The sequence below is a fragment of the Eleutherodactylus coqui genome, chromosome 9 (assembly GCF_035609145.1).
Source record: "Eleutherodactylus coqui strain aEleCoq1 chromosome 9, aEleCoq1.hap1, whole genome shotgun sequence".
NCBI lineage: Eukaryota > Metazoa > Chordata > Amphibia > Anura > Eleutherodactylidae > Eleutherodactylus > Eleutherodactylus coqui.
The window spans coordinates 75,183,856-75,255,944 of record NC_089845.1 but is presented as its reverse complement, the minus strand read 5'-3'; the positions used below and the strand labels follow the sequence as shown (position 1 = coordinate 75,255,944).

The window sequence follows — 72,089 nt, the reverse complement described above, 5'->3', positions numbered from 1 at the left end:
GTGTTACAGCAGGCTTGCGCAAAATTTTTTCCTGCCTCTGTGTTGCCTCTTACATCACCGCTGTATTCCTGTCCACAAGTGTACTGGGTCTCTGCTGGGGGTAGTTGTCCTAATTCATACGCAGCCAGCTAAGTGTTACAGCAGGCTTGCGCAAAATTCTTTTCTGCATCTGTGTTGCCTCTTACATCACCGCTGTATTCCTGTCCACAAGTGTACTGGGTCTCTGCTGGGGGTAGTTGTCCTAATTCATACGCAGCCAGCTAAGTGTTACAGCAGGCTTGCGCAAAATTCTTTCCTGCCTCTGTGTTGCCTCTTACATCACCGCTGTATTCCTGTCCACAAGTGTACTGGGTCTCTGCTGGGGGTAGGTGTCCTAATTCATACGCAGCCAGCTAAGTGTTACAGCAGGCTTGCGCAAAATTCTTTCCTGCCTCTGCTGTGCGTTTCGTAAGCGAAGTCAGCCTCCAACCACAGGCCAATAAGCGGCACATTTAACTTCAGCGTTCTGTTTCTGCACTACTGGTAATACAGCATGCTGAGGGGTAGGGGTAGGCCTAGAGGACGTGAACGCGGGCGAGGACGCAGAGGCCCAAGTCAGGGTGTGGGCACAGGCCGAGCCAGTGCGGTGGCCAGGGGTAGAGGCAGGGCCAGACCGAATAATCCACCAACTGTTTCCCAAAGCGCCCCCTCGCGCCATGCCACTCTGCAGAGGCCAAGGTGCTCTAACATGTGGCAGTTTTTCACAGAGACGCCTGACGACCGATGAACAGTGGTGTGCAACCTTTGTCGCGCCAAGATCAGCTGGGGAGCCACCACCACCAGCATGCGCAGGCATATGATGGCCAAGCACCCCACAAGGTGGGACGAAGGCCGTTCACCGCCTCCGGTTTGCACCACTGCCTCTCCCCCTGTGCCCCAACCTGCCACTGAGATCCAACCCCCCTCTGAGGACACAGGCACGAGTGCCTACCGGCCTGCACCCACACCCTCACCTCCGCTGTCCTCGGCCCCATCCAGCAATGTCTCTCAGCGCAGCGTCCAGACGTCGCTAGCGCAACTGTTTGAGCACAAGCGCAAGTACGCCGCCACGCACCCGCACGCTCAAGCGTTAAACGTGCACATAGCCAAATTGATCAACCTGGAGATGCTGCCGTATAGGCTTGTGGAAACGGAGGCTTTCAAAAGCATGATGGCGGCGGCGGCCCCGCGCTACTCGGTTCCCAGTCGCCACTACTTTTCCCGATGTGCCGTCCCAGCCCTGCACGACCACGTCTCCCGCAACATTGTACGCGCCCTCACCAACGCGGTTACTGCCAAGGTCCACTTAACAACGGACACGTGGACAAGCACAGGCGGGCAGGGCCACTATATCTCCCTGACGGCACATTGGGTGAATTTAGTGGAGGCTGGGACAGAGTCAGAGCCTGGGACCGCTCACGTCCTACCCACCCCCAGAATTGCGGGCCCCAGCTCGGTGCTGGCATCTGCGGCGGTGTATGCTTCCTCCACTAAACCACCCTCCTCCTCCTCCTCCAACGCAACCTCTGTCTCGCAATCAAGATGTGTTAGCAGCAGCAGCACGTCGCCAGCAGTTGGTGTCGCGCGGCATGGCAGCACAGCGGTGGGCAAGCGTCAGCAGGCCGTGCTGAAACTACTCAGCTTAGGAGAGAAGAGGCACACGGCCCACGAACTGCTGCAGGGTCTGACAGAGCAGACCGACTGCTGGCTTTCGCCGCTGAGCCTCCAACCGGGCATGGTCGTGTGTGACAACGGCCGTAACCTGTTGGCGGCTCTGCAGCTCGGCAGCCTCACGCACGTGCCATGCCTGGCCTATGTCTTTAATTTGGTGGTTCAGCGCTTTCTGAAAAGCTACCCACACTTGTCATACCTGCTCGGAAAGGTGCGCCGGGTCAGCGCACATTTCCGCAAGTCCAAGACGGACGCTGCCACCCTGCGGACCCTGCAACATCGGTTTAATCTGCCAGTGCACCGACTGCTGTGCGACGTGCCCACACGGTGGAACTCTACGCTCCACATGTTGGCCAGACTCTATGAGCAGCGTAGAGCTATAGTGGAATACCAACTCCAACATGGGCAGCGTAGTGGGAGTCAGCCTCCTCAATTCTTTACAGAAGAGTGGGCCTGGTTGGCAGCCATCTGCCAGGTCCTTGGAAACTTTGAGGAGTCTACCCAGATGGTGAGCGGGGATGCTGCAATCATTAGCGTCACCATTCCTCTGCTATGCCTCTTGAGAAGTTCCCTGCAAAGCATAAAGGCAGACGCTTTGCGCTTGGAAACGGAGGCGGGGGAAGACAGTATGCCGCTGGATAGTCAGAGCACCCTCATGTCTATATCTCAGCGCGTTGAGGAGGAGGGGGAGGAGCATGAGGAGGAGGGGAAAAAGACAGCTTGGCCCACTGCTGAGGGTACCCATGCTGCTTGCCTGTCATCCTTTCAGCGTGTATGGCCGGAGGAGGAGGAGGAGGAGGAGGATCCTGAAAGTGATCTTCCTAGTGAGGACAGCCATGTGTTGCGTACAGGTACCCTGGCACACATGGCTGACTTCATGTTAGGATGCCTTTCTCGAGACCCTCACGTTACACGCATTCTGGCCACTACGGATTACTGGGTGTACACACTGCTCGACCCACGGTATAAGGAGAACCTTTCCACTCTCATACCCGAAGAGGAAAGGGGTTCGAGAGGGATGCTATACCACAGGACCCTGGCGGACAAACTGATGGTAACATTCCCATCCGACAGCGCTAGTGGCCGAAGGTGCAGTTCCGAGGGTTAGGTAGCAGGGGAGGCGCAGAGATCAGGCAGCATGTACAGCGCAGGCAGGGGAACATTCTCCAAGGCCTTTGCCAGCTTTATGGCTCCCCAGCAAGACTGTGTCACCGCTCCCCAGTCAAGGCTGAGTTGGTGGGAGCACTGTAAAAGGATGGTGAGGGAGTATGTAGCCGATCGCACGACCGTCCTCGGTGGCGCCTCTGCCCCCTACAACTACTGGGTGTCGAAACTGGACACGTGGCCTGAACTCGCGCTGTATGCCCTGGAGGTGCTTGCTTGTCCTGCGGCTAGCGTCTTGTCAGAGAGGGTGTTTAGTGCGGCTGGGGGAATCATCATGGATAAGCGTACCCGCCTGTCAACCGACAGTGCTGACAGGCTTACACTCATCAAGATGAACAAAGCCTGGATTTCCGCAGATTTCTCTTCTCCACCAGCAGACAGCAGCGATACCTAAACAATATGTAGGCTGCACCCGCGGATGGAAGCATCGTTCTCTATCACCATCAAAAACGGGGAACTTTTTGCTTCATCAATCTGTGTATTCTATTCATCCTCCTCCTCCTGCTCCTCCTCCTGAAACCTCACGTAATCACGCCGAATGGGCAATTTTTCTTAGGCCCACAAGGCTCAGTCATATAATTTTTGTAAACAATTTTTATACGTTTCAATGCTCATTAAAGCGTTTAAACTTTCACCTGAACCAATTTTTATTTTAACTGGGCTGCCTCCAGGCCTAGTTACAAATTAAGCCACATTAACCAAAGCGATTAATAGGTTTCACCTGCCCATTAGTACTGTTGGTACACCAATTTTTTGGGGCCCTCGCCTACAGTGTAATCCAATTAATTTTTTGCCCACCTGCATTAAAGCTGACGTTACATCAGCTGTGATGGGCAATGCAATGGGATATATTTATGTACCGCCGGTGGCTTCCTGGCACCCACCCATGCTGTGGGTCCACAGGGAGTTGTAACTGCATGTGTCCACTTCTAAAGAACCCCAGTCTGACTGGGGCATGCAGTGTGGGTCGAAGCCCATCTGCATTTAATCGGATGTTACCTCAGCTGTGATGGGCACTGCAATGGGATACATTTATGTACAGCCAGTGGGTTCCAGGGAGCCACCCATGCTGTGGGTGCACACGGAATTCCCATTGCGGAGTTGTACCTGTCTGTGACTATTTATAAAAAAACGCGGTCTGACTGGGGCATGCAGACACCTTGACAGAATGAATAGTGTGTGGCACATAGGTTCCCCATTGCTATGCCCACGTGTGCAGCTCCTGATGGCGGTGGTACAGGATTATATTTCTCATGGCTTCTGTACAGCATTGTGGGCTATCGCCCCACCCCTTTTAAAGAGGGTCGCTGCCTAGCCGTGCCAACCCTCTGCAGTGTGTGCCTGCGGTTCCTCCTCATGGCAGATGCACTTATAAATAGACATGAGGGTGGTGTGGCATGAGTGCAGCTGAAGGCTGCGCAGGGACACTTTGGTGTGCGCTGTGGACACTGGGTCGTGCGGGGGGGTTGGGCAGCATGTAATCCAGGAGAAGTGGCAGCGGAGTGTCATGCAGGCAGTGATTGTGCTTTGTTGGAGGCTAAGGTATGCATTGCTAATGAGGGCTTTTCAGAAGTAAAAGTTGTTGGGAGGGGGGGGGGCCCACTCTTGCCGCTATTGTGGCTTAATAGTGGGACCTAGGAACTTGAGATGCAGCCCAACGTGTAGCCCCTCGCCTGCCCTATCCGTTGCTGTGTTGTTCCCATCACTTTCTTGAATTGCCCAGATTTTCACAAATGAAAACCTTAGCGAGCATCGGCGATATACAAAAATGCTCGGGTCGCCCATTGACTTCAATGGGGTTCGTTACTGGAAACGAACCCTCGAGCATCGCGATAATTTCGTCCCGAGTAACGAGCACCCGAGCATTTTGGTGCTCGCTCATCTCTAACTACTACCTTTCTGAGCCCTGTTGTGTATCCCAACAGCAATTTACATCCACATATGGGGCATTTCTGAAATTGGGTAGCAAATTGTGGGGTGTTTTTGCTTTTTACTGCCCCTTATAAATAATTAAAAATTTGAGGTTAAACCATGATTTTGGAAAAAATTGTACTTTTTTCATTTTCATAGCCCAGTTTTAGCAAAATGCACTAACACCTGTGAGATAAAAAAAACTCACTACATTCCTTGATGAATTCTGTAAGGAGTCTAGTTTCCAAAAGTTACTTAGACAGGGTTTTCCACTGTTCTGGGTACCTCAGGGGATCTGCAATATGGTGTATGGAAATTATTCCAGAACAATCAGCCAAAACAACAAACTGCACTCCTTCCCTTCTGAGCCCTGCCGTGCCTCTAAACAGCAGTTTACATCCACTTATGGGGCATTTCTCTGCTCAGGAGAAATTGGATAGCAAAAACTTTAATTTTTCTCTTTCATGGCCTCATATTAAAAACTATGGCCACACCCCTGTGGGGTCTAGTTTTCAAAGACGGGGTCTTTTAAGGGGTGCGCCTTACAGAGCCAGCCTTAAGTCAGATGGTGATCTGTGCAGAATTTGCTGCAGAAAATCTCCTGCATTAACCCCTTCAGTAGCAGGTTTATTATTACCATGTCAGTGCAGCAAGCCCCGGAGATTTTCCTGAAGTAATTCGAAGTGGCAAACGTGTACAGTGGCACAATAACTGTGTGTCCTGGCCAGCATTTCAGCACTAGAGCTGTCCACGGAAATCTTCCGGGGTTTAACTGCATGGTCAGTGCAGCAAGCCCTGGAGATTTTCTGGGTGTGCCACTAAAGGGGTTAACAGTACAAATCATGTCAACAAAATTTTAAAAATCTCATTTACACGGAGCGGAAAATTTTCGTACCAAATCTGTAGCGTATTTGAAATACACTGCAGATTTCATGTCTATTTATGTTGCAAATTTTGAAAGTGGATTTCAACCTCTGAAATGTAAAGGTGGAAGCCTGCAGCAAATCCATATCATTGAGGTGTGGATTTGTCCACTGCGGATTTGCACATAATGACGGAATAATAGCAACATACTGATTCTGAATTAAAAACGCTCCTGTGAAGCCGCCCTTAGGAAAGAGATGCAAATATGTGACATTGATCCACAGACAGAGTGGCATCTCCAACACTCATCAGTAGGAGAAAGTTGGGCTCTTTTTGAAAAGAAAAAACAAAACATACCAGTGGGTACATGACTGGAAAGAGTTCTACAACCTAACAGAATTAGAAAAGCCACGAGGATGGGAGGAAATGAAATTTATATCATTTTTATAAAATCCATGGCCAAGTTCTAATTCCTATACTTTGAGATAAGTCACTTACCAAGAGAGGTGGACTAGAGGAGCTTTTTGTATAATTTACAAGGCGTTCTTGGCGTGAGTTTGGGAAAAAGAATAAATAGAAGAAGAGTCACTTATCTACTGAGAGCCCTACAATGTTGTCTGTAGGGCTCTTTCACACGGCTGTTTTCTCATCCACACCGTATATTCGCACGAATGGATATTTTTTCCCGATCACAGCCAGCATTTTCTCGCCCATTCACATGACCGTGAGCGATGTTTTTTGGCAAAAAAATGTGTTACACCCCGGAGAACCCTCGCTCTGCAAAAATCCTTGGGATGCCTTCTAATGCCTAAATAGAGGCACCTGTAAGCTTTTCACAGCATTGGACGCTGCTAAAATGCCTCCCTCTCCCTTTCTTTGTCCGGCTCCCATAGGAGTCTATGGAAGCCGCTGCCATATATCGGGCAAAAGAGAATTTCAGAACTATCTTTTTACCCACCCTATGCAGTTTTTTTTTTACAGTCCAACGTTTTTACGCGCTGTATATTCGCCTATGTGAACGAATGCATTGGAAACCAAGGCCTCAGATGGTCGCATATATTGGTCAACCGTAAAAACGCACTGTTAATGCGCTATTGTAAATGAAGCCTAAAGGCTCCTTTCCACTAGCGAGATAATCGCGCGTTTTCGCTGCGATGCGAGAGTACGAGCTCTCACAGGAAAGTCCCACACATGTTGTTCTATGACAGCCTTTCCACTAGCGATGTTTAAGGGCAAGCTGCGATGCGAGGATTAAAAATCGCAGCAGGGGGATTGTTTCAGCGATTTGCATTTTTCTGTCGCCCATATAGTGCAATGGCAAAACAGATTCTCGCATCGCAACGCAAAAGCTGGCGATTTTTTTGCAGCGTTGCGATTTTAACACCGCGATTTTCTCGCAGCGATATTGCTATCGCCAGTGGAAAGGAGCCCTTAGGGTGACTACCCACTACATTTTTTTTTTCACTGCGAAATTCGCAGCAGTTTTTTTTCTGCAGGGGTCTATGGGACTTGTAATGTTAAAATTGCGATCGCGCAAAATCGCGATTTCGCGGTAAATTGCGATTTTGCGCGATCGCGATTTTAACATTACAAGTCCTATAGCCCCTTGCAGAAAAAAAAACGCTGCGAATTTCGCAGTGAAAAAAAACTGTAGTGGGTAGTCACAATTAGACAGTTTTTCAATTCAAAAGCCAAATTTAAAGACTGAATGGGAATTGCGCGTTAGTTAAATAATGAGTGTTCCTGACTTTGTCATGAGACACGGAGATTTTCTAATGTAGCTTTCTTCCCATTTTCTCTTTTGGTTGTTATAAATCAGTGGTGCCGAACCTATGGCACACGTGCCAAAGGCGCCACGCAGAGCCCTCCCTTCTGGCACACGCTGCCACCGTCCACTCACCACGTTAGTGAATTCCGGCAGGGGCGGCAGCTCCCCTGCCGGTATTCACTGAGCTTGCGCCACTAGCGGTGCTGATCTCAGCGCACACTGTGACATCAGTGTGCAGCCGGGATCCTCCTCCCCCTCCCCTAACGTCTCCTCTTTGGTTCCGTGAGAGCAGGGGAGGAGGCATCAGGCAGCACACACTGATGTCACAGTGTGCACTTGGGATCAGCGCCAGCAGCAGCGCCAATCAGAGGAGGAGGGGGTAAGTATATGGGTCTCAGGGGAGCTGTCACTAGTGGGGGCCACTCTGCAGGGTGTCACTATTACTACTGGGGGCCGCACTGTGGGGTGTCACTATTACTACTGGAGGCCGCTCTGTGGGATGTCACTGTTACCACTAGGGGCCACCGTGGGGGGGGGGCAGGTGTTGCAATTAGCACTGGGGGCCACTGTGGAGGTGTGTGTGTCACTATTACCGCTGGGGGCGACCGTAGAAGAGGGTAACTATTACAGCTGGAGGCCACTGTGGGGGGAGGGTGTCTTCACTATTACCACTAGGGGCCTCCATGGGGTGGGTCACTATTACCGCTAGGGGCCGCGGTGGGGGGTCACTATTACCACTGGGGGACGCCGTGGGGGGGAATCACTATTACCGCTGGGGGGTGCCTTGCAGGGGGGGGGGGGTCACTATTACCGCTGCATCCATTTCTGCATCCAAAAAGCAGTCAAAATCTGCATGCTGTCTATTTTGAAACAGCCCTGTCCTTTTTAGAACGACGGGGGTAAAATCATACGTTGTGATAAGCCCTGCCACCTGACATGTTGACACTTTGCGATAAATAAGTATGTTTTGGGTTGCAGTTTGGGCACTCGTTCTCTAACAGGTTCACCATCACTGTTATAGACTATTTAAATGAACAGATACATTTTGAGTTGAGGTATAAAATGCTGTTTGCAACACAACTATTAGGAATCTCTTGCTCCATGTAGAGGTAATGTGGTAAATTCAGCTTGGTTTCAATTAAGACAGGCATTTCATACCCCAGTCTGAGGGCTCAATCATACTGGAGTATTAGTATGTGCTGTACACAAATGAACATACCCTGCGGTCACAAAGTGTACAATAAAATACGGCGACACAAGCGCAAAATAACTCGTTCATAGCGCTGAGGCATGCACAAGTGCCCTTTAAACTGAAATTCGTGGAAAGTGTGAAAATTATTGAGAGGTACATGGAAAATATTGGACTATCCCAAAGACAGAAAATGAAATAAACACCTACTATGAGCAGGTGAAATTTTGTGCTACAATTTGCCCGATTTTCTGTCTTTAGTGAAGATAAATCTGTGGGAAATTTGCTGGTCCTGCCACCAGTTAACCCCACTCACTTTTCTAAGCACTTTTCAAAAGTGCTGAGAGGAGTGAAAAGTTGCAAATATGGAGCGTGGTGAGATTTGCAAATTTTTTTTTTACTGCAAAATGCTGTTGAAAAATTCCCCCTATGAAGAAGCTTTGAACACAAAAATGGGCAGATGAAGAAAAGCAGTAAAAAGAGACCTGCCAGTAATGCTGTACAGTCCAATGGAAATATCGCAATGGTGGTTTACAAGACAAATAAACAGCATTGGTTAGACAAATGCCTGTGGTCAAGACAAAGAGCGGTTGCAAAGCAACAAGAGGTAACACGGTTTATATCTAGAAGACAAGCAGGGAATATAAATGTCACGTGTCTCAAAACTTAATGCATGAAAAGCTCCCAGCAAAAATGTGCCACAGCATTCCAGAAAGCTACTGATCTCTTATGTATGCCATCCAGTTAGGTTGAAACAATATAAAGGTGCCAGCATTGCACCCAGTGCTGCCAATCTCCACTGTTTAGAATCTGCTAAGCTAAGACAAATGTATTTGGACCAGCCAAGCGGCTTACTAAAATTATAACTTTGTATCAGGGGCGTAGCAAAAGGCTCATGGGCTCAGGTGCAAAAGTTTATCTTGGGGCCCCTGAACTTTTCTTAAGCCCTTAATGCAGAGGCGTAACTGGAAGCTCCTGGGCCCCAATACAAAATCTATAACAGGGCCCCCAACTATAATGCTTTATTGATAGTATTGGGCTCCCTACACGGAGAAGAGAGGCCTTAGGGGTCCCCTAAGGCTCCTGGGCCCGGGAGCAACCGCATCCCCTGCATTCCCTATAGTTACGCCAGTGCTTTACATAGTTGCAGTAGTATACATTCAGAAGTATTCATATTGTCATTGCGTATGAGTCATTGACTGGCTTTACAAATGCCTGCTGCACCCAAAGGTGTGCCAATCACAAATTACCAAAAGGCAGCTTCATTAGGCCTTCCTTTAGAGTCCAGTTCCACATAGGATTCATTGCACAGCTGCCACGCTTTTACATTGTGACAGAGATGCAGCTGACAACCCTGCCAGTGATGCAGGTCTGTGAAGCTTGTTAATAAGATAAGGGTTCACTAGCTTTAAAGGGGTTGTCCCGCGCCGAAACGGGTTGTTTTTTTTTCAATAGCCCCCCCGTTCGGCGCGAGACAAACCCGATGCAGGGATAAAAAAAAAAAACGGGTAGTACTTACCCGAATCCCCGCACTCCGGTGACTTCTTACTTACCTTGTGAAGATGGCCGCCGGGATCTTCACCCTCGGTGGACCGCAGGTCTTCTGTGCGGTTCATTGCCGATTCCAGCCTCCTGATTGGCTGGAATCGGCACACGTGACGGGGCGGAGCTACGAGGAGCCGCTCTCTGGCACGAGCGGCCCCATTCAGAAGACAGAAGACAGGACTGCGCAAGCGCGTCTAATCGGGCGATTAGACGCTGAAAATTAGACGGCTCCATGGAGACGGGGACGCCAGCAACGGAACAGGTAAGTGAATAACTTCTGTATGGCTCATAATTAATGCACAATGTACATTACAAAGTGCATTAATATGGCCATACAGAAGTGTATACCCCCACTTGCTTTCGCGGGACAACCCCTTTAAGTTGTTCAGCATACAGAAAAAATAATCAGATTTTGTTACTTCTGCACACTTAAAAACAAAAAAAGAAATGTATTTTTTTTGTGTAGCCGCATTCAAATAACCCCTAATATTTTTTTGTGTCAATGGTGCTGTGTGAGGGCTTTTTTTGTGAGATGAGTTGTAATTTTTAAAGGAGTTGTTCAGTTATAAATTATCGATTGCTTATCCTTAGAATAGGTCTTCAATAGTAGATCAGCAGGGGTCTACCACCTGAGACCCCCGTAAACCAGCTGTTTGCTGGGCCGGTGTGCTTGTGCATTGAGCTGATTTACCAAGAAGCAGACAGCTCCATTTCCACTGCAGTGCTCAGGCTTGGTACTACAGGCAAAGTTCCCATTGATATCAATAGGAACTCTGCCTGCAATACCAAGCCTGGCTACTGCAGTGAGAATGGAATAAAGAAAACGTTTTCTACTTTTTGAAACTATTTTTGCTAATAAAGACTTTCTCATTACACCTCTGATGCTGCTTTTATTATTGGCTTGAATGGATATTGGAGGGATGTGGGTCCAGTCCCGTTTCTAAGCCTGCACCTTTCACTCCACCCATGATTGGGTAATTGCTGAGTGCCACTGTCTGCCTTTTCTCATTGTATTGAAAATCAAAGCATGAAGAATGATTTTGTAGAAGTTCAATGCTACAACTCACCATGGTGGACCCATTCTGGAGAGAGTCCATGACCCATTGCTGAGGGCTCAAGTTTCCTGCTTTGCAATGTCCACCTGAAGATGGAGAACTCTGTCTAGAGCTGAACCGACCACAGCTCCGTTCTTGACGTCTATTGTGGACAGGGGGACAGATGGTGCTATTCAATTGCTGGAGAGGAGCGACATTGTCAAGACATTGCTTCCTTTAGGGTGAGCAGAGAGGAGACAGAGTAGTGCTATGTTTGGCCTCTGTCAGGTCCTGGAGGATCTGGAGCACTGAGGGGAGATGAACAGGTTGTACTGGATGCAAGCACTTAGAATAGCAGGATAACCTCCAACTAACAGCCTCCCAGACCTCCAATCCAGGGTGGGATTATACAGATGAAGCCATGGTTGGCCTAGCAACTGGGAATTGGTGGATCTTGGAAGGACCAGCAAGGAAATTCTCTCAGAGTGGAGAGTACCTACTCTTAGATTGAGTGGCTTTGTGACAAACTGAATGGTCACGGGAAGAATACTTCAGTCCACAGTTGTAAATACTAGAAGTTACTCAACACACAGAGTAAGAATCTGGTAGCGGTCCACCAAAGCATGATGCATGAAATTCCCTGTCAAAGCAGAATCCAGACAGGATGACACAGGGAACTGTGTACTGGAGACGGACAAAGTCACAGGTAAATTTAATCTTGGGGAGGACTGATTTATACCTAGGGTAGCCACTCCTACTGACCCTGAGAGTTCTTTTGATTCACGAGGACTGATATGGATATAATGCCCGTGGGTCTCACAGTACATACACCAATTATTGGAACGTCCAAGCATACGCTCTTCTTCTGATAACCTGAGCCTATCAACCTGCATAGGTTCTGGAGCAATGGCCGAGGGGGTAGTAGGGGGAGGGACAAACAGCCTTTGAAATTTGGATGCCAGTCGAATAGATCTCTTCTACAGGACTGCCTCTTTGCTCCTCTCCTGAAAATGAAGATCTATTCTTGTGGCCAAAGAGATCATAGCATCCGGAATTTTGCACCTCTGAGGCCAAGGTTCGGAATTCAATGGCGTATTGCCCCACTGTGAGGCTAGCCTGACGTAGACGCAGCAGGGAGGAGGCAGCCAAAGTAGTACAATCAGCCTCATCAAACACCCTCCGGAACGTCTCCACAAATATATTTAGGCCATTTACCATAGGATCATCTCGTTCCCAGAGAGGGTTCACCCAGGCCAACATCTTTCCGGATAGGTGAGATATAAAAGAGCTGACCTGAACTGAACCGACCAATGATATATTTTATTTCCAGATATAGTGCCACTATCATCCATGGTATATGTTTGGCATCGTAGCTTAACTCTATTTGCTTCTTTTGAGATGAGCTGCAGTACCAAACATGGCCCATTGTTAAAAATGGGGGGAAAAGCAATATCCAAATAACCTGAGGCTTTAAGAAAAAGTGCCAGCTGGCGGTGCTGAAGGAATGTACAATGCAAATATGTAAATATTGTAAATCTTCACCAATCAAATTTGAAAGAAGTATTTTTGATCCAACTGGCAGGACATCATTCTCACATCCTGCATCCACCTCCCATCCCTCATAAATGGTTTTCATAAACCAATAGGAGCAGAAAATAAACATGTAATGGGAGTAACCTGCAAGAGCTCATATTAACCCCCTTGCAAAGTCGCAATGTGCTTTAATACATGAAGGGTGTTACAGTGCCTTTAAATTTGAAGATATTGTAATGCTAGACCCACACAGCCCTGGTACCCTCTAATACATACAGTAGGAGCAGGTTAACTGTTGTTTCAATAGTATCACCATTTTTATATTTTCATTGGTTGATAACACCAGGAAAGCTTCTTCTGGTGCCATCCTGCAAGAGGTGGTGTCATTTTCCTGGTGTCGTACTTCTGATCTGATAGCACATGCTTAGATATTAGAAGTGCTACACCACAACGTCTGTAAGTGGGGTTTCAGGCATGTCTTAAAAATGTTTGAGGCTTCTGTGAGTGTGTCAGATCTGCTCTAGAACTGGGTCAAGGTCTTGGCCCTAGGCAGCTACCAAGTAGCACACTAATAGACTGTGGAAGAGAGGCTGGGAGTGGCTGGACTCTGAGGAAAAGTGCAGTCCATATGGCTCTTGAGTGAGACAGTGAAAAAAAAGACTGGCGGGTCCTGGAGCAGATGTATACATACAACTCCTGGGGCCCCATAGCAAAAGTCAAGTGACCAAAATCAAATTATATATATATATATTGTTACGTCTGCAAACATACCCATATAGTACTTGCATGGACCAATTGCATCTCTCCAGGAAATAGAATCGACAACTGTCCTTAACTGATCAGGGGAAAAGGGGCACCCCTGCCTAAAAGCAGAGTCATTGCCTTGATAAAGGCGGCCCCACTGTCTTCTTGTAGTGACCTGGCTATCCCAGATCAGGGAGCTGGAGAAATGCACTAAACAGACACACAGGACACGACACTGTACTGACACACCAAACACAGAACAGGACTAGACATACGGAACATGTCTGGCAACCAGCACAGACATATCAAACACGTCGCTGTTCACACCAAACCTACAACAGATAGTGCATATAACAGGAACCCAACCCAGAGCTCACATTCAAGCGGATGAAATACCACAGCAAGTCTAAGTATCCTCACACCAGGGGGACAGACAGTCAGCCACCGTGCTGACATAGGGAACTGAATGAGACCTCAACCATCTGACACACAAATGAGACATAAGACGTCTGGAGGCTGGACCTGTCAGGGGAGGGGAAGAGGGGATCTGCAGAGGTTACAAACAAGGACTACAGGTGTCCAAACCGTCTTTAGGAAAGATGCAGAGAGACACTAACAGACAGACAAACAAACACAGCTCTGAGTGAGCACAAGACAGTGATATCCAAGCAGTAAAATGACCAGCATCAACTACTGAGAGATTCTGTTTTTTATATGCTGCAGAGTAAAGGGGATTGGCTGGTGGAGAATACCACACCCAGCCAGCACAATGAACCCTTCCTGTGAAGGTGTGCACAAGGAAGCCTGTAGAACAACAGGTCCCAGATTCACAACCTAACATACATTATATAAAACACAGAGGGCTCAGATATGGAGGTGGTATCCTCTCTGATTGGTGACATTAGTTTTCATTTTTCTCCTCTATCTGGATTCAGATTGCCATGAAGACTTCTGTCGTTTCCGACTCATCTCTGCATACTAGTCTTATTCCCCTGCTACTCTCAGGGCCATACTTAGAGTTCATACTATCCCAGACACCAATAAGGATGTATGACGTTATTGCAAGACTGCTTATGGAACAAGGGCACTTGGCAATTTTATCCTAGGCAGTATATGTATCTTAGGGAATTGAGGAATTGCATACTGTTACCTCCTTTTTCGCCATTAGCCATATGATTCATGAGATCACAAATTGAAGAACAAGGAGGCTGTGCTCACACATTGTGACCGTGGTGCGTTTCTGTAGCAGTTTTCAAAAGTTAGCGGCGAGACAATTGTAAGGGAATTAGTGATGATGTACCATCTGGAGCACCATATAGGCCCCAACAAATTTAGCAATAGCACTGGTTACCCACAGCTTAAATTAAGGACAGAGAAACACAGACTAGGAATGTGTATTGTACTATCCTCCTTATTTACATATTACCTAGAGGAGCATGGAAGGTCTTATAAGTCTCCTTACTCACCTTCTTGGTGCTCTAAGGAGAGATAATACCTAAGGAGAGATGATACCCCTCCCTACCCATGTCACTGGCCTCTCACTAGCCAAGCTAGGATCCTACTGCACACTGATGAGGGACAAAAACCCCGAAACAGCTGTCTGTGTATGGATTCTGGCTTGGTTTTCAATTGCCAATCATTGCTCTACAGACCTGCATAAAGGGTCAGACATTGATTTGAGGAATGCTACCATTCAATAGGTGGCGCTGCAGAGGTATTGTTCCATCTTCCTTATTTGCATATTACTCAGAGGAACATGGATGGCCTTTTAAGTCTCCTCACTCACCTTCTGTGATAGACATGATGATTATTTTGGTATAAAATGTCTATCGATTAATATAACCCAAATGTATTTTGCTGTTGTAATGACTTTTAGCTCAGGAGTTTAAAGGACACACACACAATCTAATCATGGTATTTGCTAGACAATGGATGTCTGATCTAATGTTAGCTAAATACATAGGAAGTACATAGGAGTTGCACAACCAGCTTCTAAGAGTTAAAGGGCCATAGTGTTATGTGTATATTTGTGTCCAACACTGAGTGTTTACCTAGCCCCCTTCCACTCCTTCACACAAGCTAGTTAAACAATGATTCATTACTACACGGAGCTGACTTCAGCTAGGACAAAAGTCCATACTACCTCAGCACTTGGAAGGGGGTGGGCAGAGAGGTGGGGGATTCTATATGATCCGACAAATGAGAATCTTATATGTTACTGATGTAATCTGTTGCACGCCCATTGAAGGGCGGTTGTCATGTGTTATAATAAAAGGCTTGAGCCTCTACACATTGTAGAGACTCTCCCGGTTTTAGACCAGCATTTGTGTCTGATTCTGGTCGACGATGTGTGCACACGATATAATTCGGAAGCGGCAAAATACCCCAAAGCCTGCTGGAGAAATCATAATCCAGATCAGTGGAGTCCCTGGGTGAGCGAGTGGATCTGTGAGGTCACAGCCTGGAACGTACAGAGATCGGCAGATGGCACGCAGAACTCAGGGGCCCGAAAATCTACAGAACACGGTAAGATTGCTTTATGTAAATCTACCGATGTGAGCTGGGTTCTGACTGCTTTTCTGCCTGTTCCTGATCCAGACTGGACCTTCACTGAAAGACAGGTAATAACTCTAGTTCTGTCCACTCGGAAAAATCACCATGTTACCTGTCTAGGGGTATTTTGTATGCTGTTGTGTCTGAGATGGTTAAACACTGTGTATACAAGACCAAGAGATAAATTCTGTGAGGGTTAATGTGTCAGGAGGGCGGACTCGGCTGTTTAAGTCTGAGGGAACACGCCAGTGACACATGCTCCTAGGTAAAACTAGTGTGAGGTTAGGAAGATTTATGATACGTATACTTACCTTTATGATTGAGCGTGTTATGTTCTCATATGTGGAAAGGTATAGCCGTGCTTTGTGACGGCTGGCTCCAGAAACTCTTGGTCATTGAAAATATTTGTCAGTCTCTGTGTATAGCTAAAATGTCCTGTCCAGACGGATTACTAGTAGAGGTTGGTTGTTATAAAGGTAGATGAGATATATACCTTGAGCTGTTGTGGGTATTCTCCAGTAATCCCGTCTGTTTGGTACTATAGAAAGAATGTGCAGTGTTTATTGTTGGGGGGAGGGCTGCTGATAAGAGTGAACTGAAAGCTTTTTCCAATTAACCCTTTCTGTTTACTTTGTCGTTCCCTGTGTTTTGTAGAATTAATGTGCATTGTAATCTGAGTGGGAAAGAGAGGTTATATTGGAAGGATTTGGAGAAAGCAGATTTTACAAGAGGAACACTATTGTGTCCAGAAACTTCGAATAGGCTAGAATAAGCAGATAGCATAGAGTTGAGCAAAGTGAGCAAGGACAAAGGTCATAGAGCTTGTGATTTGGTTGCTGATGGGAAAGGACCAGGAAAAGTTGCAGAAAGAAATGTCAGGTCATGGACAGATAAGATAGGCTGTAGAAAGTTTTCAGAAGATGAGCAGGAAGCCTAGCAGAAAGAAAGGTGTTTTTAGATTGCTAGGAGGAGGTATAATGTAGTTAAGAGATTCAAGAGGGGAAAGCATGTAGGGGGGGTATGTGTATTGCTAATGAACAATGTAATGCCTTTGTGTTGACTACAGCCCCTCCCTGTAATGGCGGCCGTGCTTGCAATGTTTACAATCCAACATAGTGTGACTCTGCAGTAAATGTATTGAGGCCTGCCCCCACCCTGAAGTTACTTCCCCCCATGTGCTCACTTTCAGGGTGTGTGATGTTACTTCCGGTCCCTCCCCATCCGGGACAGGACCTGGCCCCGCCCCTTCTGCCTCTGGCGGCCATTTTGCTGCATTTGGGAGGCCTATATTCCCCAATGCCACTGTATCCAGTGCTAACATCATGATTGTCTGAAGTAAGGTTTTGTTTGACCAGACTTTGTTACGCTCCAAGATGTGGCCACTTTGGATGTGTGATAAGTTCAGGGAAACAAACCTTTGTGGAGATGCAGCTTGGGACATAGTAGATGACTAAGCTGGTTTATAGTGCATGGAAGATTGGAGTTGCATGGGGGGCAGAGACCAGGAATACATGACAGGGGACGCTCTCTCATGTTCCCAGGAGCTCTGTTTTCCACTGCCCGCTTCTCCAATGGATACTCAGACAGATGATGTTACGGAAGGCTCCTACAGATGAAATAATTTCCCTATAGTCACCCAGCAGACTTTTTTCACGCAATTTGATGAAGTAATTTAACTTTTTATGTGAAGAAAGAGGGATTGAATTGCCCAGAGTAGGATGTTAAGTCATCCGTATTCTTTAGTTTTTCTTTAAGTCTTTTGTATATTCTAGTGTCAGTCTACACTGAAGCTATAATTATATTCCGACAGGAGAGTAAAAGCTAAAACGCTGGCCATACCCTGAAATACTATTACACTGGGTGACGTAAAATTTGAATTGTGTGGCGCCCCCTTGTGTTAAAAAATACTAACTGCGACCTGAAAGGAAAAAAAAAACATTTTTTTTGTAAGGAGATTTTCGCTCAGACTTCGCTGCATACAATGTCACCTTGACCTACAAAGTGCTTGTTTTTGTGCCTCTTGGTTTACTAGTTTGAACGCAATGACTCTTTTTCCATTGAGTATTCCGGTTCAAAAGGGGGGAGGCATAGGTGATCTGGGCCATAGATGATCTAGGTGTTGTAGATCAGCGATTGGGTTTGAAAAAAAAAAATAAATAAATGGAATAAGATAACAAGATTCCGAGCCATGTGAAATAGAACATCAGCACGATTATTTAGTACTAATACAGTAAGAAACTGCAGGTATGCAAACAGTTACCAGAACCTCTGTTGATAATGCATATGTTGAGCTTTTTGCAGATGGTATCAGGGTGAGGATTGATGACTCCACATCGGATATGCAGTGGTCACACAACAAGATGTCCTAGAAGCAGAAGCTCTGCCTCCGCATGTCACAGTACAAGAAGCGGAATTGAAGGCCCTCACTGAGGCGAGTAGAGTGGCGAGAGGTAAGATGGCAACCCTTTACACTGACTCCTGGTATGCATTTGGCATAGCTCATGATTACGGCCCAATATGGAAGGCCAGACAGTTTTTTTACCTTAGCAGGACAACCAATTGAGAATGGTGCAGCGGTACAGAGTCGCATGGAGGCCCTACTTCTACCTGACAAAGTTGAGAGTTCGCACTGAGTCCTACACTGGAGAGGCGAGAGACGACACCCTCGTTGACAGCGCAGCAAAGGCAGCGGCCCTCAAGCCGTGGAAGAAAGAAGAAAGATACTGACAGCATGAGTCAGTGGTAAAAAACTTTGGACATTGACAAAAATTTGGACTTTGATATGCTAAAGACTTTTACAGTTACAAGCCAGCAAGGAAGAAAAGAATAAATGGACTAATATGGGAGCAGCAGAAACAGGACAGTGTGTGGTGAACAGTCAACAGCACTTGCCTACCACAGTTCCTGTATCCCATGATGGCCCAGCTGATGGACGCAAAGACCCACCTAGTAAAGCAGCACTGACGACGACGCTTGAAAGAGGTTGGGTGACTTCTGGGTTCTCTGTAGCTGCTGCATCATTTGTCCAGTTTAGCATGATCTATGCCATAGGTGAGTCAGGGCAGAAGTAAATTTGCCACATCACACTTGCCGGGACCACTCTACCCATTTCAGGGATTGCAAATTGACTACGTTCAGCTCCCACTTGTTGGGAAGTATGACTACGTGCTTGTTGTTGTTGATGTCTTTGCAGGTTGGAGGCCGACCCTGTTACCAAGGTAAACAAGTAGGTAACCGCAAAGAAGCTCATGAACGAGGTAAACTGTGAATATGGGGTACCAGAAGTGATTCAGAGTCAGACAGAGGTATAAACTTCGCAGGTGAATGTAACATGTCATGTCTGCTCTGGGTGTATCCCAGGCCTTTTACATACTGTACCACCTTTAGAGTAGTGGCAAGGTGGAGAGACGTAGTGGCACGCTAAAAAGTAAGATACTTAAAAATGACGCCACTTTGGAAAGACTGTCCTCCAATAGCCTTATACAGTGTTAGATATGAACCCAGGGGGGATTATACATTATCTCCCTACGAGATTGTTTGGGCTAGCCCCAAGGCTAGGTTGTTACTATCCTCAGTAGTTACAATTACAATCTGATGTGTTGACTGAGTATGTAATTTCCGTTGTTAAAGAACTAACCAAAGCCTATGCACAGGTGTTCTCTTCCAGACTCAGAGGCAGACACTGGGACACATATCTTGCAGCCTGGGGATTGGGTGTGCGTCAAGAAGTTCCTCAGGAAGCACCCTCCTGAGCCCCGATTTGATGGCCCCTACCAGGTGCTTCTGACTACTGCCACAGCTGTGAAACTAGCCGAAAGACTTACATGGATCCATGCTTCATACTGTAAGAAAGCTTCAGATCCGGGAGACCAGTTTTAGTTGTGCCAAAGACATTACTCTGGTTAGGGCTAGTGAGAGAGGAGGGTGGCAACTGGAATCCTTAGTCGGAAGAATATAGGGGTATGGTTACCTTCTAGTATAACTCGTCCAATGCTCAAGTAGCCGCATATTCCTTCGACTATTGTACTGTGGTCCCATGTCTAGGCGCAAGATCCCACCGCAGGCCAGATTTAGCTCAGTCCAGCTGGTTATATGACTCATATACCCGGGGAATACAATATGTTCGCGCCACTGATAACGTCTGGGGAGAAGACTGCCGTTATTGGGGATTAGTGGGATGGAACGCAGGAACAGACTAGTCCTATAAACCGCGAAGTGCCTTAAATAAGAAAGATAAGAGCGGGAAATCCCTAATTAGTCGTATAACCCTCCTTGAGAATAATAAGGACAGCAGGTATTGGAAGGCTGAACTTAGTATGTTGCTTGGTTTTAATGCGGTTTTTACATTAACCATGGGAGATCCAAGCCCGGGGGACGGAGGGACTTATAGTCTGGGGACATACCGGTACGGGAGGACAGATCCCTTAGGGAAGTTTAAAATAAGGGGTATGGTAGATGCAGCCGAATGGAAGCCTTCACTTAGTCCCGTGCCCATAATTAACCCCCTCCGCCGTAAGATAAAGACCTTGACGAACATGATGATCATAGCCGACCATACCTTTTGAGGACACCTTGACAGTAGCGACTGGCTACTCTGACCAGAATCTCTGGTTGGAGTTGATGAGGTACAATGCTAACAGGAGCAACAAGTCTAACTGTTGCGTGTGCGGTAGTGCCCGACTACACTCGGGGATGGTCCCCCTAAATCTCCCTGTAGATGCTTAGTCTCTTCACGAACATTTCCGCTAATTACACTGTCCGTGAGAAATGGAAGAAGGAATACTCTATAACTACTTAAGTGTTTTGCACCGGAGAGAGTATTACTGACTACCCTGGAAACTACACCTGCCAGGCAATTAGGCAGGGTGGAGGGAGATTTTTGGGGAACTCAGCAATATTTCCCTTGTTTAAAAAAGATGAAGAGCCAGTTCCGATAATGCCAACCACATACGCTACCAAAGAAAAGGAGAAATGTACTAGTACTGTGCCTGCCCCAATCTCCTAAGATGGATTGTCAGTGGAATTCCCATTTGCCAAGGGATAGTGCAGAAGACCTTAGGTTCCGGCGAGGGCACACCCTGTGGGGTGTTAACTTGTACAGATAGAGGGTATGGATGCCCGGAAATGAGCCCAGGGAATCCATGGCCTCCCTCTGAGGTGAGGTAGGGATCCCCCCCTCCTAGGAGTAGGGACTTACGGGCAGTGGGAAAACCCTGACGCAAGGGTGAGGCGACCTGGACGTGTTCACCATTAGGACTATCTCCAGGAGGGACATTGGTGTGGGTGAAGATTAGGGAGTCCCACGCCGTGCGTACCTGTGCACGCTACTAGTATTGTAACATTATGCTAGAGCGAGAAGAGAGACCCCTGGTGGTAGTTTTGTACATTGACGTCATAGGATAGCCAAGGGGGGTACCTGACAAGTTTTAAAAATTAGAGACCAAGTTAAAACTAGATTCGAGTCCATTTTCCTGATCATTATGGTAAATAAACGTTGACTGGATTAATTATGTTTATTATAATTAGCAGTGGTTTATAAATTATACTAGAGACGCCTTATAGGGACTAGTCGACCAATAGGACCTAACTCGACTATGACTTTTTCAAAATAGAATGACCTTAGATATGACTTTAGCTAAAAAGGGGAGTGTCTGTAAGATGATAGGGGAGACTTGTTGTACCTACATCCTAGACGACACGTGACCCGCGGGTAAAAACGCAGTTGCCATTAAGAAGCTGACCGCACTGACTAAAAAGAGCTAACTTTTGGGACCAGCACTCGCCATGGATGAGCGGGTGGTAAAGGATCCTGGCACAGACGGGCGTCGCTGTTGTATGTGAACTGATGGTTACCTTTTCTGTTCTAGTCTGCTGTGTTATCCCCTGTGTCAGAGAGACCTGTGAAACTGATGCTGGAAAAGCCGCTCCCACCATGAGTTTGCTGGATGCATCCCCAGAAGGAGTGGACAAGTCCTACACCCCCTTGAAGACCCTAAAACGAACCTTCAACGCGCTCCAGTTATAGGCTCATGCGCAGAAAACTGTGAAAATTAGATAGAGAATTAGAGGATAGACATTTTAAGTGGGGATTGTGATAGACATGATGATTATTTTGGTATAAAATGTCTATCGATTAATATAACCCAAATGTATTTTGCTGTTGTAATGACTTTTAGCTCAGGAGTTTAAAGGACACACACACAATCTAATCATGGTATTTGCTAGACAATGGATGTCTGATCTAATGTTAGCTAAATACATAGGAAGTACATAGGAGTTGCACAACCAGCTTCTAAGAGTTAAAGGGCCATAGTGTTATGTGTATATTTGTGTCCAACACTGAGTGTTTACCTAGCCCCCTTCCACTCCTTCACACAAGCTAGTTAAACAATGATTCATCACTACACGGAGCTGACTTCAGCTAGGACAAAAGTCCATACTACCTCAGCACTTGGAAGGGGGTGGGCAGAGAGGTGGGGGATTCTATATGATCCGACAAATGAGAATCTTATATGTTACTGATGTAATCTGTTGCACGCCCATTGAAGGGCGGTTGTCATGTGTTATAATAAAAGGCTTGAGCCTCTACACATTGTAGAGACTCTCCCGGTTTTAGACCAGCATTTGTGTCTGATTCTGGTCGACGATGTGTGCACACGATATAATTCGGAAGCGGCAAAATACCCCAAAGCCTGCTGGAGAAATCATAATCCAGATCACTTCTTGGTGCTCTCCCTAAGGAGAGATGATACCCCTCCGACCTTTAAAAATGTGGAAATGATGAAACCGTCACATACATGCCTGAACATGCAAGGGCATTGTATATAAATGATTTGTTCAACACAGTGAACAACACTATGAAAGGCATGCTGTTGTGGGGGGTAGCCTCCCTTAAGACTCGTAGTGGCACAGGAGGTTTGAACAATAGCTGTCAGACATTTTTGGGACAACATAACCATTAGGTCTCTTCAGAGATTTGACCCGGGTATAACGGAGTCGCTCCAGCTGCAGGCATACCATCTTATAGACTTCCCCCATCTTCCTTTAAATACATTAACGACATACATCACTTATTTTGGATAATTGTGGCCACAGCAGCCATTTTTTTACAAACATAACGTTACATAAACCGACATTTCTTTTTCAACCCCAATTTTTAACCATAACCGAAAGAGGGGGGAGGTCCTGGAGCCCCATGGTCTGTCACCTTACCATTTTTGGGAAAAAAACAACCATAATGCCTCCCACCGCAAACAACTGACTCAGGAGACCCATATTTTCCAATTGCCTCCCGTCATAAGCCAACTGACTTGGGAGACCCAATAAGAGTATGCATATTTGTGCGCGCATGAGCGCAGTGTTTATGGGGAATGAACAATGCTTTTTTGCATGTGCTTTGGCATATTTTACAGTACTTTTTGCGCTGTAAGGCATGTTCAGTTGTCTGTGGCAAACTAAGATGCACCAATTGAAATGGTTAATTTGTCTAATGAGTTCCACATGTGTTTTTTTTCCAGTGGAACTACGTACAGTATTACGCATCTCCTCATGTATTGCGCACCCTCCATTGACTTCTACCGGGAGCTTTGGTGTGCAAATGCTTACAAAACTAGAGCATGCTGCATTTTTTTACGCAATCGAAATGCATGTGCAAAATATGGACATGTGAAATCAGTGGATTCTGTTATCTGCGTATCACCTGCGTAAATTTTGTGTGCGCAAATAGGTCTATGTGAATCTGCCCTAATGGAAAACAGATCATCATTAGAAATCAACGATTCATGCAAGTTCAGGAATTCCTGCTGTACTTAACCCTTGCGAAAAGTTAACAGACTGTAAGAGAAATCTTGGGTTCCAATCTGAATGGTCCTTGTGGATACTTTAATAAGAACTATAAGCAGGGGCATAACTATAGAGGATGCAGTGGATGCGGTTGCACCCGGGCCCAGGAGCCTTGGGGGGCCCATAAGGCCTTTCTTCTCCCAGTACTATAAGTAAAACATTATAGTTGGGGGCCCTGTTACGAGTTTTGCATCGGGGTCTGGGAGCTTCAAGTTACGCCTCTGACTATAAGTGAGTGGGTACACTATGTGCATGGCACATGCTTTTTCTCTCTGATAACTTAGAGGTTTACACTTCCTCTAGCCCTCAAAACTGAAATGTGAATAAAACAATGGGACAGATTTATGAAAATGGTGTGAAGTGGAGCAGTTTGCTATAACAACCAATCAGATTGCAGCTCTATCTTACATTTGTTTTGATAAATCTTCCCAATAAGCAAAACAGTTCAATGTTTAAATAATACTTCATTTTAATCTACCTGACTGCTGATTATCTTCCTACATTGTTTCTTATTAGTATTCTGCAACAACAACTTCATAGAAAGATCCACAAAACTTTACATAACATATTTTCCTGAAAGTTTGCAGTAAATGAAAAAGGGAAAGGAAGATGTGCAATGTTTTCCATATATTCTGCACTGAACTCTTTCTCCACCCTTATCCTGGAGGACAGATACTTTCCACTGCAGCTCAGCCCAAGTCTGTGAAACAAATCTGAAAGGTACCTTAACAAAGGATCTCTTCGCTTCCCCATGTTACTACAGTATATGCTGAATACTCATACTATCCACTGTACATATTATGTGCCCCTATGCTTCTTTTTGTATAATATGCAGCATTTTTGGGAGATTACGAAAGCAGCAAATGAGTAGTTGTCAGCAGGCCATGTGACAGGCCTGCCCATAAATAGCCCAGACTGGTTTCCGTTTGTTTTGTAGGAATTAAAACCTCCTCTTTCTCCCTCTCTTTCTTTTTGTTAGGTCAGGAAATTATTTGCATGCGATTCACATGAGCACAGAAGCAGAGCCTGGGAGTTGATGGCTGTGTGCTAAGGTTCTTGTTCCTGATGATGTGTTATAGGAAACAAAACTCCTTTTAAAGGATGGCTATCCGAGAGCTGAAAGTTTGCCTTCTGGGGGTAAGTGCCGCTTGGGTCTTTTTTTTAACAAGAAGGATGCAGGAGGGTGTCTGATATACAATTGGAAAAGGATGGTAAATTACACTCCTACTTACTGTGCTGGGTCTTATTGTGTTTTCAATGAATAATACCAGTGTAAAGCTGAACTGGGTTAATGTTTTCAGGATTGTTAAGCTAGTCACGACTACAAATCCCAGAATGCCAGAGGAAATGTTTTTGTATTGCACAAAAGAAACAACGGGGAAAGTACTATTATAAGGATGACAAAGAATTAGTTTGACTTGTGACTAGGTTTTTGGAATTCGTATGCATAAAACCATCCAATTCTCTTAAGATAATAGTTACTCAAACATGTATTTGTTCGAATGCCTACTGTATGCAGCTGAATGCAGTTTCCTTCCAGATTTGTGGTTTAGCAACAATGTTGCAAATGACAAAACTGTTGATTAGCAACAAAACATCCTGCACTATCTTCTGTCTCAATATGTGCTTTTTATGCTTTACAGAAAAAATGTATCTACAATATCTAACCAATTGTGTAGAATTAATCTATGGTTCGTCATAAATGTTGTCCAAAGTGGTCAAACTGTAATGTTAAACCAGAGGCAGCAGAGGTCCAGGGGAGGATGACAGTACAGGTTTTAAACAAAGAGTGCTACGTTCTGCTTTGTTGCATTCTCAGCATATGTTCTGAATTGTGGAAAGTGCAGATCCCTGCTGTAAGTCAGAAGTAATATCAATTGACAATCACCACATCTCTGCCAATATACTAGAATCAAAAATGACGTGTAAATGATGGAATGTAATGACGTGTGCTCTGGTATTATATTGGTGTCCTCATGATGCCATTGATGAGAAGTCCTCCCTGTGATAAATGAAAGAGACGACCCATAGATCTCATTCATATTAGCATATTTCATACCTGTATTAGTTCATTACTTAGAAGGTCCAGTAATAGTAATATGTAGCTAATTTGTTAATGTAACTATTCATGCTGCCATATTTTTGTCACTCAGCATGTTGTATTGTTGTCTATAGTTGTAATACTCAACCTTAAAGGGAACCTGTCATCAACATGGAACTGCTAAAAGTAATGGCATGTAGGTAAAACTAAATTATAGAGTATACCAAAAACTTTTTTTTTATATAAAGCCAGTAATGCCCACATACCTTGTAAAGATCAGGTTTAATCATTCCTGCACTGTATGTAAATCACTGCCAAACAGTCTGGTAAGCCAGCCTGGACCATCTTTGGTACCCCAGTGCCCTCCAAGCCATAGCTGCTCTACCTATGATTGGTGCATAGCCATGGACTGGCACATACCCAGATCATCTATTCCTATTGGGGGCAGACTCAACTGATTCTTTTGTGCATGCATTGTTCTGTGGCTGCAGGGGATTTAGACGGGTCTTTGGATGATGTAAGAGTAGTCATGCATGTCCTCCATCAATCATAGAGAGGTTGGCTGGATAGGAGGGCACTGCAGGCAGCAGAGACTGTCCAGCCCATCCAATGGGCCTTTCAGCAGTGATTTACATAAAGTGCAGGAAGGATTAAACCCACTTTTTACAAGGTATTACTCGCTTTATTAAAACAACTTTTTTCATATTTTATCATTTAGTTTTCCTTACACCCATTGGTTTCACCAGCTCTAAGCTGGTGACAGGTTCCCTTTATCTAAGCTTGAATTTCATTGACTTAAACAACTTGTCATGGTAGCAATTCAATAATATGTCATGGCATCCAGTAAGATAACGTATACTTTAACATATATTTTTTTTAACATGGGATCCATTAAGTCAACTGTCAGATGTATGCAGTTTGTTTTCAGCGCACCATACATCCCTGGATATGTTGGATTTAGAGACAAGTTAAAGGAGTTGTCCAGTCACCAGACAATTTTGCAGGTACAGCTCCAAATAACAAAAAGAGCAGTACTTAACCGTCCTCTGCTGTGAGGATCCAGTGCTATAGTCCCGCCATCCGTTCAGTGATTGCTGTAAAAATTAAATAACTGGAAGTCACCTGACCGCCACGACCAATCAGAGGCTGTAGCATCACTGCCCGTTCTCCTGGCACCTGCACTCACATCCTGGGTGCCATGATGCCAGGAGTTCAGAACAGTGACACTGCATCCTCTAATTGGCTGCAGTGGTCTAGTGAATTTCAGTGAGTTCATCTTCCACAGCAATCCCTGAAGGACTGTGGGCCAACAGCGCTGGACCCCCATGGCAAAGACGAGTAAAGTGCTGTTGTACCTTGTCGACACTGGAAGCTAGGGGTGTGAAATCACTTAGCTGGAGGAAACACCCCTATCATGGCCTTACCTTCCGATTGGGTAGTACTGTTGCTTGCAGACGCTACTGAAGCCGGAACCGCTGTCACTGAGCTCCCTGCTGCTCTCCTTGGCGAACTCCCACCTCTACTCCCATCCCCCCGGTCGGCCGCTGCCGGCTGAGACTGCTGTAAATATACTCCAGGCTCCTTTCCACGCTGCACTACCAATATTGGCTCCCGTTCCCCCTGCGTCCGCTGCAGCCGGGAGTGCTTTCACTGGGGTCCCCACTGCTCTCCTCGCTGGACTCTCATCTCAGCTACTGGTCTCTCTGCGTTGGGGACCACTGTGAGTATGCTCCAGGATCCTCCCCTGCCGCACAGGCATGGACAAGAGCAGTCGCCCGACATTATGCTAGGCCGCTGGGGACGGATCACCTGTATGGAGGGTTAGGTTCAGTGTTAGGCTTACATTATTAGGTGTAAACAGCTAATAATGTAAGCCTAACACTTAAACTAACCCTAACCCTCCATGCAAGGCAAACCTCCTTCCCCACGCTGCCAGGACCTTGCTCCAAGCAGCCAAAGTACTAACTTCTGGGCGTACAGTGGGCATATACAGCTAATTACTAGGTCTTCACCCATACTTGTTGTGGAGACAAGGTACACCAGTACCGACGAGTAAGTGCTTCTCTTTTTGTTATTTAAAGATAACTGCAGCTGCAAAGTTCTCTGGTAACCGAACAACCCATTTAAGAAAGATCATATTTGCATTGTCTCCTATAAAACCAAAAGGACTGACTTATTTTTAGTCATATTTAAGTCTGTGTTCAATTTATGGTTGACTAAGTATATGTTCCTCTGTAGCGGATACGCTATTTTCAATCCGTATTTACAGAACTTAAAATCCACAGTGTATTACAGTAGCAGAAAAGCGGATTTGAATTTAACACACGTCATCCACAGACTGCGGAAAGAAATGCTATATCCTGTTTATTTTATGTTTTAGTGGCAGTGCTATTTGTCCCGTGGGACATGCACAGATTTCCGCAAGGAGATTACAGGGAAAGCCATGAAATTTCGCAGCCACATATCTAAATAACAGTGCAGTTAGGGACAAGCATATAAGACCACAGGAAAGTCAAGGCATGAGTTCTTTAACCGGCAGCAGGAAAGTTCTGTCCGTTTCACCACCCCCTCTCACTCGTATGTCCTTCTTGTTTCAATCAGAGGAGGCAGGCGAATGATGAGCTTCCTGGAAATTCTTCCAGATAACATTTCCATCTGGGACATAGCTTCTTACAGCAAGTATGCAATGCAGCAGATTCTAATTTTTCTCTTATTACACTTAAAAAAAAAGTAGAATACAAACCAAATAAACAAAGGCCTGTGTTATATCTGATCTCCTTTATGTGACTTGTAGGTTTTACTATACAATTCATGGGAGAATCATTGCATCAGAAGAATATTCACGATTACCTCAGTGCACTGACGGTTGCTGACTGCAAAACTGGCTCATATGGGAAGATCATAAATTCACTTGCTACTAGATGTAAACTACAGGCTCTCATAAAAAATGCTTTTTACACATGGACATATTCCAGATCAGTTCTGTACAAAGTTGAAAAAGTTTTCTATAGTCACCGTAGAAGATATCACATAGTAAAAGTATATAATCTCAACTTAATTGATACCAGAGAATGTTTAACGTTGCAACAGGATGGTATAGAGTTAAAAGGACTGGTCCCATTCCCACTATACAAAGAAAAATCATGTGGTTTTAAAGCAATTGTCCAAGTTAAAAAAAATGGAGGGCAGGAAATATTGAAAAATGACAAAATAAGTTATACACACTGGTTCGATCACCTGCTAGTACAGCACCTCCAGTACTCGGGGCCTCGCCATCAACCATTATTTGCATGCTATAGTAGTTACGTGTCCAGATACAAATACAAACTTAATCAACTGCTGCAGCCAATCACCTGCCTCATGAGTGTATGGCTCAAGACCACTGAGGTAAATGGTTGGCTGCCGAGGTCACTTGCATATATGGATATGTCACTGCCGCATCATATAAACAATGCTTGGTGGAGAGGATGTTGCACCAATGGGAAATTAGACTAAAGAATGTAATTTATTTTGGTATTTTTCAACAATTCCATTTAGCTTTGACTGGTTGGTGTAATGCAGAGCAGGGCAGCCATGCAATTTCCCTGCAGTTTCAGTGGTGAAATATTTGGACTGGCACCTTATTTTATAATATTATGGTGCTTTCACCTGAAGTAGTCTAATTATTTGTATGCCATTACTATTATATAAGGGGCAAAATGTATTCACTACCAATGTTGCTTATCATGTTTGGCTGGGCGATAAAATTGGGCTAATTTTTGATAAATCAGATCAGATCATCCCGAATTGATTTTTAGCAAAAATTGCTAAAATATTAGCTCTCTACTTTAACAGAATGGACAGGTGTGTTGGCTTAGAGCTACAGACTTTTTAGTGCTGGGATTGTAGGTTTGAATCTGATCTTGATGGGGTTTTTAACCTAAGATCCCACCACTGCAAGGCAGCAGTACTAACCGCTGGGCTGCCACTAGGACCACCACCTTGACTGTTCTTCAAGGAACATTTTGGAGGCTAAATTGCAGAACCAGATTTTTACCCCTCTTGATTTTAATGGAAGTTGGAATCTGGTGTCCCGATTTGCAACTATTTTTTAAAATTCCCTACCTGATCATTTCAAGAATTGTTCAACACCTTTCTCTATCATCAGTTGTTGTGTGAAGCAGATCTCATAATCTAGTGGACCTACAATGGATATAAAAAGTCTATATACCCCTAGCAAAATCCGACAAAGATGAATCATTTCAGATTTCTTTCCTTCAATGTGACCCGTTATCTGTACAGCTACATTGGAAAACAAACTGAAATCTATTAGGGTGGAAAAGAGAAATAACAAAACTAAAATAATCTGGTTGCATAAGTGTGAACACCCTTATATTTAGGGATGTGGTTGTGTTCAGAATTAGCCAATCACATGTAAACTCATGATAAATAATAGTCAGTACGTGGCTGCCATTATTTAAAAGGATTCTGATTCACCTCATATTAAGTTCAGCTCTTCTAGGAGGAGGTTCCTGACATTTCCTTAGTTGCATTTTTCAGCAAATGTCAAGGTCCATAAAGAGCTTAAAAACAGAAGAAAGGTATCAGTCAGGAGAAATATTTCCAAGGCATTACATATACTATGGAACACAATGCAGATGGTCATCAAGAAGTGGATTAAATTTGGCACAACAGTGACATTCCCAAGAACTGGATGTCCTGCAAAGATTGATAAAAAGAGCAGAAGAAAATTGGTCCGAGAGGCTACCAAGAGGCCTTCAGCAACAGTAAAGGAGTTGACGGAATTCCTGGCTAGTTGTGGAGTGCATGTGACAACTATTTCCTGTATTCTTCATATGTCTGGGCTGTGAGGTAGGGTAGCAAGACAAAAGCCATTTTTAACAAAGAAATACATCCAAGCCCAGCTATATGTTGCCAAACCCTATATAAAGTCTGCCAACAATATGTGAGAAAACGTGTTATGGTCTGAAGAGGCCAAGGTTGGACTTTTTGGCCATAATTCCAAAATGTATGTTTGGCGCAAAGCCAAAGTTGTACATCACCAAAAGAACACCATACCCACAATGAGGATGGGGGAGGCAGCATTATGCTTTGGGGATGATTTTCTGCTGCTGGAACTGCTGGAGTCAAGGTGGAGGGAATTTTGAACAGTTCCAAATATCAGTCCATTTTGGCACAAAACCTTCAGACCTCTGCTAAATAGTTGAAGATGAAGAGAAATTTCACCTTTCAGCATGACAACGACCCAAAGCAGACCTCCAAATTAACAAAAAAAATAGCTTTGCCAGAAGATGATCGAAGTTTTGGAATGGTTCAGCCAGAGCCTAAACCTGAATCTCATTGAGTATCTGTGGTTTGACCTGAAGAGGGCGCTACACACGAGATGTCCTCACAATCTGACAGATTTGGAGCGCTTTTGCAAGGAAGAGTGTGCAAAGATTGCCAAGTCTGTGCCATGCTGATAGACAAAAACACTGAATGCGGTCATAAAGTCAAAGGGTACAGTATTAGTTTTAGGGTGTGCATATTTATACACCCTAAAAGATTTCTGTTTGTTTTTCAATGGAATTATTCATATAACGGGTCACATGGAAGGTGAAAAGAAATCTGAAAGGATTCATCTTTATCAGATATTTTTTTTTTTACCATGACAAAAATCTGGCATTTTAACAGGGGTGTGTAGACTTTTTACATCCACTGTATCACTATGTGTTGCAATGTAGGAATTTACAATATCACTGAGAACTTATAGGCTGCATGCAGAGGTTGCTTGTTTTAGGGGGAAGGAGCACCACTAACCGACATGTAGTTCCCTATTATTAATATATACTGAAATGCAAACATTTTTGGGTATGCCAGTAATTTTGTTCATGTCATTAATTCGCAAACCCCAGTAGCATGCATGCTAACTTCTCTGTTAAATTTCTGGCTCTTAGATGTTTTTCAGGCTTTACCCACAGACACCAACAAAAAAATGAGCAGACAGGGCTGCTTGGGCCTTCAGCCAACAGTTACAACATAAGGCCTGAAAAACAAACATGTCTGCAGGACATCTTTCTCTTCTATATACAATGACTCTTCTTAGTTACTATGTTTCATCGAAACCTCTAGGATACTGTTTGAACTTTTGTTCATCTGTCTTTTATATTCTACCTCAAAAGTCTAAAAAATGAACCTTAGAATAATGTTCAAACTGTGAGTTTTGACTAAATTTATATATGTCCCTTCACCATTTATCTATCCTCCACACATATACATAGGCAAGAGACATAGCCCCTACTTTGCCAGTGTCTTCGGAAACATACTGGACGGAATATATTATCAGAAGAATTTTTGGTGCTACTTTTTTCATTTCTCCAGCACAAAGTGCGCCAAAGTTATCATATTGTTGCATGATGTAGATAAATTTGTAGCACCTTTAAATATGTCAAGAGATGTTCCTACACTTTGTACATCACTCATCTACTGGAGTGAGATTCATCAAAAATTGTAAGGTGTTTTAAAATTTTTGAATTACTAAATCTGTCTAAAACTCAAATTCTGCCACTTTTTTAGACACTTTAAAATCCCTACTGAGGCTTAAAGGGGTTCTCCAGAGTTATAAAAACATGTCTGCTTTGAGATGGCGGGAGGATCACATAAAATACCTAGGGGTGGTTCTTTCTCCTGACACGGGGAAGCTATACGAATTAAACTTTGAACCCATCCTCACCTCAGTACTGAAGGACTTAGATAAATGGCGACCACTGAACCTCTCATGGCTCGGTAGAATAAATGCGCTCAAAATGAACTCCCTGCCCAGAATCCTCTATCTTTTCCAAACACTACCTATAAAAATCCCAAGAGATAATTTCAAAAGATTTCAAAAAGCAGCAACCCGCTTCATATGGAAGGGTTCTAGGCCACGACTCAGTTATAGACTAATGACGCAGAGAAAGGATAGAGGGGGACTGGGACTTCCGGACTTGCGACTATATTACAGAGCGGCAATTTGTAAGGTGGTATTAGATCTAGTACGTAGAGGACCCTCGGAACACTGTGTAGAACTGGAACAGGCAACCACTTCAGTGCGAATCCAGGGATTATTTTGGTTGAAGGGAGGTCTGGGCAGGCGGGGAAGCAGGGTCTCCCCTCTAATAAACTCAGTGTTGGATATCTGGGATGGCTTTGCAGTTAAGAGCGGACTAGTCAGGGTGCCCGGCCCCTGGACACCCTTGATGGGAAATCCGGATTTCCCACAGGGAGATGGGGGACTGCCTCTACTGGAGGGATTGAGTTCACAATTCCCTAGAGTACGTGACATCGTAGGGACAGACGGAATGTTAAAACTGAATGAGCTTGTAGGAGAGGGGGGAGCCCGGGCAGGTGCGTGGTTCCAATACCAACAGTTAGCTAAAGAATCAGTATTTTACACTAACCTGAAAATGTGTTAGAAAGAGACTGTAAAGAACATTACATTTGCAAAATATTCTGCAACCTATTTGCTTACCTCCAGTCTGAGTGACTAATTTGGGATTCGTTACTGCTCTTCTGCTTATACTCATGCTGAAGAAGACTTCAGTATCTTTGGGAGCTGTCTCTGTAAACTAAATGGTATTTGGCCTCGTATTATTGTGTATGGCACTGGCGAGTGTGTCTTTTTCCACATGCAGGGTACCTTCATTCCATTTCTTAGGCTTTAATGCCTCCATCTACTTTAATAGTTTCCCTCTAGACAGTAGTCATAGTTACAATATTAACTTGCTCCAGAATGACCATAGTAAATTCAAAATATTGGAAATTGAGACCATAACTCTATGGAAAAGTGGTTCTAAAAGTCCAAAATATCAATCTAAAATATTAGAAAATAAAGATTAAAGAAAAATAACTACTGTGTTTCCCTGAAAATAAGACGCTGTCTTATATGAATTTTTGCCCCAAAAGAAATACTAGGTCTTATTTTTAGGTAATTTCTTATTTGAGTTACCTAGCAGGCTTGTTCTATGTCCCTCACACTGCTCTCTGGAGGTCCGTGCTGTTCTTTAGTGCTAGACACTTGTACATTATCACTTCCTGGTTAAAGGATTCATAAATCCCGCCTCTGGGAAGTGATGGCTGTGATTGGTTCATTGAGCTCTGCATAGATTGGCTGAGCAGCATTCAAGAACCAATCAGAGCCATTGTATTGGTTCATCCAGCGCTGCCTTGATTGGCTGAGCCGCAGCACTTGAGGAGCCAATTAACAGCCATTGCTTTGTGGTGGCGGGATTTATGAATTGGCTGAGCTGCGACTACCAGGAGGGGCAGCCATCCCCATGCTGTTCTGAGCAGATGCAGACATCACCCTCTCCTCCTGTATAATAGTTTTTTACTTTTCACCAGTACTGTAGGAGTTAACCCTTGCCAAGGCTGCATGCTCTCCATCAGGACCGCAGGAGTTAAATCCTCAGTGCTCTCACCCAGCTGCAGGGTAATTGGCCATTACATCCCTATTTAACTGCACTGAGGATCCTCCTCCTTGCCCAAGTATTGGTGTATGTTTGCCTGTTACTTAGCTAAGGCCTCCTGTTGTTTTCGGTGTCTGCTCTGTGTTTACCCGGATTTGTGGACTTGCTTGCATTATTCTGGATTCTGTCCGTAGCCTGCACGGTTTTACAGTGCTTCGCACCAGTCTGACCTCTGAGGGTCAGCCGCCAACCACACCGGGACTACTCCTGAGGTAGCAGCTTGCTCTGTGCCCCGCTGTGAAGGCCAGATTCCTATACAGGGGTTAAAGTGTGAAAACCAGGGACCCGTCAGGATAACGCCCTCATGATTAACCCAAAGTCAAACCGATTGCCTGGCACGGTGGGTCCACACTTGCTGTCCGTAACACCTGAGAAGTGTATCCTCCTGTCATCATTTTCTTTGCATGCTAATTATTGCACTTCTCATGTCCTGTAAGAAAAATGGATGATGAAAGGGTGGTGGCAAAATTTTGAGCACATTTGTGGCTCAAAAATGTAGCTTTTCTAACCCATTCAGCTGCTAGCCTGACAGTTTATGCTAGATGATCAGAGTTGTCTTATAATAGACAATGCAAACTTTCTGAACGTAAAGGGATTGCCTGACTTCTAATTTCCTTAAATTAGCAGTCACATGCACAACCATAATAAAGTACACTTTATTCACCTCTCCAAGCCCCCTGCATGTCCAGCGTCACACCTCTGCACTTGGCACCGGGTCGGTTTACAGGCTGCAGTCAGACTGTGTACAGGACGCAACAGACTGTTGCAGCCAATCACAGACCTCAGTGCTTGAACGCTGAGGCCTGTGATTGGCTGCAGCAGCTTGTGATGTCCCTGCAAACCTCCAGCTCTTGAGCCAATCAGGAGCTAGGGGCATGACAGGGACGTTCCTCATAGAAGCCCTGTCAAACCCCTAGCTTCCGGTGGCGTCAAGATACAAGAATATCAGACATACCTACCTTTCAATAGTAGCTATCTCCTTCCATCACCTACTATGTATAGTGGACATCTTCTCTGTGAAGACCACCTCTCTAGAAGAACGTTTTTAATGCTATTTTGGGTGATCGTTTCAAAGAATTTTCATTGTATTAGGAGTAAAAAAACAAGACAATAGTAATATCTTGTGGTGAAGCAGGGAAACAGAAGTGATACTGGATGGTTCTGCATAACATAATTTGGTGTAATACGAAGTGCTGGAGAAGACTTTCTGAATAAACTATTTAGTCAGCAAATTCTTGTCATAGATGTAAATATTGTACTGGTACAACCACTTACAAGAATTCATGGGAAATCAATACATTGTGCGCTGCATAGAGGAATATGTATAGGCAGACAGTACCGCTTTAACCCTAAGATTGCTAATGTGCACTCAAATAACATAAAGATCCCTTAACCTGTTCACTATGACCTTTGGTGACCTGTATCTGCTTTCACAATGATTATGTACAACAAAAAAAATTGTGGTACAATGTTAGTTAGGGCTCCTTCACACTGGCGATCGCGGCGAGAAGATCGCAAGCTTTTTTCCCGCGATTTTTGAGCGTCAGTGCTGCTTTTTCTCACAAAAACATCACTGCCACTTGTGATTTTCTTGCGCAATTTTGCCGCGGGTTTTTTTGTATGAAAGTCAATAAGACTTTTTAATGTTTAAATGCATTGCTTCACACGAAAATTGCAAGTTTGTGCTTTGTGATGCAAGAAAAAGGAGGCTTCATAGGAAAACATAGGAGAAATGTTTCACACAGGATTGTCATTCGGTGAATAAAGGTGCGGTGTGCTGTAGAGCTCTTCTGGCCACCTACCTCCATTCATAGTGATCAGGCATTCGTTTGTAGATGAACAGCTGCCTGTTTTCACTAAGCAAGAATTCGCAGATTAGTTGCTTAATTTCAGTGAGCTTTTACACAGAACGACTATTGCCAGAAATCGCTTGTTTAAGTGATTTTTCGGCTAATAGTCGGCGTGTTTAAAAGTATTCGTATTGTAGAAAAAAGGTAACCTCTCAATTTCATTATGTCTATCTAAGGGCTTATTCAGACATGCGTACCTCGGTCGGGTTTACATGCTGGCCGATATATGCTGTCCCTCTCTGCAAGGGGGAGGAGGCGTGACGGGCCAGGAGCAGTGCACTGAACTCCCGCCCCCTTTCCGCCCCTCGCCACTGTTTGCAATGGGAGGGCCAGGATGGGGGTGGAGCCAAGTTCCACCTCGGCCCCTCCCATTGCAAATAGTGGTGAGGGGCGGAGAGGGGACGGGAGTTCAGTGCACTGCTCCTGGCCCGCCTCCTCCCCCTGCAGAGAGGGACAGCGTATATCGTCCGGGTGTGAAAACCAGGCCAATATACGCACGTCTGAATAAGCCCTCAGGCAAATGATATAATGTACGTGTGTAATTTGATATCCTCTATCTATGACACGATACATTTCACAAAACCTGGTAATGCAAGTCAGAGTTCAAACAAACCACTGTTCACCACAACTATCTCGGTTAATCTTTTAGGAATCAAACCTTTTTTTCCATCTGTAATAAGCCTCAGAGTGTCATTTCTCCACCAGGTCCCCAACCCACCCTAATGCGCCTGGGGTGGGTTTTTTTTTAACCCTTTCCATTCCTCCATATTAGCTCCCCTCTTCTCTCCTGCTTTTTCTCCTATTCCTGTTTCTTTGACACTCACTTCCACCATGTTTGAAGCAATTATATGAAAACCCAATGGCGGATTTAAGACTGGGGTTTTTACACCCTGTATCCACTGACTAAATCATTTTTACTTGATTTGTGGTCAGCTCTTCCCCACATTCAGCACAGCAGCTCTGTCTGGTTCAGGAAGTTGCTGAAGCGGTCATGTGACAACTGCTGTTAGGGTTGCTGCTGAGATCTAATGTACTACATAGGTTTTCAGCAGCACAGCTCCACAGGTGTGGACTGATTGAGCTGGCTGGGACTGGATTTCCCCAGTCAGCCAATCCCTAAGCTCTGTGGTCCATTACCTTGATCAAGCTTCACTTCCTCCTGCTCATCTGCAATTGTACCATTACCTCCTGTTGCTGACCTCTGGCTTCCATTTGACTACGCTTCCGTCTCATTCCATTGTACTGCATACCATGACTTCCCGATAATGACTCCCGGCTATCTTTACTACTCTCCAGTGACCGGCATGGCTACTACACCTGCGGCTCTAATCCAGCATCAGTAACGCATAACAACTGCAGCCAATCGCTGGCCTCAGTGGTTATGTTTGCATGAATGGCACCAATGACATTGACCGCTCAGATCAGTTAGTTTTTTTTTTCTTCCAATCTATATGTTAAAAGATATAACATTATCCAGAACATCAGGCTACTTGTTTTCTTAAAGAACCACTTTGGGAAAACTTTTTATCATTTGCGTTTTCATACATCATTTACTAGAATACTTAATCTCCGCCGCCTTATCGACGAGGAATCCGTTCTGGTCCAGTGCTCTGTTGTCCCTCATGACTTATAGTGTGACTAGCTGAATCCTACAGCAGACTGGAAGTCACAGTCTCTATTCATTACTATGAGGGCTTATTCAGACAGGCATATATCGGCCGGGTTTTTACGTCTGGCCGATATACATTGTCACTATCTGCAAGGGGAGGAGGTGGGTCTGGCCGGAAGCTAGTGCACTGACCTACTGCCCCCTCTCGGCCCCTCACCACTGCTTCCAATGGGAGGGCGAGGCGGAGATGGAGCTAAGTTCCGCCCATCTTATTGCAAACAGTGGCAGGGAAAGAGGGAGGCGGGAGCTCAGTGCACTAGCTCCGGGCCAGGCCCCCCTCCTCCCCTACAGAGAGGGACAGCGTACATCGGCAGGGTGTGAAAACCCAGCCGATATAAGCCTGTCTGAATAAGCCCTGAGAGTGAGTCTCTCATCAGTAAAATGTGATTTGTTCCCAGCAAGAGAAACCAAGTAATCTTGTAGATATGATACCTTTTTAATGGCTAACAGAAATACATGATGTTAATGCGAGCTTTTGGACAAAGACGCAATGTCCACGTGCGGATATTAATGATAAAATCTGCGTTTGTCTCCCTAGTGGGAGATCTGTACCTATAGCGATGCATCAGAACCCACAGGGCAATTTAAAGCATGCAGATGTGATTTTTTTTTTTTGTTTTTGCCGGCATGCGGATTGCACGTGCGGGAAGAAATTACAGCATGCTTCATTTTTGTCTGCGGATCCTGCGGGACAACTTCCATTGAAATCAATGGAAGCCGTCATATCTGTGCCACAGATGTCATTGTGGCTGTACTGCGGATACGTGGGAAAGCAGGACATTAAAAAAAAAGAGCACTACGCATGCATCCAGCATGTCCGCCGTGCTGAAGAAGAAAGATTCGGCCAGAGTACAGGAGATCCGTGCTGGAGCCGGAGAGTTAAGAAAACCTTCTTTTCTCCCAATGTCAACGGACACAGCTGGATTCCGCTGCGGGATTCAGCAGTGGAATCCATGCGTGCAGGTGGACATTGGGCCTTACTCAGAGTCCTTCATCAAAGCAAAATGAAATGGATGTGAAGAGGCATGCATATGTATACACACATACTTAGGACAAGGCACAGACATGAATGTGAATAATTTGCACTTAAAAGAATAGTCACTGATAAGGGAGTGAAGGTTTTAGTGAAGCCATGGTCAGATATAGTAATTACCCTAATAGGCACTGGATAAGAATTGCACCCCACCAAAATAACAAGTTTCTCTGGAGTAGCTCTTTAAAATGTTGAATTTCCCTAGTAAAGATCTAGAGAAGCCTCCTAATACAGAGGAATGTCTGAGGACATTTTGAAATGCTTAAGTAACTGGCTCAGATGGTATTCTGTTTGAAAGCTACAAGATATTTCATGAAATACCACTTGATCCTACTGTATGGTAAAAGAATTCAATATAACAAGGACAAGTGGAATTCTTTCCAATTCACAGAAAGCAGCAATTCTAACTTTACTACTGAAAGAAGGACACAAAGTTCTGATTCATTAAGACCAATGTCTCTTCTTGAGGGCTAATTCACTCGAGCGCTGTGGGCGCGCAGTATAGCCACGTGCACTAAAGATTGCGTGAACGGGTTATTCCAGCTACTTGAGATACATGCTTTCCAGCTCCGATAGGAGTCCATGGAAAGCCCACACCAGGCAGGTCAGGTCCTATCTTTGTGCGCACCATGGAGCTTACATGCGACCTTGTAGTCTCTTGCTCTATCTTTGTTCAGTGCGCACATTTAGTGGTTCATATAGAGGCGCTTTTTGTGCGCGGCTATACTGCACACCCACAGCGCTCGTGTGAACAAGCCCTAATACCGATTTTAAGATAATGGCAAAAATCCTTGCATTGAAGCTTTAAAAAAAAAGTAATTAGACAGATGGTGCATTGTAGTCAATTGTAATGTATATCTGGTGGCTCAATAACGATCAAGATTACACGCTTATTCAGTTCTTCACAAATAGGTAGAGAACATCTGAGGGGTAAAGTGATTGTTAGATACCACCAAGGCGTTTAACTGCATGATTGGCAAGTTTCTAGGGTTAATGGTGACATTTTTCGGGTGTGGAAATGAGTTTGTTTCCTGAATAAAACTTTTTTATTCCAATCCAACAGCATGCATATCTGTGATTGGGTCTAATACAGATCTGTTCCCCATAAGAAGGAGATGAGGCAAGGTTGCCCGCTTTTGCCATTGTTATTTACAATAGTGATAGAACTTTTGCAATTTTAACAACATTTTTTCAAACCTTCACCTAGCTGCTTAATAGGTGGAAACTGATAGATTGGTGGTGGTCTCATTGCTGAGAATCCCACCTATTGCCAAACGGCGGCCCTAAAGCACACTGCCGTTCCATTCATTTCAATAGAATTCTTGGAGATAACTGAGCACTTGAACTCTATCTCTGGCAGTCCCATTGAAATTAATGGAGCAGTCATGCGCATGTCCATCTACTGCTCCTGTCATTAGAGGAACTTCGGGACCCCCATTCTGGCGATCAGTAGGAAACCCAGTGGTTGGACCCCATGGATCTTTCAGTTTTTACCTATGCAATGGGTAGATGAAGACTTCAAAAAACATCCTATTACAGAACATAGTAAGTTATGATGGTGACAGTTCGAATCAGTAAACTTCGGGACACATATCCTTATTGTAGACGCAGAAAAGCGGCTGTAAAATGTTTGTGTGAAAATGGCCTTAAAGGGGTTTTAAGTAGAAATGAGCAAGCATACTCGGTAAGGCGATGTACTCGAGAGAGCATCACCTTTTTCGAGTACCTGCTGGCTCGTCCCTGAAGATTCGGGGGGCCGTGGGGGTCGGGGGCGGCCCGGGGCAGCGAGGGGAGCGGGGAAGAGAGTGAGAGAGATCCCTCCCTCTCTCTCCCTCCCGATCCCCTCTGCAACCCCCTGCTCACACCCGCCCCCCCCCCCCCCCCGAATCTTCAGGGATGAGCCAGCAGGTTCTCGAAAAAGGTGATGCTCTCTCGAGTATATCGCCTTACCGAGTATGCTTGCTCATCTCTAGTTTTAAGTCTACAATTAGCAGTGCCGGACACTACACAGTGGTCGGAGTGATCTGCTTCCGCTCTGTACCCAGTGTGATGTGGCGCTGAGTGGGCGCTGGAACAGTTAATCAGTTGGGGTCCCGAGCAGCGGACCCCAGACAATCAACGACTGGAGACCTATCCTAAGGATAGGTCATCAATAACATTTGCCTAGAAAACCATTTAAGCTGCAAAAGGCTATGTTTAAATATGAACATTTATATTTTTGCATTCACTTGTATTCTTGGATGTTATGATTTGATGTAAATTTTGTGATTTATTACTAGGATGCCAATACTTATAGTGCTTTATTATAACTTTACAATGCAAAAAAACTCTACATACCTTCCAAGCATAATAAATACAACTTTTTGTAGTGCGCTGCATTTTGTTGGTTAGCATCTGTTTATTGTTATCAGTTTTCTTTTGTGTCCACAAATTATATTCTGGCTACAACTGAGCTGTGGTTTGGAACCTAAAATCCTGCTGTTACCTTCAGCCTCATACGAGGCATGATCAAACTTGGAAAGCAGGCAAAACTTATAAATTGTGTTATGTTTATTGTAGGGCTTAGTTGAGCAGTGCATGACACAGGGATTCTCTTTTTGCTGTTTTTGAACTTCTGTGTCCTGCATTGCCCCTTAGGCCCTGCAAAAAAACATCAGTTTGGCCTGGAATGTTCCTTTAAAACTCCACCTCCGGTCTGACGGTCAACCACAAATAAGAACATGTTGCAAATAGATGTGCTGAATTGCTATTACAGAAACAAAAGGACAACTTTCCATCATCTTGTCAGAATGCCTTTTTAATTTACAGACTCTTTGACACTTTCCAACTCCCCTAATGGCAACTTCCATGGAGGTTCCTTTCCTGCTATTATTATGTATCTATATTAGTGTTGTTCTATGTAATCAATACATGGCCCATCACCAATAGAGCTTCCGAAAAAATATTTCTTAATGGAACCATCTTATTGTTTTGTTTCAGGACACAGGAGTTGGGAAATCTAGCATAGTTTGCAGATTTGTCCAGGACCATTTTGACCATAATATCAGTCCTACTATAGGGTAAGTTACTGAGAAGAGAGAATTCCAATTACTGTATACATGTGTCAGCTATCATCTTTGACAACGGAAGTGGAGTTCATACACACAACATGATTTCTGTGAATTTATAGAGTTTATGATTTGATATTCCCCTTTACATCTAACTTAACTCTAGAACTGTACGTCTTTTTCAGAGCTTCATTTATGACTAAAACAGTACCTTGTGGGAATGAACTGCATAAATTTTTGATATGGGACACTGCTGGTCAGGAACGAGTGAGTATCTAACATATTCTGTACGTGAAATTGATTAAATGACACTATCAATAGTTATACTGATCAGTAGTAATCCTGTAATATGTATGAGCTAATGTGCTCTTAGGTATATAGAATAATGGCACATCATGAAAATAATGGGGACATTTAAGAAGGCTTTATGCCAGAAAACGAGTAAAGTTGTAAAATTTGGCACAAGGATTGCTTGCACAAAAATTTTGTAACTTTTTAGCCTTCTGCACCAGCCTCACCACTTTTGTCAGGATCAGGAATACATTTCTGTGGTGTGTACCTCTTCATGTATTATACGCAAATAAGGCAGATAGAACAATAACTCTGCAGCGCCACCTATTGGATGACAGCATTCCTGCAAATCAATGTCAGACCCTTTATACAGGTCTTTGCAACAATGGTTGGGAATTGAAAACCAAGCCAAAATCGATACACAGACAGCTGTTTCGGGGTTCTTTGCCCCTCATCAGTTTTTACTAGGATCCTGGCTTGGCTAGTGGGAGGCCTATGATGGGAGTCGGGAGGGCTATTATCACTCAGTAGAAGGTGAGTGAGGAGACTTATAAGGCCATTCATGCTCCTCTGGGAAATATATACAAATAAGAAAGTAGGAACAATGCCTCTGCAGCGCCACCTATTGGGTGGTGGCATTCTTGCAAATCAATGTCCAACCCTTTATACCTTTATGGCCTTATAAGTCTCCTAACTCACCCTCTTGGTGCTCTCCTTAAGAAGTAATGATATCCCTCCTGACTCTCTTTATGTATTAAGCGCACTGTGTGTTGAGGGGAAATTATACTAAACCCGTCGTCTGAAGTGCCGTAAGCGCTACCTTGGGTGCTGCATATTGGCACTATATGAACAGAACAAATATATGCAGTAAATGTGGTCAACACTTTGGAAACCGATTGATGATGTCCTTCTCGGCTAAATATAGTGCAGTGGCAAAAATAGTCTTCTGCTTACCAATGCTTTTTGTTTCTTTTGGCTAATGACTTGAACTATGAGCAAATTTGTTTATACACTTTTTATTTGGAAATAATGTCTCCACGCTTCTAGACTACATAATAACTTAATTGCTTCCATATGAACCACCAGTGTATAGTTGACCGTGACAGAGACAACATAAGGTCAAGTGACGTACCCGCAGATTTAATAACAAAATGTCAGAATTGCGTAATTGTCTGTTTATGGCTCGATGTTCTGTGGCCAGCATATAGTCTAATGTGTCTTCCATCAGATGGTGAAATATGCTGATTTGCTTAGTGAGATTCAGCATTTTTGAGGTCTGGTGGTGCATTGTAAAACTTGAAAAAGACAAATGTTCATGTAGTTTAAACTACTGCTATGTAATGTTGATTGAGAGGAGGGTAAAACAAATCTGATATGGCCAATTGTCCTAATTTTAGTGGAAAACATCTTCCTGACTCCATTCATGGCAATAATAATAAATCTTACACAATCAATGCATACACTCTGTAATGTTACGATATTCTAGAAGGACAAGCACACGTCTTTTAAATTTAGGGCCTGTTGCACACGGAAGTATTTACATGTGCAATATGCAGTGAATAGAACCGATTGATTCACACGGAATATGCAAGGGGATGCGTGAAACACTGCGTAATTCTGGTGGAAAAAATGAATTCAATGAATGGCAGAGCGCTGCCTGTGATTGGCTGAGCGTTCATCCAATCGGACGCAGCCCTTTCAGCAGGCGCGAATTTTAAATCTTCGCATGCTGAAAAGCTTTAGAGTAGTGCAGGGAGTAGACGCGGCTGCACATGGCGGAGTCCTTGCAACGGCGGACAGCTGAGTATATTTTTTTTTTACTACAGTTAGGGATGTTTTTCAGGGAAGGGCTTATATTTAAAGCCCTTTCCCAAAAATAACTGCGGGGGTGCCGGTATCCTATTGCGTTCAATGGGGCACCTGCATCCCCATTGAAATCAATGGAAGAGATTTGCGATCCGGAACGGAGTAATGGCGTTTCCATTGATTTCAATGGGGAAAATTGATTTGTCTTACGAGTGTTTTGGGTTAAGAGCTTCGTAAACTCTTAGCCAAGGCACCACTGTATGCCCATACGCACACAAAAAAAAGTCTTGTTCATAGTGCAAAAAAGTTATGATAAGGCGTACGCACTTGCGCTTACGCCCATGTAAAGCTGGCCTGTCTATCCGCTCTCCATAGACCCATTTAAGCTGATGATAAAACCTGCTTTCTTTTACACACAGTAAATGCTCCATTATTAATTTTACAGACAAATCACTTTATTCGGCTGTGATATATATTTGTCCATCTTTTCTCCAAACTGAATAGCCCTGTCCATTATGCATGTGTAATAGTCAGCAGAGAAACACCATATACTGTATATTAGCATAATATATTATCGAAAACCTCATTGACTGCTTTTAAGAAAGTGCAAACTGTATACTAGAAGTTTTGTTGTCTTTGCAGTTCCATTCTTTGGCACCAATGTACTACCGAGGCTCAGCAGCTGCTGTTATTGTATATGACATAACCAAGCAGGTAAGGAATATCACCTCATATTTTACCCATCTGGTATTTCATTGACTGTACTTTATATAAAATAGCTGCTAAAGCAGAGACACATACATATGGTAAATCAATGGCATAGTTTCACTATGACTGAGACGTTACATATTTAAGACTGGATGACTCACATACCGGAGCAAAGCCAGAAATGGCATTACTGGTATATCAAATTTTTCAGATGGGGTGAATTTCAATAGCCTACTTATTTTTTGGGGATGCAGTTTCATCCATCTGTAGTATAATTGGTTAAAAAGACGTTACGGGAGATTTATTAAGACCGCCACTTAATATGCCAGTCTTAATATTATCCCGATGGCACATAATACACCAAATATATGAGGAGACGCATGCCTCTTCATATATTGTGGCCATCTCAGCTGCTCTGAATGCCTACACAGAAATTTACGCTAGCTAGGAATTGGCGTAGATTTCTGGTATAGTATATGCCAGTTTCTGGGGTATATTATACAGAAATGTGCCCCCTCTGATAAGCCACACACATTTTCGGGAAAGTGGCACAGAGTGGCGAACGACTCAAAAAAGTGACACAAATTTTGCGCAAGCATGATTTGTGATGAATTGTGACTATTTAACGTGAAAAAGTTGTTGATAACTTTCCCTTTATTTAACGGTGCTCTGCAGGAATATCGAGGTAACATTGTACAATACACACTACAAGGCCAAATGCAAACGGCTCTAGTGTGTATGTTGAATCTACCTCCATTACCAATTAATGCACCAATCAATAAAATAGATATACAGTAGAACAGGAATGAAAAGCTCTGATTCTAAAATATCTGTCCAGCTACATCAACTGGTTCTAAGATTGTCATTGCCATTTACCAGCTGGAATAGGTTAGAGCAGAACTGGGACACTTTAGGCTGCCTTCACATGAGATAAAATCACGTGATCCGAGAGTGAGTGAAAACGCAGAATTATGAAACCAATGATTTTCAGTGGTTTCATTCCTATTTGCAGAGTTTTCACTCACGCGATGTTACGTGAAAAAAAATTGCAGCATGTGCTATCTTTTTGCTATATCGGCCTTTGTTTTCAAATGGGAGAACTCAGTGATCCTCTGCTGTGGCTGGGTAATCCCCTCATTGCTAGTGAGTAAATCCCTTTATCCCTGTGGGGATGAAGGGATTCCCTGTAGTGATGCGAGGCTGGGGCTCCCTGGGGCTTTCACATGATGAAAAGTGTGATATTGGGTTGTGTATCACGGCCCAATATTGCCCTCACATGTGTGAAGGAGCCATCAGGGTTGGTTTTCATTGTTTGGGCTGAATTCCCTAAAGGGATTGTTCAAAATTAGAAATCGGGTCTGCTGTTTCCAGAAACTGCGACACATCAGTCCTTGGATTAAGTCTAGTATTACAATTCAGCTCCATTCAATTGAATAGGGACAAGATTAAATACTAGACACAGCCCATTGGCGGACATAGCGAGATTTCCGAAAAAAGCCCGGGCCATTTTTACTAGTCTGGGACAAAACCCCTTTGAATCGATATTCTGAGACACCAGAATTAGTGCAAGAAGCTGAAGCCAGATAATGGCAGAATTTCACAATTTATTTAACATTAAATGTTAAATAATGTTCTATTAAATGTTATGCAAATCTGTGCCATAGCACATAAGGTGTGAATTTTTCCACAAGCGGATTTTGAAATCCCCAGTTGAGCAAAAAGGTCTGACATGTCAGTTTTTGTCCTTTTTCCACATGAAATCCATGCAGAAACTGTGAGGCAGTCGTACGTAGATTTGCTCCATTGACTTGGGCTAATTCCGAATGTGAATTCATATGAAAATCCATAGCAGAACTTCCAGGGGCAATCTATGAGATCTGCCGCAGATTGTCACAATCCAGTGTGGATCTGGAAGTTTAAATGCCAGTGTGAACAAGACCTTCATTGTAAGGCCTTATTCAGACAGCCGTATCTTCTGTGTGGATTTCACCGACAGCACAAGGACCCATTATTGCCGAAGAGGCTACAGACATCAGCTCTTTTTCAGGAAAAATCATACTATAGCTTATTTTCAGGAAAACAGAGTGATTACAATTAAAAATGTTGATTTAGTCATCTGAGTGAGTTTATTGAAGAATGTAGAATAAAATGTGTGATGTGATTTATACAGGATTCATTCCATACACTGAAGAAATGGGTTAAAGAACTGAAGGAACATGGCCCTGAGAACATTGTTGTGGCTATAGCCGGAAATAAATGTGATCTCTCCGACACTAGGTAGGAAAATCAGTAATTCACTGTGTAGCCCATGCGTAGTGCTCCATAATGTACTACAGCCCATTACGGTTTCTGTGGAACCCATTACATGAAGAGACCAAATGCTGTATGATATATATTTTATGTCACGTGAGTCCACTGCCAGTAACGTTACTTTCACACAGCATTATTCTCAATCAGTATTTTGCATCTATTTGTAAGCCAAAACCAGGAATGGAGCATAAACAGAGAAATAGTATAATAGAAAGATTTGCACCTAATTCGTATTCTGGACTCCTGGTTTGGCTTACAAATACTGATACAAAATACTGATTTCAATGGTTTTGTTTGCAGTAACGGGATTCTCACACGTTAATACTACACCCAAGAAAAGATAGGACTTGCCCTATCTTTCTGGCATGTCACTTTCCTACGTGCGAGAAACGTAGGGCAGGACCTATCTTCCCGCGTATTACTGCTAGCGCCCATGTGTTTTTCCGTTTAGGCTTCTCTCACACGGCAGTATTTTGGTCAGCATTTTGCATCAGTATTTGTAAAGCACAACCAGGAGAAGAACAAACAGAGAAATAGTATAATTGTAAGATTTGCACTTCTTCCATATTGTTACTTATGTCCAGCATGAAAATTCAATATATTGGGGCAGATTTCCTAATACTGGTTAATGGGGCTCATTCACATGACTGCATGCATAAAACACTGCGCGGATCTGTGTGAAGGCTGTAAGCACTGTGTGTAGATACGTGCATTAAAAAGATCACAGCATGCTTTATTTCACCGCGTATCACGAAGCATGAGCCCTATTCTTTTTTTATGGGTAGCGTCTGCAATGCTGTCCATACTCTGGTAAACCAGTAGCAAGAGTGGTCTGTAGAAGGCCTTGGAGTGCTGATTTCTGTGTTTAGCGAACCTGAAACTGAAAGAAAGGGTTAACACCTATGGGTGTGACAGGACCTAACATCAAAGGAGTAGATCCTGTCACACTATGGAGAGAGCCAGAGAGGCTGGAGCTGCGGCAGGAACTAGGAGCCTGAGGTCTGGCACAGACCAGTGAGAGAAGAGCTATAGCCCAGTGGGGCTAGCTGCTAGCCGGAGAGGCTATAGGAGCAGCCATCAGGACTGTAAGCCTGAGGTCCGTGTGGACTGGTTTTGGGACCATCACTAGTCTGAAGTGGGAGACTACCGCTAGACACCCGGGTGGGGTAATGACTGTGGTCCTGTGGGTCGTGTACCCTGAACATTGTAAATGGACTATATGATATGCAATGTATGCTGTAGTGTTGATGTGTAATAATGATAATTAAATGCTGGTAGGCACCAGATTTAAAAGAAAAGCAAGTCTCTTGGAGTCTATTTTCACGTGAGGTGCGCCATTTCCGGTCTGAGAGGTCGGCGATCCGCAGGCAAGAGAACCCAACCTGCCACAAAATGCAATACACTGCGTATGGGCGAGGATACGCAATCCTGCTATGAAACTGAGCTGGGAATTTAAAAAAAAAAGACAAAAGTCACACTGCGCATGACAGTGTGTGTGATATGCCGTCATGCAGAATGCACTCGCTGCCATATGTGTCTCTGCTGGCTCACACAGACTGGTAAAACGCTGCACTACCCACTCGATTTTCGCGTACGGTCGTGTGAATCAGCCCTAACTTTATACTACTTGTGAGTTGGTTTGATATATGCGAGAATTTTTGCCAAACTTTTAGGGCAAATTTGTTGCACATTTTTGGTACACGTAGGCACATTTAGGCCATGCCACCTTTCCAGGAAGCCACGCCCTTTCTTTCAGGACGCAGTGAATAAAGTGTCTAAATCATATCCCCTAAGCCAAACCCCTCTGTACTCCGCCTGCTAACATGCTCTCTGTGTGAATATATTAGTGCCCTCACAGCCTGCCTAGCAATACATATTGAGTTCATTTATGGACTTCGTAAGATTTAGTTCATCCACCTATCCCAATTTGTAAGTTTCTTTGTCTGTTTTGAGCCCATATATGTCAATAAAGTATATAAAATTATATCATTCTCTTTTGGGAGGGTATAACCATTTTCCCTCTCTGCAGGGGGAGGAGGCTGGAAGAGCCGGGAGCTCCCACCCCCTCTTGGCACTATTTACAATAGAAGGAGGCTGGGCGGGAGCGGAGCTAAGTTCCGGGACTTAGCTCCACCCCGTCCCCTCCCATTGCAAATAGTGCCGAGGGGCGGAGAGGGGGCGGGAGCTCAGGGCACTGCTCCCGACTTTTCCAGCCTCCTCCCCCTGCAGAGAGAGACACCGTATATCGTCCGGGCGTGAAAACCTGGCTGATATACGGTCATCTGAATAAGCCCTTAGGCTATTTTTTTTCCTTTCGGAAATCTTTGGGGCAGCATGCATATCTAGGCATATTGTTTTCTTAATGCAGCGTTTACTGCGTTTTCAGCTGCGTTGACATGCGTTTTTGGCAGCGTTTTACTGCATTTTCAGCACAGCTGTAAAAGTAGCCAAGCAAGCTGATCATGCCAGAACTGAAAAAATGCTGTAAAAAACGCCTTAACCACATTCTACCGAGTTTTCAGCAGCACTGAAAACGCACCTCATTCATTTCAATGGGCAAAGCGTCACATTTTAAAATGCAGAAACCCATGAAAATAGAACAGATAGAGCTTGAAAAACAAATGGTTAAAAGTGCTGCATTTTAGCGCATGTCTGCCCCACTAAAATCAATGGCAGCGTTTGACAGCGTTTAGCGCTGTGCTGAAAATGCAGCATTAAACGCTGACAAAAATGCATAAGTGCATCTAGTTATTATTTAGATTGAAAACTTTAGTGCCTATTAGACCTCTGTACAGTATTACACCTCCCCCTAAAGTGATGCCTCCAAAGACCAAAAACTTAATCTTGTTCAGTGACACTATAATGGCATGAAGGTCATTAAGAAAAAAACATAAATTCTCTTACTTCATATGCAAACATCTCAATCAGTGGAGCCACCCTGGCTTTCCACTGGGTTGAGAAAATAAACTCTTCGAGAAGGGGTTTAGAAACTGTCAGCTGACTTCTGCATGAGATGCAACCTAGGTGGCTATCTACCCTGTTTCCCTTGAAAATGAGACCTACCCTGAAAATAAGCCCTAGCGCGATTTTTGAGGATGCTTGAAATATAAACTCTACTCCAAAAACAATTCCTAGTTACAGTTTATAAAAAAAGTCAATTTAAATAGTGTCCAGGCAGCTATACATGTAAAAAAGTAAAATATTTTGGAGCAAAAATAAATATAAGACCCTGTCTTATTTTCGGGGAAACAGAGTATGAATGAAATAATTAGTAATTACAACCTAAAACCCTTCTAGACCAGAAAGTATGCCAAGTTTAAAACCTCTTTGACATGATGTGCATGGAGAAATGGCGATTAATATGCTAGAGCAATGTTTCTTAACTCCAGTCCACAGGGACCCCCAACAGGTCATGTTTTCATGATTTCCTCAGTGTTGCACAGGTGATGTAATTGTCGGTGTCTCAGACACTGCGACAGGTGTTCTTACCAGAGGATATCCTGAAAACATGACCTGTAGGTGGTCCCTGAGGGCTGGAGTTGAGAAACACTGTGCTAGATAGAATTTTGTCAATAGGCCCAGGGCCCTCCTCTAATTTGTGCACTGCACAATAGATTGTAAAGCTCCCCTGTTGTCTAGTCCCCCTAATCACTAATTTGCTGCCTGGATGTGACCATTTGTGGCTAGTGAACTAAAGGACAAGATGCTAGAGGGATTAAGGGGGGTTGAGACAATATTGTGAATGAGGTCTGGGGAGATACTCACTATAGAATTACGTACAGAGCAACTTTTGCTGTTAGCATCCTAGAGACCCGCACAAAACTGGATAGGCTGTTTACCTGCCCAAAATGTCAAGAACACAAAACAGATCTGCTCCACCTCCTCTGGGACTGTAGCAATGTTGAACAACATTGAGCTGAAATTAAACAAATGATTCAAAGGTTGTAGGAGTTCTCAGTACCCCTTATCCCAATATCTTACTACTTCCATTGTAGTGAAACGGGAAAAAAAATATACCTAACAAGAAGGGTCTCCTGACTTTTCCATTCCATCTGTCCTGTGGCTAAGAGATGCCTATTGCAACAGTGGCTGCAGCCCTTGACACCCACCATACACGGGAACAGCTCAAGAGAATTCATGAATGGCTGAGCTCTGTGACCAATCACAGGCAGTGCTCAGCTGTCATTCAATGGCTGAATGCTCCCTGTGATTGGCTGAGCGCTGTGACCAATCACAGGCAGTGCACAGCTGTCATTCAATGGCTGAACGCTGCCTGTGATTAACTGAGCGCTCAGCTAATGACACCAGTGCTTTCTGGGCGCAGGGATTTTTCAATCCCCGGCCTCAGAACGACAGAATAAGACTGCCGGGGCTGTAGAGAAGGAGCCAGACGGCTCTTTTAGGTGAGTATAATTTTTTTTTTACAGCTAGGGATGATTTTCAGGGAAGGGCTTATATTTCAAGCCCTTCTCCGAAAATAATCGCTACAAGGGTTGCCGGCAACCCACTGCTTTCAATGGGGCTGCAGCAGTGCCAACCCCATTGAAAACAATGGGATAGCATCTACCTGTATTTTTCTCTTCTTTATTTGTACTATGCATGGTCGCAGCGAACAGCCGACGGACATGAGCAGTACAGATTCTTTTTAAATGTTTATTTTTCCCACGCTGTCATTAGGCGATGACGCAGAATCTGCAACCTTTCTGCCATGTCAATTGTAGAAGGGCCACGGGTCAGAGGGCTTCAATTGACTTCAACGGAAGTAGAACAAAAGTAGCGCACGCTGTGATTCTTTTCCTCTGCTTGCAGAAACTGCAATTGGTTTCCGCAAGTGTGCAGGAAAAAGCAATTTTCCATAGCATGCTATGAATGGTATTTGCTGCGGCTCTACGGTGAGAACACAGACCGCGGATTACGCACTGCCAATCCATTCTTGTGCAGCCGGCCTCACAGATGAGGAGGTAAAACAATGAAGATACATCTACACTTACAAAATACTCTTCACTAGAAATAATAAAAGACAACCCGCGGTGATTAAAAAAACCTGTAGAATGGAAACCCTCCATAGGACCTACTAATGTCCTGACAGCAGGATGTGTGTGCCAAAGTACAAAATATGTTGCAATATTACAACTTGTGATATATTAGTGTCTTTTTTTTTCTTAGGAAATCAATGATGCAATATTGTTTGTATGAATTTCCTTGAGGCTTTGTGCATCCTCTTTCTTAATATGCCATGTCTTGTTTGCTGGAGGGAATCTGTCCCAATGTTTGCCCCTTAACCTTTAACTATCCTACGTCACCTGCCAACGTAAAATTAAAGTCCAATCTTATGGCCCATGACCATAGCAAAATTAATAAAAATCTGTTCTAAAAAAAATGAACCTACATGTGAAGATCCTTACACAATAAACTTGTTTCTTCTTCTTGTATCTGGACGTTGCCAGTGAAATTAAAGCGATTGTCTGGTTAGTAGACAACATTCTCACCATCGTGGTCCCGATGTTTGTTATGGCAGGTGATGTCAATGGAAGTCAGGTGACCGCTGCAGCCTCACTGTTCTGAACCCCTAGCATCATGCCGCCCCATAGAGGGTTTCTGTTCTACAGTTTTTTTAATCAACCTGGGATATAAGCACTGATGCTGGAAGAACTGTGAGTGACGCTGCAGCAGTTACCTGACTTAGTGTAACCTCATCTGTCATAGCTATCATGGGGACCATGGCGGGGCATTAATGAATTGCTATTGGGGCAGTGTGTCCAGTAACCAGACAGCCCTTTTAATGATGTGCAGAATCAGCAGGGATAAAGCCTGCCTTCTAAGAGCATCTATTGTTTGTTGTTGAGCATCCTAAAACACAAGGCATACGTTTTCAAAGATGTGGACACATCATGCCATGGTTTTGCCATAATTTTAGCAAAACTGCAGCAAAACCCATCATATAACCACAAAGTATGAATGCGTTCTTAAGGTAACAGATTTTCTCTTTGCTGCTGTGTTCGCCCATTTGGACGCACCACCAAGACCTTTAATGAGTCTACTGAAATGAAGTTATAGCATCATAAGGTTCTGCATGTAATGTCTGTAATTGGGCTGTTAAATGTAAATAAAATACTGTGTTTCCCTGAAAATAAGACCTGCACCTAAAATAAGCACTACCCTGATTTTTGGCTATTATTTTGGTAGGCTTGAAATATAAGCCCTACACTGAAAATAAGCCCTAGCTAGACTACATTAAAAAATGAATACATTACCTAGCAGCCGCATTCTGGTTCCCTCCTGCTGGTGTCCAAGGTTCCATAGCTCAGCCACACGTCCCGCACTCCTCAGCCGCCAATAGAACATCACTTTTTGGTCGTGGGATTCCTAAATCCCACAGCTAGGAAGCGATGGCTCTGATTGGTTCAGCAAGCACTGCTCTCAGATAATCAATGCAGCGCTCACTGAACCAATCACAGCCATCACATTTGTTTAGTAAGCGCTACATTGACTGGCTGAGAGCAGAGCTCGTTGAGCCATCGCTTCCTAGAGACAGGATTTATGAATCCTGCGATCAGGAAGTGATGTTTTGTCGGCGGCCGAGGAGTGCAGGACGTGCGGCGGAGCTATGGAACCTCGGTGACCAGCGGGAGGGACCCCGACCGTGGCTGCTAAGTAAGTAAAATAAGCCATTCCCCGGAAATAAGACCTAGTGCCTCTTTTAGAACAAAAATTAATATAAGACAGGGTCTTATTTTTGGGAAAGCACAGTATGACCATCTAAATGAGGCTGTAGTATGATATTGAATAGAAATTTTGTTATAAGTTAAAAATAAATGGTAGCAATAAACCTATTATTTTGAATGGGAAGCAAGCCATGGGCTCAGTCTTCAAACCCTCTATAACCTCAGACTTGTGGAATTTTGCAGAATATTGATTTTTTTTTTTAAACATTTTTCAAAAAGTGTGATACAATGGCCATAGGTAGGCCATTTATAATCTATTAGAGACCTCTTGTGGCCCTTAAGGAGAATACATCTCAGATGAAATAGGAAATATTTGCAGATTAGCTCTCATCTAAATGGAAGAACACGGTCTCTCTAGTGCCACCTATACAAAAACACCGAAACAGCTTCCTACAGATGAATGGCTGGTTTGGCAAATATCCCTAGTCATGTTTCAAGGTTCTTTTAAGGGTCTAATATTGACTACAGGGCAGCAACGCATAGGTAGAACTAGAGAGGCATTTGTATTCCTTTTGAAGATGATCCAATATGCTTACTTTTTCCTCAGGAAACATTACATGTATTGCCGCCTGCAGATGGCCGGGTCGGGTCCCCCTGTGAGAATTCTCGCAGCTCGATCTGACCAGCGCCCCTGCAGGGACCAGTGCAGGTCTCACCTGCTCCCGCGGCTCCGGCTCTGTGATGTGCCGGCAGCCGGCGCAATGCGCAGAGCGGAGCCGGCCTGGCACTACTGACATTTCTGTGGGGGCCTCAGAAGTAGAACATGCCGCGATTTGTTTTCCGCGTGTGATTTCACGCGGACAAATCACGGCTGTCTGCCTAAGATTGCATTTTCTAATGCAATCCTATGGCAACGGCCATGGGTGGAAATTCTGCGGCAAATCCCGCTGCGGAATTTCCACCCATGTCCAGGGGGCCTAAGACTCCATATATTCGCTCATCTCCTCAATGAGGACCCTCCAGAGGAAATCTTTTCAGATAAAGGATATAGTCAGTATCTCTAGTGACAGATTAGATGAAGTGCAGTGATACTACATATCTTTTATATGGTACATACCAAAGAAGGTTTTTATCATAGAATCGAAATTCATATAGTTTATAGGTTTGTGTCATTGACATTCCTCTCGACATGGCATGAACCCACTGCGTCACATTGAATTTGGCTTAACGCTAAACTGGGGAAGGGTTAGGGTTGTTGAATCTAAATGATTGCTGGTTGATCTGAATGAAAGCCCTGTCAAATCCATAAGTCCTTGAAATGTATATTTCACTTAAGAAAGCAGTATTAGTCATTAGCTGATATTTCAATCCTACATGGATCCTGCATTTCCCTAGATGTAAGTGCCCATTATGAAACTTAAGGCGCATTCAGACGACCGTATATTGGTCCCGGGTATTCACGCCGGCTGATATACGGTGTCCCTCTCTGCAGGGGAGGAGGCTGGAATAGCCAGGAGCAGTGCTCTGAGCTCCCGCCCCCTCTCTGCCTCCTCTCCACCCTCTCTTCGCCCCTCTGCACTATTTGCAATGAGAGGAGGTGGGGCTAAGTTCCGGGAATTAGCTCTGCCCCTGTCCCGCCTCTCCTCATTGAAAATAGTGCAGGGGGGGGGGGTAGAGAGGAGGACGAGAGGGGGTGGGAGCTCAGAGCAGTGCTCCAGGCTCTTCCAGCCTCCTGCCCCTGCAGAGAGAGACGTTGTATATTGGCTGGGCGTGAATACCCGGCCAATATACGGTCGTCTGAATGCACCCTTAATCTGTGCAAATTATACATGAAATTAATAGCTCTGATTATTACATTGGAGTGACTTTATTGCCGGGACATGCATGTGATATGTAAAGTTCTGTAGATGTAGTCATTTTTTTACAGTGTATGCAAATGCATAATTGGTTTTCTAGGGCATGTTTTGTTATATGATAAATCACATATAAAATAAATAAACTACAACCATAGCTAATGCTTCCAAGTGTAATAACTATGATATCCTGCACTTTCTTTCAGGGAGGTAGCAATGAAAGATGCCAAGGAATATGCTGAGTCCATTGGAGCAATTGTTGTTGAAACTAGTGCAAAGAATGCTATCAATATTGAAGAACTCTTCCAAGACATAAGTAAATATTTCTTTCCACAATGGTATTCTTTATATTTACAGACTCTTTTCTTCCACTTCAATAAGAATAGGAAAAAATTCTGCCCTGCCAGCACAGTGTTGTCTGATTAAGCGTTTCTCAATGTTCCTGAGCCGAGTGCCCCTGTTCAAATAAATTACAAGATGTCTCAAAAGTGTGGAAACACTCATATAGAAAATGGTTTGGCAGACACTGATCCAATTTTGCATAGAAGCTGCCAAACCTTGTTCTAAATTTGTCATCTGTCTCAAGAATGTGCAGTTATTGGTGATTCTGTGTGCTGACTTCAGACGAAGAAATCAGCTTCATCACTGAGCAGCACCTGATAGGGAAATTGAGGGTTTATCTGAAGTTGTTGTGTCACCCATTCCGCAAATGCTAGCCGATGGTCTAGATTGTCCTCCGTCAGGTGAAGCGGCACATGCAATTTGTAAGGCTGTCATTTCTACTTAGATAAAACTCACTGTATGGAGGCACGACTAACCCCACATTGTGAAGTCTGGTTGGGTGGTGTAGATTGAAATCTGTGGGAATAATGTGTGCCTTGTTCACCTGACATATTGACGATCTCAAATCGTTCTGCTTGAGAATGTTGAAAGTTATGTTAAGAGAAAGCACACCACTGTTTTTCTTGTGCAAGTATGATATATCACTGTTTCTCTGCGAGTATGATATATCACCTACCTTTCCATTTGAAAAATTAGAGTTGAACCCAAGATGGTGGTATTCAAAATGGCCGTCATGTCCCAACAAGTTTTCCCTACAGCTTGTATGCAAAATTGGATCACCGTCTGCAAACTATTTTCATTCTGTATGGATGTTTTCATGCCTCTGAGACACCCTGTACATTAAAGTACACCAAGACAATGCCCATACAGGCTATTAAAAGCAAAACATGAGCATAGTACTATTAGTGGTCTGGCATCTATAATCTGGGGAACCTAAGGTATCAATCAATCTACTGCCCAAAGAGACTAAGCTTATAACAGAACATCAAATCAATAATAAACCTGCAGTTGTAGACAGTGGTCCTCATGTACTGAAATTGTGACGTATAAAAGGTTTTTCTGTTACTCTTAGAACCAGAATTCACCTTTCATTTTTTAAACTGCAATGAAAAAATAAAGATGGGCTGTGATCAGTTGCTATTAACTAGAAGACTACATTTATCATAGAATGGTAGAGTTAGAAGGGACCTCCAGGGTCATCGGGTCCAACCCCCTGCTCAGTGCAGGATTCACTAAATCATCCCAGACAGATGTCTGTCCAGTCTCTGTTTGAACACTTTCATGGAAGAAGAACTCACCGGTATTAGTGTAGTATATCTCCACCAGAAGTATGGGTTGGCCGGACTAACCTACAAGTAACGGCCAGGTCAGGCCTAAAGCTGACAAAATCGCTTCCCGAATGAAGAGATACTAGACTAATACTTGGTTCATCTCATGTAAAGGCCCAATTACACTGAACGAATGTTGGGTAAACGATGCCTGACACTCATCCCTGTGTGTACTCACTCCCGTGCTGCTGTACAGGAGCAAGTATCGCTGAGTGAGGCGGGGGGTGGCTGGAGGAGATTTTGCTCCTCGCTCTCTCCTTGCCCCTCTCCATTCACTTTAGCAGCGGTCGTTCATTACTGAACGGCTGCTGTTTACACTGAACGATCATCGTTGGAGACATACTACACCGAACTCATCACCTCCCGTGGCAACCTGTTCCACTCATTGATATCTTGCAGACAATATAGATACACGAAGCTCATGCTTTTATAATAGTCCATTTCACACAGTATACTATTTTTAACATATACATTCTAGCCCAAACCAGGAGTATATATGAAACAGAAACAGAAGAAAGGTATATAGTATAGGACCTTACTGTGCCCCTGTATGCCTCTAATTTCATAAGTTTTTATCTGTTATATGCTGTATGAATTCCACAGCCGAAAACTGTGGCGTGCTCCATCAGAAGCCATATTGTGGAGGTGTTATGCAGCTTATGATGATCCCAGAGCACCATGCAGTCTATAACAGTTGGAGCAAGACTGCGCATCTATAGATGGTATGATATCCATAGCATAAAACACTACGCAATGAGCATTATTTAACACATACATGTTTATTACAGGTCGGAGAATCCCACCACTGATCCCACATCAGAATGGCTCTAATGGTGCAATGAAACTTGGAAGACAATCTTTACAGCCAACAAGCAGATGCTGCTGATCTAACCTGTCCCCATGCATGCAAGAAATCAAAAGTAGCTGTTCATGGATACAGACAGAGTAATAAATGACCATTAGAGAGCAATTATAAACACCATAAACTAAGCTATGGTGATGGGGAACAAGGGTCCGGATGGGAATGATACACAGCTACCCGGACTCTATATTGCCTGAACTATAAGCGCCATAACTTAGTTTATGGTACTTATAGTTGATGACAGGTTCCCTTTAAATGGGAAGCAAATATAATATGCTCAATGGAAAAAGTTTGGTCAGGCCCAGTTCGCTGCAGTTTTTTCCTGCATATTATTATAATCGAATGCAAGAGTGAAGCCTACAGAGAAGAAAAGTATAACTGGAGGCTTTAGAATTCACTTCTTTGGATCCATCATTAATAAAAGTACATTCACACATGGCACATTTGTTGTAGAAGTTTCTGCAGCTGTCCATACATCTGAATGGGGTTTGTAAAAATCGATGTATATGCAGCAGGATCCACCCCATATATAAACCGGGTGTAGAGACTTGGACAGCAGATCCACTGTGCGTGAATATACCCTAATGCCCCCTGTTCACGGGCGTTGCGGTATCCCGCGGCAAATCTCAGCCACGGGAGCCGCCGCCTGGGAGCAGGAGCTGCCTCCAAATCTCCGCTGGTCAGCCTATCCGACAGATAGGCTGACCTTAGAGAATCGGGGCAATTCACAGCATGCTGCGAATTGTCGGCTGCGGGCGGAGAATCGCAATGATTCTCCGCTCATGGACACGGGGCCGGCGCTCCCCATAGCAATGCTATGGAAAGCTTCAGCCGGCGTGATTCGCCGGCGATTTACTGCTGACGAAATCACTGCTGTGGACAGGGGGCCTAAAACTGCAGACAAAAATGAATCAATATGAGAACTGACTCTGAGGTGTAACATTATTGCATTCTTTGTTTACAGATAGTTTTCTATCCCAATTTTGTTTACTTCTCCTAAACAAATACTGTAACTATATCATATTAGGGGCTTTTTGTATACACTTTTGCTATAGACTTTGTAATAAGTTTCATTTTTGAACATCATAACCGAATTAACAACAAGGATAATTACAGCGAAGAGCAAAAATATTTCAGAATGTGTTTATTGGTGTAAAACCTCTATTGTTGTGAATGAAATGCGGAATTTTGGGTTAATACCGTAGTAATCACTCCATCTAGTCGTGCATACTGTATTATGGAAGAATAAACAATAAAAGATCTTTTTTTCATATGACCTATTATTTCTATTTGCAGGAGATTATTAATAGAGATGAGCGAGTATACTCGCTAAGGCACATTACTCGAGTGAGTAGTGCCTTAGCTGAGTATCCTCCCACTCGTCTGTAAAGATTCGGGGGCCGGTGACAGGTGAGTTGCGGCGATGAGCGGGGGGGAGAGAGGGAGAGAGAGATCTCCCCTCCGTTCCTCCCCGCTCCCTGCCCCCCACGGGCCCCCGAATCTTTAGAGACGAGCGGGGAGATACTCGGCTAAGGCACTACTCGCTCGAGTAGTTAGCCTTAGCGAGTATACTCACTCATCTCTAATTATTAATCATCACTATTTGCAGAGTTACTTCATTTCTTTTTTACATTTCAGATGCACTGGAGTAATAAGAATAATACAATGGTGGACATGCACGTTAAAGGGGTATCCCCATCTCGGTCAGTCATGGCTGTAATGGAAATACACCTTTGTACAAGGTGATTGGGAGTATGGAAACAGATGAATGGGGTTGTGCTATACAGTTTTCATAACTCCCATAGAAGTGAATGAGAGCTACAGAAACAACATAACATAGTGAGCTACATTGTTTCCAAAATGTAGGAGTGCTGTGCTACACTGTTTCAATAATTCTCATTCACTTCTATGGGAGTTATGGAAACAGCGTAGTACAGCACACTTGGCTGTTTCCGTAACTCCCAACCACTGCCACTGCATACAATTAGGCATGGGTGGATGGCATCAGTTCTTGAAATAGTTATGGGTCCTATAGTTGGGATCTGCGGCTATCAAAATTTTATGCCCTATCCTATGACTATGGCATAAAAGTGTGAGATGGGAACACTCCTTTAACTGCACTTGTAACAAAAGTCTATTTAAGTCAGTTTTTGAAAAGTATCTGACTGCGTGCCCACTGACCTGAACACTGCTTTGTACATGTGAATGAGGACCCATCTACAATAGCTTCCCTGGTTACAGAACTGCATGTTTTTTAATGCTTAAAATTAATTTTAATTTTTTTTTTATATGCTTAATGGCCCCATTGGACCACTCTAGTTCATATGACTTATTAAGGCATATAGATGCCATAAAGGGGCCTCTCTGCTCGTATTTCCTCCTTGTTAGCCACAGAGCCATTTACAAGGATTGTCTCCTACTGTGGAGGCCACGGCATGGCCATGTATTACATGCTTGCCTATACTTTGAATGTGAGATATGTAATACTTCAGTTCCCCTGGGACATTTTTAACTGATAACACCTAAATTAAAAGTTTTAAATGAAATATAGTGAAAGTAATATACTTATAGGATAATTTACCAAATGAAGGACTTCAGAATGTTATAGTGATAATAATGTAAAATTGGATTGTTTTCTACATTTTGTTCATTGCAGGAAACCTTCATACTTTACTCTGCAGTTTCTAATAGCATTTTTAATGCACGGTTTGAATGAGTGTCCATTGTTAGTCTTCATATTGTTCATATGTAAGAATATTGGTTATATGCCTAGTAATTGTAAGGGCTTATTTACACGAGCGTATATCAGCTGACATTTTCACTGTTGGCCGATATACGCTTTCATCTGAGCACTCCCACCCCTTCCCTCTCCCTCATCAGCTCCCTGCCTCTCTCCTCGGAGTGGTTTGCAGTGAGAGTGGGTGGGACGTGGCGGAGCTAAGCTCCTGCCCCCTCCCCACCCCTTGTCCATAGCCAGCAATGGGAGTGGACTGGACAGAGCGAAGCTTAGCTCCACCCTGTCCCGCCCCCTCCCATTGCAAACATCAGAGTGGAGGAGAGAGGCAGAAAGCCGGTAAGGGGGAGGGAAGGGGGGGGGGGGACTGCTTTGATGGAAGCGTATATCGGCCGGCCATGAAAACACCGGATGATATCTGCTCGTGTAAATAAGACCTAAGGTTGAGAAAAAGGGAAGCTACATCAAGTTAATCTATTTTTCCTTGCTATTTTGAATATATAATAAATTTGTCAGTCCTAGGGTAAGCAAGTGCGTACCTTTAAACACAATTTCTCATGTACATATAAAATGCTATGTCACTTTGTAACTATATTTGGGCAGATTTACTAATCCCGTCTAATATTTAGACAGGGCAGACTCTGAAAATGCACCAAATTTATAACAGGGATTCATGCTGTTTGAAACATTTGGCACATCTTTAGACACTTTTGTCTCTTTCCACCACTGAGTGGTTAACTTAGTTTGTGTCGATATTTTGCGCCACATTTTTTCACATGATGCATTTTAAGCCGTGCCTCCTTCCCTCTTAGCCATGCCCATTGTTGACAAAGCACAAGAAGTTGCAAAACACGTGACCAATGTGGTGCACAGCATGCATACCAATGTTTTTGTGCAGACAGAGACCGACTTCTGGTGCATTTAGCTTAGTATATTTCCTCTTTTGTGTTACTTAAAGGGAATCTGTCAGCTCGAGCATGTTGTTCCATCCGCAGGCATCATCTTATAGCGTAGGAGGAGCTGGGTAGACTGATATACAGTTCTATGGGGAAAATTCAGCATTACTTGTATGTTAATTACTTAAATCTCTGCTCATTCTGAGCTGAACAGTCCAATGGGCGGTCCTATCAGTGATTGACAGCTATCTGTATATGACTGTACATATAGGGGTAGCTGTTAATCACCGATAGCTCCGCCCATTGGACTGTTCAGCTTAGAATGAGCAGAGGTTTAAATGCATAAAATACTGTACAAGTTATACTGAATCCCTCACCATAAAACCATATATTAATCTTCTCAGCTCCTCCTGCTCTGTAACATGCTGCTGTGGTTTGCACAGCATCTTCAAGCTGACAGGTTCCCTTTAACCTGAGTTATAGTCTGTATTATTGCCCAGAGTTGCATTCACATTTCCACAACCTTCAGAACATGTATCTCCCTGCATTATTCCTTGCTGGCTCAATGTCTATACAGGGCTAGATCTACTTCTCTTTAACACCTGAGGCTGTACAGTAATCTAATGTATGAAACCCTAAGCCATTGGAGACATATCTATCAACATGCTTGTTGACTGTTTCCAATGAAGACCAGAAAATTACTGAATGTGTTTTTGAACTGTAATACAGGATCCTGATAAGTACAATACAAGTAATTAGAGATGAGCGAGTATACTCACTAAAGGCAATTGCTCGAGTGAGCATTGCCTTTAGCGAGTACCTGCCCGCTCGAGACTGAAGGTTCGGGAGCTGCAGGGGAGAGCGGGGAGGAACGGAGGGGAGATCTCTCTCTCCCTCTCCCCTCCCTGCTCCCCCCTGCTGACAGCCGCTGACAGCCACTACTCACCGCTCCCCCGTGCCGGCACCCGAACCTTCAGTCTCCAGCGGGCAGGTACTCGCTAAAGGCAATGCTCGCTCGAGCAATTGCCTTTAGCGAGTATACTCGCTCATCTCTACAAGTAATCTAATATATTTACAAAGTTGCTCAACTTTTTATGCAGATTCATTTTCTACATGTCCTGTACAGTGGTGTCCAAAAGTCTCAATGTTGGTTACCATTCGTGAGTATGGCTAAATTGGATGAGAGGCAACAGTTTAGCCCTTCTTATTGATTGGATTTCAAGAAATTGTTGTCCAAAACACCTTCACTAATTCACTAACTGCTTTCACCTTCTAACTAAACACTGTTATGGATAACAGATGCACTTTTCTTTGCCCCAGTTTTACACATAAGCCCAACTTTATTACTGGTATTATTGATGGTTGCAATATTTCAGTAAGGGGTGAATAAGTGTTAGTTAATGTATTGGAATCTAATGCTTTAAAATAGTTTGACGTATCCATTTGTACAGACAGATGCTGCAGCTCATAATATAGGATGACTGCAACTATGTAGCCCTTTTGAATAGAGGTTAATGTAACATGTTCTAAACACTTTGGCTGTGCTCAAAGCTACAGTATGTACAGTAGTGTATAGTATAATGGAGAAGGTAAGGGTGGTGGTTTCATGCTACATTTTGTGAAACCATTGCTGGTTCGGTCTTAGGTCTCACCTTCCATGTAGAAAACCACATGGGGACAGAAGTTGGATGGCACCATAAAGGAGAATCTGTGAATTAGAGAGCTCTTTGGAACCATGGATAGAAAAGCGCCATGCTCAGACCCTTTCTATCCAGTGTAAAAGACTGACAGTAACGGAGACTATATGAGACCAAAGAGGTCTCTGTCTCACGTATTCTCCCCTATGGCGCAGTCTAGTTTCTGTCCCCATGTGGTTTTCTGCATAGAGGGCGGAACTAGTGCTGTAACCAGCCTAAAAGGTATGCCTTTCGTTTCCCATTAGTAGGAAGAGTTTGTTCAAAGTTGAATAAACTTTTCTTGCTCTTTATAACCTGGAATTCTTTAGTACTATGCTTGTAATATGGCGATTATGGTATAGTAGAAGTAAAATCACCTATTTGTGCCAATAAAAGGACAAATGTTACATGTAATGTACATGAACACGAGTTTATTGAATGAGTTCTAACAATAGCGACTGTCGCACAGAATACTGAGTTTACTGAAACTGACCTATTTTTATGTAGTTGATGCAATATACTACTTTTTAACCTCATTTATTTAAACTTTTTTTTCCAGTTTATAAATCAATAGATTTGCTATGTCAGATTATTCCATGATTTGTCTTGTTCTGTAAAACTAAGCCTGGGCTGGTTCCCAATTTTTACTTAATGTATAACACATAGAAAATATGTTCATTATCATCATTGCATTATACGTGCTGCTTATATTATGTGCTTCTGACTTTATTCAACAATACAAAAAGCAAATAAACTTTTTTAAGGGTTGTTATTGCAGGCGTGATAATTAATTCAGGCATGTACATTAATATAAAGAAAAAACCAAACATTTGATGCATGGGAAAGTTGCAGAAATGTCTGTAACAAAACTGCCCCTTGTGAACATTCCCAAGTTATGCATCCGAAGAAACTGATGGTCAAGTTGCTGATTTCTTTTACTACAATTCTTGATTGGTTTTACAGGAGTATCATAAAGTTTTAAAGTGAGTAAGGGCTTATTCAAATGTCCGTATATCGGCCGGGTTTTCACGCCTGGCCAATATGCTGTTTCTCTTTCTGCAGGGGAAGGAGGCGGGTCGGGAGCAGTGCACTGAGCTCTTGGCCCTCACCACTGTTTGCAATGAGAGGGCCGAAATGGGGGTGGAGCTAAGTTTCGCTCTGTCCCCTCCCATTGCAAATAGTGGCGGAGAGGGGGACAGGAGCTCAGTGCACTGTTCCCGGCCCGCCTCCTCTCCCTGCAGAAACGGACACCGTATATCGGCCGAGTGTGAAAACCCGGCCGATATACGGACGTTTGAATAAGCCCTATCAAAGATAAAAAAGGAGGGTGGAGTAAGACCCAGTGGAAGTGGTGAAATAGTTCTGGAGTAAAAAATGTTTTGAATGATGGAGGTGTTGCCAACTAGATGACGCTCCACCAAAGTGGGCGTGAGTATAGCGAAAGAGAATGTGGTAAAATACTGGTGGTGAAGGCGCAACACTCTAAGCTAGTTGAAAGCTAAAGGTCCAAGATGCGATAGCGAAAACCCTTCTTTTTATTTGCCAACATAAAGAACCAGTAAGTGAAAACGCATTTCGGGGTTGATTACACGGCTGGATTAAACACAACAGGATGCCTGGGGGTGACACAATACCAAAGGTTTTTGGATGTGCCAGAAGTCCTGTATTTGGCAGGGAGACAGGAAGGAAAGAGGTGCTTCAGTAATCCTGTCATGTTTAATCCAGCCGAACTGACGAAGGGGCTCGACCCCGAAACGTGTATTTACTTGCTGGTTCTTTATGTTAAATAAAAAAGAAGTGGTTTCACTATCTCATCTTGGACCTTTAGCTTTCGGCTAGCTTAAAGTGTTGGTTGCGCCTTCACCACCAGTATCTTACCACTCCCCCTGAACTACTATAATGAGTAGATAGAAGGCACTCATTAGTAAAAAGCAAGTCATAGATATCTTAAGATTTGCTAAAAAGGCCCCTCAGACTAAAAGAAACAAGATTTTTTTTTCCCGTCTGATCAAACCAAGATTGAACTCTTGGTTGTAGTGCCAGCTAGCTCCATCAGGGGATTGTGAGATCCTCTGTTGGGCATGTCCACCTCTTAAAGAGGGATTTCAGGCATTTACTATTGATGACCTATCCTCAGTGCAGCAGGGACGGACGTCCACATCAGTGGTAGATGACTTAACTCCCACTGAAATCAATGGGAGCGATGCTTTCTATTACACTTTTGGCTCCTCATTGTGGTAAGAGCTAGAAGTGCAATAGAAGGAATCGTTCTTGTTGATTTCAATGAGAGTGAAGCCATCTTTTACACTCCTGGCCCTAGTCACCCATACAGATGTCTGGCCTCGATGAACTGACAGTGGGCTGTAGGTCAGCTGATCAGTGGGGATCCCAAGCGGCGGACGCCCATCGATCAACTATTGATAATCTATCCTGAGGATAGGTCATTAGTAACATGGTATGCAAATCCAAAAAAGGATATATGTCCATCCAGTTCAGCCTATTACCCCCTTCTATGTCAGTGTAGAAACCTTCTTTCCTCTAAACGTAGAGGATGCCCCTTTGTTACAGTCACAGTCCTGGGTATAAATAGGAGAGATCTCTGTATTGTCCCCTGATATATTTATACATAGTAATTAGGTCGCTTCTCCGCTATCTTTTTTCTAAACTAAATAACCCTAATTTTGATAACCTCTCTGGGTATTGTAGTCCGCTCATTCCATTTTTTACTTTAGTTGCCTGCCGTTGAACCCGCTCAAGCTCTGATATGTTCTCCTTAGTACTGGTGCACCAAACTGTACACAGTATTACATGTGTGATCTAACCAGTGGCAAAGTTCTCGTCATGCGCCCCTAGACCATTTTTGATGCACCCCATGATCCTATTTGCCTTGGCAGCAGCTGCCTGACACTGGTTGCTGCAGTTAAGCTAAAAGTTAACTACAATAACTAAAGTAGTAAATGCCTATTACTTCTCCTTGGGCCTTCTCTGTAATAGCAGAGGAGGAAGCAGCTTCTTTTTTCTAATCAATACAAGAATAACCTTTGTGTAGCATCACTCTTCTCCTCTTTGGAAGAACCTGTAGAGATCCTACCTCTTCCTCTCTTCCCTGCAATCAGTTATAACAAGAAGAGGGTTGTAACTTGATACAGTTCATCAGTCAGAACAGTCAGGAGAGGAAGGGGGAGAGGGAGTCTGCAGAGCAGGAGAGGAAACTATAGGACCATGTCCTCTGCTCACCTATTTAGCTGTCCCTTCAGAAACAATTATGAATCTTCTGCTACTCTTAGCCGTCTACATGATATGCATACAAACAAACAAAATTAATTAGTACTTCATACAATTAAATACATAAAATATGAATTTCTTAGCATGCATTTTGATCAAATTGTGTGAGCCCATCGGTCATGGCTAGATGGAACTGTAGATGAGACTTACCTCTCTCTGGGCCTAAGCCACCAAATGCATTCTGGTAAAGTGGGATCCAGCTACATACTCTATTTAGAAGGGCTAGAATAGGTCAGTGAATAGGGTGCAAGACTATAATGGAGGCAGCTACAACTCTAAACATGCAAATGCAACAAAAAAAATAATTGGGGCTCATTCACATGGGTGATAAAATCACGCGAGTTATGTGCATTGCGAGAAGCAAGAAAATGAAACCCATTCTTTTCAATGAGTCTATTTACATGGCAGATTTTTCTCTAGCAGCGATGCTGCAAGATGGATTGCAGCATGTTCTACTTTCATGCGAGTTTTGCACAAAAATTAAACATGCTGATGTGCGGTTACCCACACATCGCACAGGACATGGACGGGAATGTCGGGCGTGACTCGTGCTTGCCCATGTAAATCTGCCCTCAGTCAGCACTTCCTACAAATAGATTAAATGCGCAGGAGGACAAATACCTGGCCAGCTGCTTTTACGTGTTGGCGGAAAAGATAGGACTTGTCCTATCTTTTGCAGGAATATACCGGCCGTTCCCATAGACTCCTATAGGAGCCTATGAGAGTCGTTAGAAAAGGGAAGGGGAAGGGAATTTAGCAGCGGCTGGCGTTGCTGAAGACCCTCCCCTCCCCTTGCTGGTGGTTCCTATAGGCTGGAGAGGGAGGGGGAAGGAATTTAGCATGGCAAGCACTGCTAAACTCCCTCCCCTTGCCAGTGGCTCCCATAGGCTGGGGAGGGAGTAGGAGGGAATTTAGCATGGCAAGTGCTGCTAAAGTCCCTCCCCTTCTATGGGAGCTTCTATTGCTGCTATCAGCCGGCAAGGGAGGGGGAGAGACACAAAATCATTTGAAGCCAAATGGATCGATATACATACAAGTCAAGAAACATTACCGAGTGTTTAAACCTGATCATTTGCTGATTACTCATTGTATCAATATCACTTACACAAATCAATTATTAATTCTAACCTGTTAGTGGCCACAATACAGGGTACATTCAGCAGCTTCTCTGATTACATCGTGTGTGCTTGGGGCTCGTGAGTTTAATGTTGAATTCCTTGTTTCCAATTAAACCTCCTCAGGGAATTGTATGATATTTTACGGTAGTTTCACATTCTGCTCATATTAAGATTTTTGCTGTGGTTGTCACACTCGCCTCTGCATTTTGATACAGTTTCTCAAAAAAATGCCAGATAAAAGCACAAAATGACTGCAATGTCTGATTATACCCTAAAAATATGATTGTACTTTCAAAAGTTGTGATCCCCTGAATTATAAAGCAATTTGAATTATTTTTATGCATCCTGAAATTTGTACTGATCTATTCACGATATCTCCCAATATTCGTTCAGTTATTAGTCTTTGCACAGTGTATGTAAATCTCCTAGATCAGTGATGGCGAACCTATGGCACGCGTGCCAGAGGCGGCACGCAGAGCCCTTCCTACTGGCACGTGCCGCCATCGGCCGCTCACCACTTGTGAATGCCGGCAAGGGACGTGGCTCCCCAGCCGGCATGCAGATTAACTTTTTCCTCCAGACTTCTGCCCTATTCCTCAATTCCAGCAACTTGATTGGTTGTTTGGGTTGGCTGATTCACTGCCCCCTTTTGAGATACACATCTCAAGAAGGGGCAGTGAAGGGGCGGTGAATCAGCCAACCCAAACAACCAATCAGGTTGCTGGAATTGCTGAATAGGGCAGAAGTCTGGTGGAAAAAGTTAATATGCCCTCGGTACTGGTGTATTATGTCGCCACCGGAAGTAAGGGGTGGCGACATAATACACCTCTCACCCAACTGATTCATGCCCCCAGCTTCTGATTGACTGGGGGCGGAGGACTACGTCGAGGCTGAGAGCGGCAGGCCCGAGAGCGTCGGCAAAGGTACTGCAGAGCCCGCCCAGTGGTATACAGGACAGCGCCGAGGCTGGGAGCGCCGGGACAGAGGACAACGCCAACCCTGGGAGCTGCTGCGGCAGAGGTTGAGGCGCAGAATGACAGCACAGAGCGTATCACAACTGAGTGAGGGAGGGAGGGAGGGGAGGAGAGGAGAAGGAAGGGGGGGCTGCTATGGGGTGTCACTATTACTGCTGGGGCCGCTATGCGTTGTCACTATTACTGCTGGGGCTACTATGGGGTGTCACTACTACTGCAGGGGCCACTATGGGGTGTCACTATTACTGCTGGGGCCGCTATGCGTTGTCACTATTACTGCTGGGGCCACTATGGGGTGTCACTACTACTGCTGGGGCCGCTATGGGGTGTCACTACTACTGCTGGGGCCGCTATGGGGTGTCACTATTACTGCTGGGGCCGCTATGGGGTGTCACTATTACTGCTGGGGCCGCTATGGGGTGTCACTATTACTGTTGGGGCCGCTATTACTGCTTCCGCCACTGTCCGGTGTCGCTATTACTGCTGGGGCCGCTATGGGATGTTGCTATTACAACTGGGGCCGCTATGGGATGTCGATAATACAACTGGGGGCCGCTGTGGGATGTCGCTATTACACTGGTGGCCGCTGTGGGATGTCGCTATTACACTGGTGGCCGCTGTGGGATGTCGCTATTACACTGGTGGCCGCTGTGGGATGTCGCTATTACACTGGTGGCCGCTGTGGGATGTCGCTATTACACTGGGGGCCGCTGTGGGATATCGCTATTACACTGGGGGCCGCTGTGTGATGTCGCTATTGTTTAGGATGTTTTGATCTCAGAATACATGGCAGCTATTAACTTAGATTGGCCTCAGCGGTCATTTTGTTTTAACATATATATTCTGCATTTTTGAAACTTATTTTTGTAACTTTTTTTTACATCTATGGCATCCATGACGTCATATAAGACATTCGCACTGTATTTTTTTTTATTCACAGTTTTGCTCTGTCATTGTAGCATCCATAGGAGCCGCATCCATAGGAGCTCCAGTTACGGGGGAAACATGCCCCAGTGTGACAGTAGTCACTGGCAGAGCTGGTCTGGAGTCTGATAAGATCCTACATTCTTTACATAGTGCTACGTAAGCGCTGCGGAATACGTTGGCGCTATACAAATAAATTATTATAAGATTATTATTATTTAGCACTATGTAGCCTGTAGAAGACAAGGCAGAAACTGCTTCTGTCTTCTCCTCTGGGTTCTCGGCTATGTCTGATATCCGAGAACCCAACCTACTCCTGCTACATTGCAGGAGCTTCAATGTCGCCCTGTGTATTTACAATAGGTCACGACATATGACTCAATGAGTTAATACAGTAAATTTATCACTTAAAAAACATGAGTCACAGATGAAGGAGTCAGAGGTTTGACTGACCAACTCCACAGCAGTGAAGACTGATAAAAAAAATCAATAAATAAAAAACCATGCCAGAATTGCAGATTTTGTTACTATTGTCTCTAAAAAAATGGAACATAAAGTGATGAAGGCCTCATTCCCACGGCCGGGTCGGATTCTGCTGCGGTGCCCCCCAGAGACCCTATACTCACCTGTCCCGATCCGCTGCCCGCTGTGCCCACTGCGCAGAATATCGCAGGACAGACGGCTTCCATTGACTGCAATGGAAGCCGTCTGTGCGATTTTCCGCACACAATAGAACGTGCTGTCATTCTCCCCCGGGAGCGGAAAATCGCAGTTCATTTCCGCTCGTGGGCAGGGGAGAATCTTTTAACATTGCATGTCTATGGACAGACATTGCTGCGAAATGCGTGACAGCGTCTGGCCAGGAAATCGACAACGATAATCCATCAGTGGGCATTAGCCTTTATTGGCAGAATTTTTTTTCACAATCCCAATAAAAATGTTTTTGAAAAATTCTACATTATTATTGTAGGGTCCCAAGACACCCCGGCTGTTTCTTCAGAAAGCACGGACACTTTATTGTACCGATACAGAGGTGTTCAGCTGGAATCATTTCCAAAGGACTGAACCAACGACAAAAGGAAACATACTCTCTTAGGCCCAACGTCCATAGGCGGGTTTGATATGCAGAATCTGCGCGGGCCACCCGTGCGAAGATCTGCAAATCAGGCCACCCATAAGGAAACATGGGCGTCCGCAAATGAACTAAATCATGCGGCTTTGATTTGCGGACCTTTCGGTCTGGAAAAGCAATTGCAGCATGCTTCATTTCGGTGCGGATCACGCACGGATGGCTTCCATTGATGTCAATGAAAGCCGTCCGATCCGCGGGCCGTCCACACTTGAATTGCGGAAGAGTCACGGATTCTGCGGGAAAGCAGGAGTTAAAAAAAAAGCACTGCCGGCACTGGCACTTCCACACGCTTCCGAAGACCCGGAAATAGAAGACCCGGACAGCATGCAAAAGACTTGGACAGGCAACGGCAGTGTCCTCGGACGTAGGCAGGGTTGGATTCCGCTGCGGGCCCCAGCATTCGGAATCTGATCCGCCCATGGACATGAGGCCTTATACAATCCACACAAAGACATTCTTTAGTTATCTAAAAGCAATCTGATTGGTTACATTTCACTACAGTATTACATAGCCGCAGTAACTCTTACTGGCTGTGATTGGTTCATCGAGCGCTGTAGTGATTGGCTGAGCCATGGCGCTCGTGAACCAATCAGACTCAGAGCTTCCTGGAAGCGAGATTTTTGAACCCCCTCACCAGGAAGTAGTAGCTGAAGACTAGACAAGTGCCGCAGTGCTTCAGAAGGATAAGTGCGGGAGAGCGAACAGCGCCAGTTAGGTAATGTATTTTTTTTATTTTAAATGCAGCCAGAGCTTATGTTCAGGGTAAGGCTTATATTTCAAGCCCCCCGAAAATGCCGGTAAAAGAGCGCTGCAAAGTTGCACGACTTTGTAGTGCCACAAAATCACGATATTGGTGTGAGAAAATGCAGCAATATTGCACAGAACACAGCTGCAATTTTCTCGCGCCGATATCGCTGTCGCCCGTGTGAAAGTGGCCTCAAAGTGCATGGAGTGGTTGTCAGTATTGATGAGCGATTATTGAAATATGCTTACACACCTGCGTTAGGGCTCAGTTCATGAATTCTGTCTCTCTGCTCTATTTTTGAAGCAGAAAGACGGAAATAAAATGGAAAAAAACGGATCCGTTTTTTCTCCTTTGACTTCAATGAATTTTCAAAAAAACCCTAAAAGTTACCAGAAATGTAACAGAAGCAAATGGAAGCCTTTCCACTTTTTTGAAAACCCACTGAAATGAAGGGGGGAAAAATGATCATTTTTTTCGT

General features: G+C 44.1%; 1 protein-coding gene across 1 annotated transcript; it reads left to right on the top strand.

Annotated features, from left to right (window-relative positions):
• The first annotated feature begins 24,815 nt into the window (after positions 1 to 24,815).
• Positions 24,816 to 59,651, top strand: RAB31 (RAB31, member RAS oncogene family). The gene is made up of 7 exons (XM_066579545.1): positions 24,816 to 24,973; positions 41,895 to 41,974; positions 42,148 to 42,229; positions 44,702 to 44,773; positions 46,938 to 47,044; positions 55,802 to 55,911; positions 58,054 to 59,651. Exons 1-7 carry the CDS (start codon positions 24,938 to 24,940, stop codon positions 58,149 to 58,151), a joined length of 585 nt encoding a protein of 194 aa, XP_066435642.1. The 5' UTR covers positions 24,816 to 24,937; the 3' UTR covers positions 58,152 to 59,651.
• Positions 59,652 to 72,089: the final 12,438 nt, after the last annotated feature.

What these genes read in the sequence shown, in the direction of transcription:
- RAB31 (XM_066579545.1), top strand. Translation starts at nt 24,938, where the DNA reads ATGGCTATCCGAGAGCTGAAAGTTTGCCTTCTGGGG. An exon ending in TATATGACATAACCAAGCAG is followed by an intron (nt 44,774 to 46,937) that starts GTAAGGAATATC and finishes TGATTTATACAG; the next exon opens with GATTCATTCCATACACTGAA. An exon ending in TGTGATCTCTCCGACACTAG is followed by an intron (nt 47,045 to 55,801) that starts GTAGGAAAATCA and finishes ACTTTCTTTCAG; the next exon opens with GGAGGTAGCAATGAAAGATG.